A 72089-nucleotide genomic window follows, 5' to 3' on the forward strand; every position below is an offset into this window, starting at 1 on the left:
AGAAGATGAGAAAAAGTGTGTAGATAATTTTAAGAGTATTTTTAGACGAAATAGAGAATTTTAATTATCATGAGCCAGTAAAACTTATGGATATAATTTTAATTAAAGTGATGAATTTAGAACATGATATTGTAATCAGAGATAACAATGGTGATGTTCTGGCCTCAATGCCTGCTCCAAAATATTATGCTGTATCTCCTTTTATAGCATAAAGCAATGCCCTATGGAAGACAATGGATATATGCAATGAGCTGAGATTTAGAGATGTCATATCGGAAGGTGATGCAAAAGCTGTCCTTTTTTTTTTTGAAGTAAATCTGATCTCATTAATCAAATTGATAACATTTCAGAGGATACAATAGAATAAATGCACGTAGGACATTCTTCAATGTTGTATAAATCCTCTGTTAATAATATAGCATATTTTGCTAAGTTATGAGCTGCATAATTAGCTTCTCTCTGGACATGACCGGCTTTCCATTCATCCATGCTTGCCAAGACTTGCTTTGTGTCTTCAATTAACCATCCTCCCATGCTCCAATCAGTTTCTTGTCCAAGTAGTTGGTTGATTACCTGTTTCGAGTCCCCCTCCAATAAGATCTGATTGAGTACTAGTTCCTTGCAAAAGATTGCTGCCAGTAGCAGACCATGTGCTTCTGCTTCATAAGCTCTCCCGTTAAGTGGTAGCTCCAATGACATAACCTTGATGGTCTCGGACCAGGACACCCAAGCCAATTCTACCTGTGTCTACTTTTACTGCAGCATCCCAGTTAACTTTAAAGGTTCCTATAATAGGCTTGGACCATACCTTTACTCTCCTTTCTGCTCTCTGTTGAGGGATCTCCTTGGACAGGTTTGCTTCTGTGAATGCTAGGACCTCTAGTTTAGCTCCCTTAGATAGAATGGTTGGGTGTTTGAACTCTTTCCCATGTACTAGCTCATTTCTTCGAGTCCATATGCCCCTCATAGTAACTGCTGCTTCCTCAAGTTCATTTTTCTCAAGCTTTTGGGCCAGCATGACCCAGATTCTGAAGAGCTGTTCATTATGATAATTCATTTTCTGGATCTTTATGTACCCCTGGTTCCAAACATCTCTAGCAGCTGCACAACCCCATAGGACATGGTTGGTGGTCTCAGGTTCAGACTTGCATATCATGCATATATTATCTTCCACTGTTCTCCTTTTTTTAAGGTTTGCAAAGGTGGGGATGGCTTCACTACAAGCTTTCCAAATGAAATGTTTCACTGCAGGAGTCACTTTCAGCTGCCAGATTTTCTTCCACACTATTGAGTCCAGTTGCCTACTCGATTGTTCCCCTTCCACTTTTGCTTCTATTTGTCTTTGGTGATGGTATCCACTCTTGATAGTGTACAAGCCATTTGATGTAAATTGCCAAAACAATTTATCCTCCCTCCCTCGTAAGTTGATTGGGATCGAGGATATGGCTTCGATTTTTTGTTCTGAAAATATTTCCACTAAGGACTCTTTTTTCCAGCTTCTCTGTCTAGAATCAATTAGGTCACTCACTCTTTCACACTAACATAACTCTTGGAGATGTAACTGTAAAGGAAGGAAGAGAGGGAATCCATTTGTCAGACCATAAGTTGATGCTGTTGCCATTTCCCACTCTCCATCTAAGCCCAGATTTGAGGATTGATAGGCCAGCCAGTATACTTCTCCATACATAGGAAGGGCCCAACCTAATTTTGCCTTTAGTAGATCTCCTGAGGGAAAGTGTTTCTATTTAATAACACAAGAGGCAAGGGAGGTGGGGTCTTGTAACATCCTCCAACTTTGCTTTGCTAGTATTGCTAGGTTGAACATTCTGAAGTCCCTGAATCCAAGACCATCTGTGTCCTTAGCTGAGCTTAGTTGATCCCACGAGACCCAATGAATTTTTGAGGAGTCTTCATCATTGTTTTTGGTACCATACCGTACCGATCACTGGGCCGGTACAGGGAGGGTATCTGTTTCGTATCGGCTGAAATACCGACCGTACCGACCTATATTTCGGCCTGTATCGACCTACGTACTGTCCTGTACCGGCTGGTATTTCGGCCTTCATATTTTTTTTCTTTTTTTTTTTTCCATTTTTTCAAGCTATAATCTCATTTTTTGACTCTCAATTTATACCAGACTATTTATAATTTATATATACATATGTATTCATGTATAATTTATTCATATATAAACTATTATTTTGAAATATAATTTATATATATATATTTATATATCAACTATCCCGAAATGGTACACGAAACGGTACCAGTACCGAAATATTTTGTTCTAGTGCCATGATCGGTACAACATCCGGTAGGGTATTCAAAACATTGGTCTTCATTAAATCCCCACCAGAATTTCCTCATGAGTTGGTTAAGCTTTTGAGTGATGGAATGTGGCAGTAGGAACATCCCCATTGAGTAAGTAGGCATGGATTGGAGCATTGCCTTTAGCAGGATCTCTTTTCCTGCTAAAGAGAGATGGTTGGTTTTCCAGTTCACTACTCAAGACCAGGTTCTATCTATGAGTGAATGGAAGGCTGCTATTTTAGCTCTTCCTAATACTGCAGGAAGGCCTAGATATTTTTCAAAGGATCCATTGGATTTTATGCCTGCTAGCTGTGAGATCAAGTCCTGTCCCTCTTTCAGAGTGTTCTTACTGAAGAAAATTGATGATTTGTCCTTATTGAGGACCTGACCCGATGCTTGTTCATAAAGGTCCAAAATCCCAATCACTTTTGTAAGTTCTTTTGGTGAGACTTGACAAAATAACAGGCTGTCATATGCAAAGAACAGATGGCTCACTTTGATTGGGCCTATTCCTATGGGGGCACTAGTAATTTCCCCCATCTCTTCAACCTTATGCAAGAGGGTTGATAGGGCTTCTACACATAGGATAAAAATGTAAGGTGATATGGGATCTCCCTGACGAATGCCTCTTGTAGGGGTGAAATTCTGTTGAGGTTCCCCATTCACTAGAATTGAGTAGGACACTGAGTTGATACATCTCTGAACTAGATTCACCCATTTGGGGGGGGGGGGGGGGGGGGGAGGGGGAACCAATCTTTGTGATCACAGCTTCCACAAATACGCACTCCACCTTATCGTATACTTTACTTATATCCAACTTGAGGGCCATAAAACCTTTCTTTCCTTTCATTCTTGTTGTCATTGAGTGGAGAGCTTCATAAACTACTAGGTGTTATTAGAAATAAGCCTCCCTGGTACAAATGCACTCTGGTTTACTGAAATGATTTGAGGCAGAATGAGTTTCATCCTATTTACCAAGGTTTTTTAGACCACTTTGTATAGGACATTACACAAACTAATGGGTCTGAAATCTGTTACTCTCTTTGGGTTTTTAACCTTTGGAATCAGGGAAATATAAGTATCATTGACCTTTTTCAGAGAGCCTCCTTGGTTCAGAACTCCCAGAGCAAAATCACACACCTCTACCCACCAATTCCTAATGTTTTTGGTAGAACTGAGCTGGGAATCCATCAGGACCAGGGGATCCTAATGGATTCATTTGGAAATAGCCTTTTTGACTTCATCCACAGTGAAAGGTTGGACTAACCCTTCCACCATTGCTTGAGTGATTTTTGGCTTAAGGACATTGAGGCAAGTATCAATGTTAATAGGCATTGAAGAATTGAAAAGAGAAGATGAACCTGTGAAAATGTCACCTATCTCCCTTTGTTCAGAGGCAGTTCTACCATTTCCATCATCTATGGATGTGATGGCATTTGTCTTCTTTCTTTGATTTGCTTGCATATGGAAGTAGGTTGTATTTCTATCTCCATTTCTGAGCCAGTGCTGTTTTGCACACTGCCTCCACTTCATGTCAGCTTCTGCCAGGGACAGTTCAACATCCTTTTGCAATTGCTCCATTAAAGTAATATGTTCCCCATCACCTCTGTCTTGTAGTTGACTGATTTTGGCCCATATTCGAGTGGATTTTTTCTGTTCATCCTGGTTGTGACTTTTTTCCTAGTTGGTTAATCCCTTTTGACAGGATTCCAACTTCATTCTCAAGGATTTAGCTAGATCACCTCCCATTCCATTTCTTTTCCAGGCTTGTTCTAGCACAGGTACACTACCTTCTCCGAGGTCCTAGGCTGCCTCATACTTGAAAATTTTTTGTTTTCTGCTTCCCCTCCCACCATTATGAAGGATGGAGATGTTTAGGGTTGAGTGGTCTGACTTTACTATTGTCATCACATTACAGAGGGCAGATAGAAATAGTTCCAACCATTCTTTGTTAGCTATTGCTCTATCAATCATTTCCTTTGTAAATCCCTTCCCCCTTCTATTATTGGACAAAGTATACTTTTGGCCAGAGTAAGTGAGGTCTCGAATACCACATTGTTCTAAAGCTTGTCTGAATTTCTCAATCTGTTTATAGGGCCTGCCCTGACCTCCTATTTTCTCTCTCTGGTGTAGTATTTCATTAAAGTCACCTGCACACACCCAAGGTATCTTTGGTTCAGGTTTCAGCATCTGTAGTAGTTCCCAACTCCCACTCCTTTTGCCTGTTTCGGGATGCCCATAAAATCCAGTGAATTGCCAAGGCATACAGTTAGTTTTATCCATGATCATGGCACTGATGTGCCACCTAGTATAATTAATGATTCTGACTTGCCACCTCTCCTTCCATAGTATTGCTATTCCTCCACTTAGGCCCACACTTTCAACTACAAAGCACCCATCGAACTTTAGAGCTTGTGTTACTGTTTCCATTCTAGTCTTATTGGATTTAGTTTCCATAAGGAAAACTAAATTGGGGCACCTTTCCTTAGTGAGTTTCCTAAGGATTCGAATTGTTCGAGGGTTTCCAAGCCCTCGACAATTCCATGATAGGAGACTCATTTGAGGTGGCAGTGCTGGGATCCAGGCACTGCCTTGTCATTTTGGTTTTCATTTCCACGTCTAGTGGACCTTGTCTTTTTGATGGGATGAAACACCTCCTTTCCACCTGGCATGCTTCTCTTCTTTTGGCCAAAATCTAGTTGTATGTTGGTGATCTCACTCAAAGTACTATTAGTGTACCTTGTCTTTGGCCTTTCTTTTCCATCTACCACTCTTGCTCTTGTCTTGCTAGGACTGCTTGTAAGTGTAGGGGTCCTATCAATTACATTGGGCCTCTGTGACAGTGCAAGAGTTTGGTCTTCAGTATTGCTAGGATTGACTTCTGGTTGTGGACACTTCACCTTTTGATTGGTGGCTTGGGTTGTACCAAGTGACAGATCCCTAGCATTGATGGCATGGTTGTTACTTCGATCCATCTCTAGGTCAAAGTCCATCATACAACTAAATCCTATAGGTTCATGTAATGCTCTTTCCTGTTTGGGTGTGTATACTTCCTTCTTGGTCCCTTCCTTACCACCATGTATTTTTTGTTCCCTCTTTATGTTATGTTGGTCATAAGGTTGTATCATGGGTTCATGGGCATTAAAGCTTTGTCTCACAGGATCCTGTGTACTGGCCGTTAAGCTTACTACCCTTTTGAGGCCATTATGTTCCATCTCCCTCTCTTCATTCTCTACACACTCAGTGATGTTTTCCTTCTTGTGTTCCTCCTGCTGAGTAGGTTTTTCACCCCTAACATCTTTTTCCCATGTAGGTTTATGGAAGTTCTATTCCTCATTATCCCCTTTACCCCCATATTTACGTCTGTCAAATATCGAGGTATTCATTGGTTGTGCCCTGAGCCACGAGCCAAACTGCATTTGTATTTTTTCTTCACTTTGAGTTTCAAAATATGGCCTTACACAGTCTTTTCCTTTGTGAAACAGGAGCCCACAATGAAAATAAAAGTTTTGTAGACGTTCATATTTAAAAGAAATCCAAATCTTCTTATTTTCAAAACCTAACCATTTACCTCGGAGGAGAGGCTTGTGAAGGTCCACAGCCACCTTGATGCGAAGGCAACGACCCCACGCAAATCCATCAGAGTCAGCATCTACTCTTATAATGTGTCCAAGACACTCCCCAATCTTTTTCCCTATCCTCTCATTCATAGCAGCCAAGGGAACATTATAGCACTGGACCCAGAATGGTTCATAGTGGAAGTTAACAACGTTGATAGACATCGATTCATCCACCTCTTGGATGGTTAATAAGTTCCTGTCAAAGCACCAAGGCCTACCACTGAGTATCTTTTCTTTATCTTTTTTACTCTGGAATTCTATAAGGAAACATTGTTCGTTCAGATCCTTGAATCGGACCCAGCCTTCCAAACGCCATATTTGCGACATTGTGGTTCTAAACGCTTCATTGTTGACTCCTCTTTCAGATAGTACTCTGCAAATGATGCAGAGTTTTCCTCGAAGAAATGTGTCATGAAGACCCTCAGTCTTGACCTGGAGAACGGTTGTTTCTTCCGTTGATAAACGGAGTTTTTTCCATTGTTTTGTTAGGTCGTCTTCATCCATTATCACTTTTTTACTGAAATAGATGCACGTTCTCAACCAATGAGACGAAGCCGATTGTCGAAAAACAACGGCACTAACCCTACTCGCACTCGAGAGAAACAAAAGCTATTCTTGATGTGCATTAAATTTTGAAGAAGATGAGTCATGGAGAGGACAAATTATAGAAGACATAAAGAAGATCATAAGATGGAGAATAGTGGTCAATTGCTTTTGTACATAGGGAAGGAAATGTAGTGGCCATCAGTTAATTAGCAATATAGAATGAAGAAGAGATATGTTGAATTGAGGATGGTCATTCGATTATAAAAGTCAATATATAAAATAAAAAAAATAGATTTTAATGATATATTTTAAAAGATAGAATAAATAAATTATTGTAAGTGCTCTTGTAATAGGTAAAGAATGGCTAAGCAAAGTTTTAGCTTGGGTTTGACATGAAAGGTGGGTTCCTACTGATATAAAAAAATAATATTAAACTGATATAGTGTTCAATCAAAGAGCTTGTCCTATCAATCTATTTAAAAGGCTATATATCATTATTAGGTCATCTGAAATTTATCGCTCAGATGGCTGATCTCTTGACGTGCTAAATGATTTATTTTAAAAATTACAAAAAAAATAGTATTCGAATAGAAAAGATATTAAAAAAAAAATGAAGATTAATACTCTATATTCGCTCTACCCTTTTGTGTTTGTATTTTTATTTTTTTTAATAAACCATATAACATCACATGGTGGTGCAACGGAAAAAAGGATATTTAAATGGTAAATTTCAGATAATTAAATAGCATTATTATACTTTTTCCTTTATTTTATCCAATATGATTCAAATCTGTGAAACATCAAACCTTACCTTATCTTAAAACTTTCCCATTCTTGCCTTGTCTTTTAATAAAGAAAAGCAAAGAAGAATTAATGTGAAACACTTTCACATGCATCCAAAATCTTAGAATTAAGTTCGTCTTTGAATCCATCACACTTCTCCACGTACCACTTTCATACCATTATTTTAATTCTATATATAGTACTTATTATTTTCATATCATTAACTGTCGCTTCCATGTGCTTCTTAATATCCCTGTCTCTCTTTCTCTATAATGAAAAAGCAAATCTCATCTTATTATGACGTGGCACTAACTAATGCCACAAATGTAATAGATATTTTTCTTCTTTGTCAAAAGGGAAAAGTTGGTGAGTTGACCATTGACCAATTGGTGGCTACCCTTTTACAGTTTAAATCACCAATATGATTGGGAGTGTAATTTTAACTAGTAAATTAGAAAATGGGACCGGATCTGTCGGTGGAACTGATTTTTAAAATGTAAAAACTGACCGAAATCAGTCTGGTTTACCCTAATATATATTTAAATTAATTTTTAAAATATTATATATTATTTTTATATATATAGTTATAATATAAGATGATAATGTTATAATAAGAGAAATATTCTTCCAAAATTATCTCCAAGATAAAAGATGTTATTATATCCTGAAAGAGTCAAATCAAGAAGACAGAAAATGCTAGCAATAGGAGATGGGATCAGTCACCCAAGAGAAGGGGACATCAACAACAAGTTCTTTGATATTTGTCAGGGTCAATCGATTTGAGATAGAATATTCCTAATGCAGTGGAAATTGTGAGTCATCTAGTAGATTTGCCGATTGAGGGCAATGTACTTGAGAAATTGAAGTCGGGCTCGACTTCAATGCATCTTCTAACATGAAGACTGGAGAGGTGAGCTGCAAAAGTAATAGGACAGGGCTGATGCTAGAGATAGTGGTTGGCATGTAAAGAATATTGGGTTATGGAGTCTAATTGGTTTTGTAAGCAGGACAAGGTATACATAGATTGTTCGCTCGACTGTCACTCGACCCGGCACTCGAGCTTGCGGTGTGCTTGACACTTGCTTAAGTGAAAAACCCTATTTTGCCAAATTAGGATTTCTAGCGCCGTTTGCCATATATGTGATATGTTTTATATTCACAACATATCATATTAAATAAAGGAGATAAGAAATGGTTTAGAGCATATTGTGTGAGAGAAAAAGCCCTAGAGAGAGTTGGGATTTGTGTGAATGAAGAGAAGTTCTTGTAACTCACTGTGTATTATAATCTCATTGGGAATAAAATCCTCTATAGCTCTGTGGACATAAGAATATTGTCAAACCACGTTAAATATTGTGTGTCGTGTGTGTGCTTGATTCTTCTGTTTTTGCATTTATTTTAGTATCTGTCTTGTATCGTTGTGTGTGGATGAGGTGTTTTTCATGATATGAATAAACATCAATATCAATAAAAAAAGGAATGGAGGAATCTCATTTCTACACTATTATGATTTCACCCCAACTACTCTTCAAGATGACAGGAGGCCGGGAAGCAACCAAAAGTTGTGGTTGTTTGCTCACCATGCAAGCAGACCACACCATTCAATAATTAGATACAGACCCACAACGATTGTCCAAATGGGCAGGTTCCATTACTACCCAAAGTCCAAAAATGAAAGAACAAAAGGAGAGATGATAGCTATGTTGAATCAAAACACGCACTTTGCTTTTCAAAGCCTCCCAAGAGTTCCAGTACAAATGGAAAACTTGCAATGTCAAACCGTCCATGGGGAAAGAAAAGGCTATCTTTTCATATAATTGACCGTGAAATTCTTGCGCTTTTGTTCAACTACAGAAACATAGCCGAAAAAAATATATACCCTTTTCTTACTCGTACCTGGAAAAGTGAGGAAATAGATTCAAATTTAAGCTTCAAAGAAGAAAAGCTGGAAGAGAGAGAGAAGTCCCATTGACTGGTACGACTCCTGCGTCCTGCCACCGCATTCCTCTAGAGTTACGAACGAACAAAAATAAAAGATTGCTATTTATCTTTCATTTCTATAACTAGTTTTGTTGTTAGCATGTTTAATGAGTTTTTAATATAATTTAATTTGTTACAATGGATTAATTTGTTAGTGGATGTTTCCGTAAATAAGAATGCCGACAGTATAGTCGGATGACTCTCTTTCTTTCTCGCTTGTTGTTTAAACTCCTATATAATAAGAAAATCATTATTGGACTCTGCTAAATCTCAAAAGATCAGAGATACTCCGATACTTAAGTTAGTCATTTTCATATTACAAAATGACTGTTTGTAAAAATTTTAAAGCTAATAAATAGTTATCATTTGTCAACTTTGAATCTATTAAATAGTTGGAAGCAAGTGATTATTCTCGAAAAATGAAGTTCATGGCCATGGCTTTATATGGTTATGACCATGTAGTAGAACATTTTGAGCAAACTCCACTAACTATGGTTATCCCAACAAGTTTAATATGCACTTGTAAAAGGTATGTGTCTGCATTCAGGGTTTCTTTTAGGCTCCAATGCTATCAATTAGAGGACTTCGATATTGGTAGCCACCTATTCATCATTTAGCCGAATATTCATTATGAGCTTGCCATGCGTAGATCCCTAAAAGGTGGGCGTGGGGAAGTTGTAAGGCCTAGAGGGTCAATAGATCAAAATGTAGGTTATCAATTATGTAACACTACAAACATTATTTATGAGCTCTTATAAAATTATACTGTGTTCTGCTATTATTTAACTATGATAAAGTGACATTGTTCAATAAAGTAGAGTTTGAACTTATGTTTCGTGCCTTTGCTTCTAGCTAGATTCCCCAGTCCTCGACACATGTGGATGGGTGCCCCCATCAGGATGTTGAGAGACGAATTGACCCAATGAGGTTCAGATTGGGCCCAAAACCTATTTTAACTAATTTTGGCCCAAAACCAATTTTCACATCAATTTTGACTCAAAACCTATTTTAATTTTTCGCTTCAATTGAAATTAAGTGTATGTTTGGAGTTGAGGTGAAAAATATTATTTTTAACTTAAGGCTTATAATTTAGAGCTTAACGTAATAAGTTCTACTATTAAAAAATTATTTATTATATAGAATCTGTATATTTAAAGCAATTTCAAACATATTAAATTTGTTTAGAAATAAATTAAAAAATCAATTTTTGAGATAGAAATTAGATAAAAGGGCATATACTTGATAAAAATCAAATATTATAATAAAATAATAACAAAAATAGTCTAATAGATTTTTTAGTAATTATAATGAAAAAGAAAATCTCTTCAAAAATGCATAAGTAATAGGAGAAGAATGAAAAATATTGATGGGTAAAGTCTTGAGTAGATTATACGAGAATAATAAAAAATATAGATGAGCAAAGTTGTTATTGTGTTAGAATGATAAGGGCCATTTAGTAATGTACATAGCACGATAAAATATGGACTACTTTTCTGAAGTGTTTTTGATAAAAAGCACAATTTTGATACTTTTGTTGAAACGCAATTTTCTACTTTTTCTTAGTTTAGAAGTATTTTGATATAAAACTACCAAATAGACAAATTTTATCATTTAAGCACCTTAGACTGTTCTACCACACTTTTTAGACCTCCCACCACAATCCCAAATAGGTCCTAAGAGTACTGTTATTCTAAATGATAAAATTTGATTTGTAGAATTCAAAATTCAAAATTTATCTTTTAAATTAAATTATGTCATGTAAGTAATATATGATGTAGATGCTTGATAAATGAATAACTCTGAAATTAAACGCATAAAATATAAAACTAAATTTTATTTCTAAATATAAATAAACCTAATAAAGTTGCTAACTAATAATTCTAACATATTACAAGAAGTAAACTATTACACATTAATATAAAACTATTACATATTAATCTAAAAACTTTACAAATTGTCAAATAACTTAAATGAATAACAATGTTGTAACAATTGAAATACATTTAAATAAAATAAAATAAAATAAAATAAAGGTAACAACATGTAGTAAGCATTTGTTAACTCCAATTGACATCATAAAACCTGAAAAAAAAAATTGAGAATATGAATGATATGATGTCTTAAAAAGGAAAGAACATCAATTAGAAAAAATTAATAGCATTATTAACATATGTACAAACTACAAAGGATAAATTAACATAGTTAACAAATCAATAGTGGTGTATCAAATTCAAATTGAGGCCGATGTAAATTGAAATGAGTCTCTTTTCTCAAAGTTATCCCTAGAACAATTAAATTTGAAATTAAGTTTGTCAAATAAATTAAACAAAATCTATTATAAATAAAAGTAAAGTAATGAATTACAAGTGACTACTGCTTCTAGGTTATCAACATCCTCCTCCTCGTAGCTCTCTGCAAAGTCTACCACCTCTGGAACCAAAATTGGCTTCCCTTTGACCCAATTCTGAGTATAAATCAAAGCCTTCATAGTTTTATGAGACAATGAAGTCTGAAATGGACACAATATGCGCCCCCAATGCCAAATGCAGACTTTAAGACTATGGCAAAAATAAGAATGTCAAAATATTGTGGATTATCTCTCAAAGGATGGGATACTTGACATCATTTACTTTCCACTAAGCTAAAATATCAAATTCCTCCATATATATCAGTGTAATTTTGCTAATAAATATCTTTCTAAGTTCAATTGGCCATCTAAATTCTTCTCAAACTAGTGGATATTGCTAAACCTCATACCTCACTTATGCTTTTTTAGTCTATCAGCTTTAGGAGGAGGCGATGCGGTAGATAGTGAAACCTCTATTTAACCATCCTGAATAGGAGTGTAATCGGTTTGATTCGATCTGATCTTGGACATTTTTTAGAACCAAACCAGTATACACAGGATTTGAAAATTTAAGAACTGATACCAGACTGATTCACCACTGAAACTGGTTTTGTTCAGTCCAGTCCAGTTTTACGAATAAACAAAATTATACTCTAACAAAATTTTAGCAAGTGATTGACCCATATCCCTCATTTTATGTTACATTAATTTTATGTTATAAAATTAAAATTTATATGTTATATCAAATTTCAAATATTATATTAAAAATAATAAGATTAATTTATGTTATATCATAATCAAATGTTATATTAAGATTTATAAGATAATTTTATGTTATATCAAATATTAAATTAATTTTATGTTATAAGATTAATAGACATGAATAATAAGATTTTAAAATTTCATGTTATATTAATTAGCAATTCAACATATAATATATATAATATAATATAAAAAATATTTATATATAATATAAAAAATTAAAAATAATAAATATGTATCGGTTCAATCCCGTTCATCAGTTTTTTGGTTTTTTTTCATAGCCCTACCCTTGAATGCGGCAAGTTCATCATATAACTTATTGAGGGTGTCCTTAAACCCCACTACAAGTTGATCTGCCCATTCTTTCCTGCTAGTGCTTTCCAAGCCATACACAATTCCATCGTTTTGTACCAAGTGTCATGAACAATATCCATTTATAGCAAAATGTTGATCATACTCAATTCTCCTCAATATTTCTCATAGTTGAGCCTCATTCTCACTGGCATAATCCATAAAATAGGATCAACACTTCGGCATATTTCATTCAATTATTCTTTAACTTGACAGACTTGTTGACAGTGTTAGGGGGAAAAGTTTCCCCCAAAAGTTCAGCCCAACCCAGGTGGGCATGGCACTCGGCCCAAGGTCAAATCTAAGCCCATCCGGCTCCAGGCCACATAATTGCGGGTACCTTAGCCCAAAAGGATGCGGGTCAAGTCGACAGGCCAGGTGAACCATGATCTAGAGGATACTCAGCACCCCTATCGTTAAGGAAGAAGACTTATGTTTGAACTTATGTTTCGAGCCTTTGCTTCTAGCTAGATTCCCCAGGCACCGGCACATGTGGACGGGTGCCCCCATCGAGATCCTGAGAGACAGATTGGTCCATTGAGGCCCAATTGGGCCCAAAACCAATTTTCACATCAATTTTGGCCCAAAACCTATTTCAACTTTTCATTTCAATTGAATTTAAGAGTATTACTATTCTAAAGACTCTACCTTACATACTACTACATGACATAATTTGAAATTTAAACGATAAGATTTGATTTGTAGAATTCAAAATTCAAAATTTATCTTTTAAATTAAATTATGTCATATAAGCAATGTGTGATATAGAGGCTTGAGAAATGAATAACTCTGAAATTAAATGTATAAAATATAAAACTAAATTTTATCTCTAAATATGAATAAACCTAATAAAGTTGTTAACTAATAATTCTATCATATTACATGTAGTAAACTATTACACATTAATATAAAACTATTAAAAATTAATCTAAAAATATTAAAAATTGTCAAATAGCTTAAATGAATACCAATATTATAACAATTGAAATACATTTAAAAAAAATTATATTAAAGATAACAACATGTAGTAAGCATTGTTAACTCCAAGTGACATAATAAAACCTAGAAAAAAAAATGAGAATATGAATAATATGATTTCTCAAAAAGAAAAGAACAACAATTAGAAAAAATTAATAGTATTATTACCATATCTACAAACTACAAAGGATAAATTAACAAAGTTAACAAATCAATAGTAGTGCATTAAATTCAAATTGAGGTCGATGTAAATTGAGAGTCAATTTTTCCAAAATTGTCCCTAGAACAATTAAGTTTGAAATTAAGTTTATCAAATAAATTAGACACAATCTATTATAAATAAAAGCAAAGTAATGAATTACGAGTGCATGATTACCACTTCTAGGGTAACAACATCCTCCTCATCGTAGCTCTTTGTAAAGTTTACCACCTTTTGAATTAGAATTGGCTTTCATTTGATCCAATTCTATGTATAAATCAAAGTCTCCATAGTTTTAGAAGATAATAAAATCTGAAATGGACCCAATATGCACCCCTTGGTGCCAAATGCAGACTCTAAGGTTATAGTAGAAATAAGATTGGTCAAAATATTGTGGGTTATCTCTCAAAGGATGAGATACTTGACAACATTTACCTTCCACCAAGTTAAGATATCAAATTCCACCACATATGGGTGTAATTCCGTTGATAAGTGTCTTTCTAAGTTCAATTGGCGTCTAAATTCTTCCCAAACTGGTGGATATTGCTAAACCTCATACCTTATTTATACTTTTTTGGTCTATCGAATTTGGGAGGAGGCGATGCGATGGATAGTGGAAGCTCTATATTAACCATTTGAATAGGAGTGTAATCAGTCCGGTTCGGTCTGATTTTTGACTTTTTTTAGAACTAAATAGCTATACACTTGTTTTGAAAATTTAAAAACTAATACCTGACCGATACACTGCCAAAAATGGTTTTCCCAATTTCAATTCAGTTTTACGGATAAATAAAATCATACTCTAACAAAAAATTTTGTAAGTGATTGACCCATATCCCTCATTTTATATTACATTAATTTTATGTTATAAAATTAAAATTTATATGCGATACCAAAATTCAAATCTTATATTAAAAATTATAAGATTAATTTATGGTATATCATAATCAAATGTTATATTAAGATTTATAAGATTAATTTTATGTCCTATCAAATGTTATATTAATTTTAAGTTATAAGATTAATATATATGAATAATAAGATTTTAAAATTTTATGTTATATTAATTAGCAATTTAACATATAATATATTATATAATATACAAAATCATATAAAAATATTTTGTGCATAATATAAAAAATTAAAAAAAAATATATGTACCAAAACCAAATCAATTTTCAACCGGTTTTACTAAATAGAAACCGATACTAGTTTGAACTCACTGGTTCAATCTTGTTCATCAGTTTTTTGATTTTTTTCACAACCCTACCCTTGAATGCTGCAAAAATTCAAAAATCTGACTCCGATTCTGATTCTGACTTGGAGTTTTTTCATCAAAATAGTTAGAGTCAGAGTCGAAGTCGAAAGTAGTGATATACCGACTCCAACTCTGATATTGTATATATTTTATAAAAATATATGTATTTTTTATATATTAATCATATATATTATATAAATATGACTTATATAGTTAGTTAAATTCAATAATCTACTAGTATGAGCAAATTATTATATGATAATATAAGTTGACTATTAATAGTTTAGTATATGTAAACTTCATACTATTAACGTACTATTACTACTATGTAACACTAATTTATAACAACAATTAATGTATAAACACTAATATATAATAACGTAATACTAATTATATAATAACTATTGAATAATAATATTTAATAGTAATGTATTATGTATAAACACAAATATATAAATTTATAATAACATATAATACAAATGTATAATAATATTAATTTGTACAATGATTTATTTTTTAAAATTTTAGTTATGTTTTAATAAAATTGAAATTTGAAAAAATATTTTAAAAAAATTGAATCTAGAAACCCAATTCGATAAGTGAGAGCTTAAAATTGTCAAATTAAAATTTCAAACGGATTAAGAAAAAATGTCCAAATCCAAATCCGCTCCAACAAATTAGAATTGGAGCCGGATTGAAAACTATGCGAATCGAAATCGGAGTCCGAATTTGGATTTAACCTCAGACAAAGTCCTACCTTTGATATTGCATGTGCACGGCCCTAAGGAAGAGATGCCAATTATACCGTTGTGTGATGATCCCTCACATCTACAGAATTGTGAACCCCCGACACTGCCCACGTAAGTAGCCATCAAGCCTACATAAAACTTTGGAAGACGGATCTTACACGCATAATAAACATCGTTTCACCGGATATGCTAATTTGAGTGGAAAACAGAGACCTTTCTTTTTCTTAGTTGGACCCTAACCGCGGTTTTTAAGGTTCCACGCTTCACCTAAACCCACCTTTGTTGACATTTCCTTTGTTTTTTCTTACTTTCTTTCCTGCTTTCGGTTCGAAACAGGTGGTGGTCTCTGGTGAATGCTGAGGATGTTATCCACTAATTATTATTATTATTATTTTAGACTCCATTCTAAATTATTACGTTAGTTACCTTTTTGTGCTAATTTAAATTTATTAAAAGAAAAATATTTTAATAAGATAATATAAAAATAAATTTATAAATTGATGTAATTTAATATGATACGTTAAATTATAAAATCACTTTTATTATAATGTAGATCTAACGTATCATATAAAAATATGTCAATTTATGAGTTTATTTTTATAAAAAAAATTTTGTGTCCGTAGCAATTTTTTTGTTAAAATGAAAATGTATACTATCTTGTTAAAAAAATGATAGTGAGAGATATAGTACATTGACTCTTAAGTCCATCTGTAAAATAAAACAAATGCAGTGAGGAATTGACTCTTAAGTCCATCTGCAAAATTGCAAGAGTAGTACATTGACTTCAAGTCTTATTGAAATGCAATTCCAATACAAGAACTATGCAACTGAAACTCTAGAGAGCATCCTAAATTAGTTACTGATGATGGGGGTGGAACTAAGAAATTCAATTTGGGGGCCATATTATAAAATAATTTCTTTTAGAGAGTAAGATTAATTATTGTAAAAAATTTCTCTTGCACTTTTTTTTTTTTTGTGATTTTTTGAAAGCTCCCAAGCCAATTCTTAGTTCTGCTCTGCTGATCCTTATGATCTCCAATATAAGGTGTGTCTAGGGGAGGGGAGAGAAAAAAAAAAAAGGAAAAGGTTCGAGTTCATGGAGGAATTATAACGTTAACTTTGCTTTGCTTTTTTCTAGCTGGTGGGCTTGGAATCTTCATCCAGCCGTCATTTTATCAGGTTCTGCACTGTTACTTTTCCTCTGTTTGGACATTGTAATGTATGGAGTTTTCCACTTTTCCTTCACCCTTCTAATTGTTCAGAAAAATTGAACCTTTTTCAGCTGTTTTACGCACTTCCGCTTTTTTTTTTTTGGGCTCCTCAGCAGTCCACAAGAAAAGGTTGATGATACTTCTTTTTAAAGAATAAAAATAAAAAATAAAGAATTTTGAGGGTTCTTTCCTTGAATTATTAGTGGAATTATTAATCCTTTTCAGATATAAACTTTTATGATCAATATTCTTCTTCTTCTTCTTCTTTGCATTTATTATCAATATTATTATAACTTAAAAGAACATTGCGCTTTCCTTTTACGCTGTTTCTCACAAACCTTTTTGGGATGGTGTTCCTGGGGAACGGTTTAAAGAACCGCACGGCACATGCGATACATTCCAAACCAGGAAAAATTCAATGCCCAACTGGGTTTGATGAACCTTCTTTTAAATTCTTTTGGGTTATGTTAAAAACTGTATTTTTTTCTCCCACATTTGACTTCTAAGCTGGGAACAGTACTAGCATTCTTTCAGTCTTCACATATTTCTGCGGATTTCGTTCAGAGAAAATCTCGTTGACATTTTTCTTCCTGGAACATCTTTTTTGTTCTGCTAGATTCTGCTTCGGGCTGCGAGAGATAAAGGGTGTCTTTCTCCAATAGATTATGAACTAACCCGAAAAGAGAGGAATAAAGGAAGGAAAGAAGGGAAGGAGGGTGTGCAGAATCGTTTCTGTAATTGTAATATAGCTGCTTTTGAGCGAATTCGGATCTTTGCTGATCTGGGTCTCATCTGCTTCAACCATTTCTGCAGGTTTTGGGTTTTTGCAGGGTGAGTCACGCTCCCACTAATAGATTCTCTACGTCTTTTGCTTTAACCCGAGGCTGGAATTAAAAGTTATATCTGATGAATTTAATGGGCATGTTGAGCTGGAAGAATATATCTTTATCTCTTTCCCTTCTCTGCGAGTGTATGCTATATTGATTTGAGGTGACGAGAGCATTTGACGTTCTGTCAAATCCTTTTTGTTTTTTTAGTTGAAATGCCTGGTGGGTTTTATTATTTTCTTTCTATTCCCCTTTTTTTGGGTCCCGAGTTTCTTATTGAAGTGAAATCAATGATTTTGGATACGTATTGGTGGCGTTGAGGAGCGCATACAAATTTAAAACGGGCATGAATTGTCAAATGCAGTATATCGATTTGCTTGGAGACATAATCGGAGTAGAGAACATGCAATTCTAAGAATTCTATTATCCTCTGGATTGTTTCGAACCATTTGACCTTTTCCTTTGCCCATATATTGAATTGCTTGGACCATGGAAGATCTTTTTCCAATTTATATTTGCTGATCATCAAAATGGGAATCACGTGCATATCTATGCGATTTTCCTTCTCATGAATTACTGGTAATTATTCAGCGCGCATACACAAATAATTGATTATAATGTTTCCATATTTGAGAAGCATGGAATCGGAATATTTTTTTTTTTTTTTTTTTCAGTAAGGAATGTACTTTTGCATGATGTTTTCAATGAATACTTCAGATTTATATAACCACACAGACACTCGGAAATATCTTAAGCTTCTGTTGCATCTTGAATATAATTTCGCTACTTCTTCGCTTGATCAATGCTTTATGAGCAGGTAAAAATCTCATTGACCATGAACAGATAACATTATTCATTATGGGTTGGTTTAGCAAAATTTTTAAGGGTTCCGGCCATAAAGATTCAGATGGGCATTTGCATACATGCTATGATGAAGATCCAGATCAATATTCACCTGGTAGTTCAGGGGTAATTAACTCTTCCTTGACACTCTTTGTATTGCTGTCTCTGCAATCTTGTACTATTGAAATGGGCATCCAGTCATGTATGATGCGATGAATATTGCTCTTATTGTACAAAGATTGTTTTCTTGATGGTAGTGAGTAATGTTTTCTTGATGGTAGTGAGTAATTCTTTTCTTTTAATATGGTCCTCCTTTTAACATTTTTCAGTGGGGAAAATGTAGGATATATGGCCAGAGAGTGAAGATGAAGCTTTAGATCATGCCATTCAACTCTCTCTTTTGGAAGAAAGTCAAAAGGGAAAAAATGTGATTGGTAAGTGATATGCCTTTTGGATGGTTTTACAAATGCTCTTGATGCCATCTACTTTCTATGAGCTCGAAGGCATTTCATCATTCATGTATATTAGTGTTCTTATGTTCAAATTTTTCTAGACGTTTCTGTTTTTTGCTTGGTTTCATGAAAATGGTATGCGGCATATAGATACACCTCAGAATATCATTGCTCGTGGGCTTGTTTTGATGCCAATCATTTTATTCTGTCCTACACCTCACATAGCGTTATTTTTTTGGCATCCTGCATTGCTCCTTACACCAGCTTTGAACATCTTTATTCTTCCTATTAGATTGGCTCTATATATAAGATCCTGCATAAAACTTGGTCTCTGACCTCCAGTCCTTCACCTGGCATTTGTTTCTTGGGATTAGTATCAAGCATAATCATATCTATTGTATGTTTTGCAAAAAGATATATGTGACTAAATTGCTACTAGCCAAACTAATTTGTTGCTCACATTCTTGATAGATTGTGATTTTCCATTGGAGGATGAACAACTTGCCCGAGCTCTACAAGAAAGCCTACATGTGGAATCTCCTCCCCAGCATGGATATGGAAATGTATATCAACCCACCCCAATTTACTTCCCTTCAGTGTTGAGGTATATTGGTTTTGTTTCAAGTCAATGTATCATCTCAGCCTTTTGTCCTTGTCTGTTTCATCCTTTGTTGTCTCCACTTGAGTGCTTTATGCAACCATGCATGTATAGAATGTTCTTTAACAACCACGAAATGTATTTAATGGATGCAATTATTATTTCACATCTATTTTAAGGTTTTGACATTTAAAATATAGCCATCTTTATTTGGGCCTTGATTTGCACGAACCATAACCAAAGAATAGTTTTTTATTTTTATTTATTTATTTATTTTTTATTTTTAAATCTGTTGAGTTTTGATTATTTTAATTTCCCTATAGGATATGTGGTGGTTGCTACACTGAGATTGGTTATGGGCGATATCTTAATTGTCTCAATGCATTTTGGCATCCTGAATGCTTCCGGTGTCGTGCTTGCAACCTACCCATCTCTGATTATGAGGTGAAAAATTACTCAGTTAGCTGCAATAACACTTGAGTTTGTAGCTGATTCTATTCTTGGCATTGGTTGCTTTTGTACTTTTTTTTAAGTGTAGTTTGAATTTTCTTTATCTTTTCTTTCTGTTGCCTGTAGTTCTCTACTTCTGGGAGTTATCCATACCATAAATCTTGCTACAGAGAGAATTACCACCCAAAATGTGACGTTTGCAAGCTCTTTGTAAGTGTCTCTCCTCTAGCTACACATATTTCTTAATTCTAATTTTGCATAAGCTGGTTCTGCTCCACTTTTTTTGTGTGTGTGTGTGTGTTGGTTGCCCAGCAGAATACGAGGTGTGTACCACAATTGTTTGTCATCCTCTTGAAACTAAGGTTTTAAAATGTTGACAAATATGTTTTAACAGTAAATCTGCCTGAACGCAGACTTTCCGGTTCCTAGAGAAGGAGAAGAAAGGCTGCAAATGCAGATTGAAACTTATATAGATTCTCTCAGAATATGCTACATACAACTTTTGTCCTTTAAGTCATATAAAGATGAAGGACGCAATCTCAGCCCTTAAATTTATTGGAGAATATGCTATGAGCAATGCTACAAACGACACTTCTTTCCCACTCTTATCCCACTATGTACAATGTGGCACTTTTATCACCCTTAAATTATCTTTTCTTTTTTTAAAGAAGAAATTCAAAGGTTGATGGGCAATGCCACCTCATCATAGTGGGATGAAAGTGAGATGAGAGTGTGGTTTGTAGACTTTTCCTGGCCATTTTTCACCTGTTCCTAACCCCGGCCCTTCCCTGCCCCCCACCCATTCAATGAGCGGGTGGGTGGCCAGCCCACTGCCTGGGAGCTGTGGGGTGTAGGAAGATCCCTGCATGGGATGGGTCAGCAGGTGGGGGCAGTCTCCCACTGCCTACTGCTTACGGTGAGCCTAGAGAGTTATATTTCTTCTTTTCTTTTTTTACTCGTCAGAGGGTAAAATCATAATTTCCTTTTTTGATCTTAAAACTGTGCAAAAGGCTTTAAAAATTAAAAGTTCAAAAGTGAGATCTCAAATGCTCACTATTTAAAATCTAGGTCTCCAAATGCAAGGTGTTAATCAAAGGGGGTGTAGACTTATTTTCCCTGAATTTATTAATTATTTTTATGAGTATCTTAGTTGTCGAAAAAAATTCCCATCCATTAACAGGAATCTATAATAGAAAGATCACTTGACACATTTAATTTAATAAGTCTCATGACTTATTAATAGCTTATGGACTAAAATACTCCAACATAAGCTTAGACAACCAACACAGATTAGAGCATCCTCATTAGCGATAAAGGAGAATCTTGTTCATAAGTCATGTCATGTTTGAAAGATCAAAATTTAAATATTTCGAAAGAAAAATAGAAGTGCTGATCAAATGTTTTTCTTACTCAGATAGATTGCTCATTGTACGTTGTCGTTGGTTTTTCAATTATATATATATCTTTTCGACAGATTCCAACAAATCCTGCTGGTCTAATTGAATATAGGGCACATCCATTTTGGGTTCAGAAATACTGCCCTTTTCATGAACATGATGGCACTCCTCGGTGTTGCAGCTGTGAGCGAATGGAGGTCTGTGATTGAAACACTTTTATCTATCAAAAAGCCCTATAACTGAGAAAGTATTCTGGAGAAAATCTGTGGCATAATATATTTGTTCATAATATGCAGTCACGAGAGACGAGATATGCTGCCCTTAAGGATGGACGGAAGCTCTGTCTGGAGTGTCTGGAATCTGCAATTATGGATACCGTTGATTGCCAACCCCTATATATTGATATACAAAAATTTTATGAAGGTCTAAATATGAAAGTGGAGCAGCAAATTCCATTACTCTTGGTTGAGAGACAAGCACTAAATGAAGCAAGAGAAGGAGAAAAGCATGTAAGGGAAAATGCATTGAAACCATATTATATGCATGGTATTTTGCCATACTGACAATTTTCATCCCAGAGATGACACAAAAGCGTGTCACTCATGTCTGATACCTTCTTGGGCAAATGGCAAGAGTCTACCCTTGTTTCCATAAACATTTTCCAAAATTCAGTAGTAATTTTTCTAATCTTAGTAATTACCTGATCGTTGTATTTTAATTTGTCCTCTGGTTATCTACATGCATATTTAAAACCAGTCAAGTCACTGGCTATAATTATATGGACACTGTAGATTCAGTGGAACATGTCTATACCTGTCCTTACATCTAAATCTCATAATCTCACGTCTACCAACTGGTATTATCTGTCAACTGACATTTTCATCAATGTCCATTTTTTTAATATAAAATTGGCGTGTATTTCTTTTTTCTTTCTTGACCAGGGCCATTATCACATGCCTGAGACCAGAGGGCTATGCCTTTCTGAGGAGCAAACTATCAGCACTGTAAGACTATTTTAAAAAGCTTCATTGAGTTCATACACAGGGATATACAGAGCTCTATTTTGACCATTTATTTATGTTGAGCAATTTATCTTATTTTGACCCTGAAAATCACCAGATTTTAAGGCGACCAAGGAACGGTACAGGAAATCGAGCTAAGAAGATGAAAACAGAGCCGTACAAACTATCGCGTCGATGTGAGGTTACCGCAATTCTCATATTGTATGGTCTTCCAAGGTATTGAATCTTTGTATCCCTTTGCTTTTACAACTTGTTCTAGAAGGGAACTCATGCCACACTTGATAGAGTAAATGGGTATAAAAAAATGTCTATTCAAATTTCTTATGAGCACTAGGAATGTGCAAAAATAATATCAGATTAAATGGCTATTGCAAAGCTGTTGCCTAGATTGATAGGAGCTACAGAAACATTATGATTAGATGTTTTTTTTCCCTTGTAAAATAGGATGCTCCTTGGGTTATATGATAGAATGCAAATTACATTTTAACAAGTGCTACGCAATTATGAATGATGCAAATTACATTCTCGTCAAAGATACTATGGCCCTAAAACCTTCATTGAATTTCTTCTTTATTTTCAAGCTCCAAAAAAGTTCGTGAATTTGTGAAAATCTGCTTAAATTGAAAAATTGAAAATAATAACTATCTTTCTGTAATCAGAGAAAATGCCTTGACAGAAAGGACAAATTTGTCCTAAACAAGCATCATATCAGCGGGAATTACTTTCTTTCTTGGGAATATTTTAATCTAAGTACCTAACTCCAACCTATTTCACCTGAGCTGACGCACAGCAACCTCTTGGAAGTTATTTAATTTTTTTTGTTTTAATACATGCATGATCATGATTGCAACAATACTATTCTTCCTTACAACAATTCCATGAGTCATATAGAAAGTAGTTGTACTTGCATGATCTTCTGATTATATGGGGACTACAGGTATTTCTTGAGGGCTATATATGTTGTTCATACAAAAAGGATTATTAGTGGAAAAGAGAATACTTCTCTGTCTATCTTTCTTTTTGTTTCTTTCCATCCTTTTTTCCTCTTGCAGTAAAAAAAAGCTGATTCACGTGGAAGTGCATAATGGAGATTTAAACTTTATTTCTACAAGATGTTTTTAGATCTCCTTCCTTACGTTAATTAGATATAGAGAGAAAATACAGTTCAATCACTCCCAAAAACACACTCTGCAAATCGGTATAAAGTTATGAGTAGGGCTATTTGAAAGCCTAAAAGTTGAATCTTACAAATCAAATTATGCCATGTAGATGGTGTGTGGTGTAAAGACTTTCAAATATAATTATTCTTAAGTTATAGTGAAAATTAACTGAGTGAAGGTTCCTTTTTAGTGAAATGCAATGAAGTCAGAGTCTCTTCGGCCAACATATACCTCTTGTTTTTGTAAAACCTTTTGTTTTTAAAGATAAAGAAAAAATTAAACTGTCAATGGTGCTGTTTAATTGATGGTGGATGTTGGCGTTGACCAGTGTCTTAGTCTGCTAGCTTAACTCTTGGTTGAAACTTTTGATAAACGACTGGTCTTGTCCATGCATACAGGCTGCTTACCGGATCAATCCTAGCTCATGAGATGATGCACGCATGGCTGCGTCTTCAAGGTGATTCTATAATCCGGGGCACATATTGTGTTAAATGGGAATTGTGAATTATATAGAAAATAAATTCTTTGGTCAGGTTTTTAACTAAATCTCCTATTGGTTGTAGCATCTAAAATATATCGATTTCTTCTAAAATCACATCAAGGTTTAAAGGAATGGCCTCATATGTCAAATTGTGCGATCACTCTGTGTTGAGTTTGGTCAGTCAATTATTAAATTACCAAAAATGATCAATTGTTTCTTTTGTGATTGACTCTGATTCAACATATTGTGAGCTTTAAGATTTTAAAGATGCTGACATATATGCTGCACACATGAAAGGTTACCCGAATCTCAGTCAAGACGTTGAGGAAGGTATCTGTCAGGTTCTAGCTCACATGTGGTTGGAATCCAAGCTCAAGTCTGGATCAGGCAGCAATGTTGCATCAACCTCATCATCTGCTTCCACCGCACCCAAAAGCAGTATGATATCTCAGTATGAAAGAGAGCTTGGGGTTTTCTTCAAACATCAGATCAAATCAGACATTTCGCCAGTGTATGGAGACGGATTCAGAGCCGGTCAACAGGCAGTGCATCAATATGGCCTTCAGGAGACCCTTAACCAAATATGGATGACAGCGAGATTTCCTTATTGATGTCTAGCTCCCTGGATTTCTGTTCATGTGCCTCTCTTTCTTTCCACTGAGTCTGAAGGTTAGCCTTTTCATATTTTAGATCCCCAAGGCCAAATCGCGTAGAAGCAACTCTCTGTAGAATATTTCTTGAGGAAGTACTAATTTTATTCCATGGCCTGCATAAAGCCACCGATTACCTTTTCTTTTTTTTCTTTTTGGTAATAGGAATAAATTAAATAATTAATGTTTGAATATTCTCTTCCAGTACAAGTCTTCTCCCATCTCTCTGATCTGATGGTCCTATCCTATGTATGTGTCAGGTAGCCTGCCAATACCGTGTTTTTCATTCAACAGCTGAGACTTTTACTTTTAACATGGCTTCCAGACCAACTCCTATTCCTGCATTTATACTTTGGTGATCAACCGGTTATCAGAACGAAATAGTCCAAGCAAAATGCTGTTTATTCCTACAATTTTTACTCAATACGTACTGAAAATTATAAAATTTGAAATTTGAAATTTAAATTACAAAAGAAAAAGTTGATAAAATAGGTCTTTTATTCACTATATAAGTACGTTGTATATAAAATTATAGGTACATATAGCACTACTTATAATCTAGATCTTGTCATAAATGACGTGACGCTTTCTTGATCAAGTCCAATTTACTACCTGTTTTACTTAAATTTTTATAATGATAGGTTCAAATCTCATTGAAGCGCAAACAATTTCTAAGAGCCGTTTGATCGAGAGTTTCTTTTTTGAATTACCTGATGTGCACTTGCGGCAAATTCCTTATTGAGAGCTGTGCACTTTCAAGATTAGTTGAGACACGGTTCCTAAACACCTGGTGCCAATAAAAAAAATTCTATAAAAATAAAATTATTCAAGTTATTGCACGAAATTTAGGATTTTTAGTGGGAGATACAATGACACATGAAGTACATCTGTAATAATTATTATCCCATTTAATATTGTAAAGCTCACATTACATGGCATTCTCATTTCCATTTGAGACATTCAAGTTTTGGCAAGAATCTAAGGTCCTTTTTCTAATGAAATCTAACAAGATTCACCTGTATTCTTTATAATTTGATTTGAACACTTTATACGATGTGTAGAGATATAGACACCATATATAGATTACATTCGACGAGATTTCATAGATCTAGTCATTAATATTATTTATGGATAGCATTCGAAGTTGCAGGATTAAAATAAAATATAATTCTATTTGAAAATCACACGCTCCAAAGAAAAAAGAAAAAGAAAAAGAAAAGAAAGAAAGATAGAAAATGCAACCGATTAATGCCCATGAATTTAAAAAGCTGAGAAAGGAAAGACAATTATTTTTCCAAATGTTTTAAATGGAATTTTTAAAAATAAAAATAAAAATAAAAGAAGAATATATTTAATAATTTCAAAAATAATAAGTTGACAACTAATCTATAACTTTTCCACAACTATGCATTAGAATATCAATTTATATTAAAATTATTTGAATTTTTTTATAATTCCGATAAATGAATTTAAAAAAATAATAATATTTTAATAAAATAAACTTGCGAAAAAATTGTAGAATGGTTGTCTACCAATTGCTTATCTTCTACCAATCGCTTATCTTTATAAGAGGGAGATCTACATCGCACACCTTCTAAGTGTTTGCTAGCCCGTCATTTTTTTTTCCCCAAACTAAGCGCGCCCCTTGCAATGCAAAAATAAACAAAATTCCCAGCCAAACATCCAAATCTCCCCCTTCTACTCTCTTAAATCTCCCTAGTGCTCGTAGCGTGCGATGAAACTCACAATGGTGGTGGAGCTGTTATTTGCTTAGGAGACCTACCATTGTTTCTCCATAAAACCCATCCCTCCAAAAAGAAATATATACTCTATTTTGATCTGAAAAACACTTTGTTCATTTTTTTCGTTTATTGTTTGATGGATGTATAATGGCTCGTGGAAGAAAGGCAATGAGAAGGGAGGTGGAGGAAGAATGTAGTGCCGAGGGAAAAGAGAGAGTTGAAGTAGTTGAGCCTGTGGAGAAGGAGAAGAAACATGGAAGGATTAAAGAGATTAGGGAGAAGGGGGAGGAGGATGTTGGGTTTTCGGGAGAGGAGAGTGAGAAAGGTGGTGATTATGTCAATGGAGGTGGGGTTTCTATAGAAAGTAGGCAAAGAACTCGTGGGATGAGAAATGTGAGTTATGCTAAAGTTTTGAGCGGAGATTATGCCAAGGTTTTAGTTAAGAAGCGTTGGAGGGGAAGGAATTAAAGTTATCTCCTAGACGAAATTGTGGTGTTTAGAAGAATGAGAAAGTTGAGGAAAACAATAGATACCCTTGTCGTTTGAGAACTAGCCCAACAAGAAAATTGAGAAAAAGGGAGAGTCAAACAACATGGGAGAGAACTCGAGATCTCTTTTCTGTTCACATTGCATCAATTCAGAAATCAATATTAGATAGGGATGTAGCCAATCAGATGGAAAAGGAATTGAAGTTATCTGCTGGAGGTGGTGTGCATTCTTAGACCAACCTCTGAGAAGAATGCAACTTTGTTTGAAATTATTAAAACTAAACAAGCAAGATGTGAATGAAAAAGGGATCTCGAGTCCTCTCCCATGTCGTCTTACTCTCTCTCTCTCTCTCTCTCTCTCTCTCTCTCTCTCTCTCTCTCTCTCTCTCTCTCTCATTTTTCTTGTCGGGCTAAATCTCAAATGGCATGAGCATCCATTGTTGTCCTCAACTTTCTCATTCTTTTGAACACCACAATTTCCTTCAGATGATAACTTTAATTCTGTCCCCTCTGACGCTTCTTAATTAAAACCTCGGCATCATCTCTGCTCAAAACTTCGGTATAACTCACATTTCTCATCCCACGAGTTCTTTGCCCACTTTCTATAGAAACCCCACCTCCCTCCTCTCCCGAAAACCCAACATCCTCCTTCTCCTTCTCCTTAATCTCTTTAATCCTACCAAACTTCTCCTCCTCCACAGGCTCAACTGCTTCAACTCTCCATTTTCCCTCGGCACCACATTCTTCCTCCACCTCCCTTCTTGTCAGCTTTCTTCCACGTGCCATCACACACCCATCAAACAATAAATGAAGAGGCCAGCCCTTACTATTTCTAGAGAGAGAAGCTCTCACTTCTCTCTAGAAATCCAAACCTAGAAATCCAAACCGAAAACCTTCCTCAGAGGGAGGTGGGTCCCTCCTTCCTTCTTTATTTTCCTGTTGTTTTCCTATCTTGGGTTTTTACAATCTTTATTTTTTATTTTGTGTTTCCTATCAAAGCATGGAGATCTATAGATGGAGATCACTAGGTTGTTTCGATGCTTGAAAATAGGGTCTTTATTGGCTGAGTTCATGGTGGCATAAGGGCGAACAGGGGTTGTTTCTGTGGCTGTAATGACGTGGCTCAGGGTGAGGAGCTCCTCAGTTTTAGAAATAAGAAAATAGAGATGCTGCTGATCTCTCTCTTCATGGTGGTTGCATGGTTGGGTTTGCATGGAGGAGGGAGAGTCCGTCGTGCTGCTGTGAGCTTGTCATGGGTGAAGGTGGCAGTGCAGTGTTGGTTTGTTGTCAGTGGTGATTGAGCTAAAAGTGGTCTTGGTTGAGAAGATGCAACAGTTGCAAAAGATGAAAGGCAAGCCATGAGGCTAGACATGGTGGCTCCAAAACGGTGGAGTCAATGATGGCCTCTTACTGTCGATGGTACAAGTCTCAGTGATGGCTGAATGGAGAAGGAGGTTGGCATCATTTTTGTGGCTCACAAGATGCATGCTTGCTGCTTTGTTTCGGCATACTTGAAATGAAGGTTTACAAGCTGCCCATGGGTTGTGCGATACTCGGTTTTCACGTTGTAGCTACGGGTTGATTCATTGTGTTGCTTGTCCTTGTTATCCATAGCAAGAGAGCCCTCTCCTTCTTTATAGAATAGGGATTGGTTTCTCCTGCTCCTCTTTTGGAGGATGGGGGTTGGTTTCCCCTATTATTCGTGATGGATGAATATCTCTGTTTATATAGAGTAGCGTATTTTTAGACAAATCGATATGGACATTTCTGTTGTTGTAGAGTCTTGCATCTCAAAAGGTTTTTGTCATTAGAGAATTTATTGAAGTTAAGACAATGTCCATCACAAAGAAATTTGTATATAGGGAAACCTCTAATAGATGTGTAGTTTAGTTTGTAATATGAGTTTTTTTTCTGTATTTATTAATCACAGCTTTAACCTCCTTCATGAACAAAATGAAATCTATTTTTTATAAAAATAAAAAATAAATAAAAAAAGAAAATGAATTGAGTGTATTTCAAATCAAAATAGAGTATATATTTCTTTATGGAAGGGTCGGTTTTATAGGGAAATAATGGTGGCTCTTCTGAACAAATAACAGCTCTACCACCATTGCAAGTTTCATTGATTACTGTGAACATCGGGGAGATTTGGGAGAGAAGAAGGGGGGAGATTTGGACGTTTGGATGGGGATTTTGTTTGTTTCTGGGGCGTGCTTAGTTTTGGAAAGAAAAAAAAATGACACGCTAGCTCTTTTATAATCATTGATGTTAGTTTCTCAAGAGTTTTGCTACATATAACTAAAATTGTGAAATAATCTGTGTATCAATATTAATTCTTTCATATTTAAAATTTAAATTAGCACTATTTTTAATAAAATCTACTTTTTGACTAATCACATTAGATTGATGCACATATCAATGTTTGAATTCCGTTTCGGTGCAGTGTCCAGTACACTCTACCACTCCATTCCGTTTCGCTTTAAATTCCCGTCATTCTGCTTTCGTTTCAGCCATTCTGGTTAAATTCCGACCATTTTGGCCGAAATTAAGCGTTTCGATCCCCATTCCATTTCAGGCCATTTTTGTAATTTTCTTATACTTAGATGGTATTTTTGTAAATTTTAAATCTAAATCGTATTTAATTAATTCTAAAATATAAATATATTTATATAATTTTATTTTTTTATTATTTTAAATATGTCCCCTCATTCTATATATATATATATATTTTAAATATCATTATTTTTAATAATTTATCTATTGTTTTATTTTAATCATATTGTTTTCTATTTCCGACATATGTAATGGACAATATTATTAAAGTATGTATTATAATTTAATTTATACTCTCAATTTTCTTTAATATTATGCAACCTTAATATTAAACAAATATATATTATGATAAATTTTTGTAAATTAACATATAACGTTCGAACTTTACAACTATATGTTCGAACGTTGGCGCTAAAAAAATTTACGTTCGCATGTAAATATACATAACGTTCGAATGTTGAGGTGACGTGCGAACAAATTAACTAAAACGTTCGAATGTTAAAAATTTCTTTCCCAACATTTAGTGACAGTTCCCACAAACCGTCACAGAAAAGGCATTTTTGTGACAGTTTGGAGACTGTCACTATCTTCAATCCATCACTAAAAACTATATTTGTTGTAGTGTATTAAGCTAACTATACTAATACTATTATAAATTTACAAATATATGATATATTATAATTTATACCATAACTTTTATAATATGTTAATACATTAATATATATACTAGTACTATATATATTTTTTTGATCGGTTATACTAATACTATATATTATAGTTAAAAGTTATACATTAAAGGGTATAGTAATACATTGATACTAAATATATATAGTTATAGACTTATAATGATTTAGTTAATATAAATTTATGATTAGTATAACTATTTAATTGTATTAGTATTAAACTATTAGTAATTCAATTTGGTTATATTATATTAGTAATATTAGTTATGTTGAATCAGTTAGTTAGTATAACTATATTCTACATTATTAATATTAATATAAATATTAATATTAGTTATAACTATATAACCTATATTAGAATTGAGTCTTAGACTATATAATAGACTAATAATATTAGTATAACTATATAAGTATATTGTATAGCTATATATTAGTTTTAATTATAGTGATTAGTATAACTATATAATAGTAGACTATTCGTATAACTATATATTAGTATTAATTATACTGTTATGGTGATTCAGTATATTATAATTTATATATTATATTTATACTATAACTCTTATAATATATTAATATATACTAGTATTACATATTATAGTTATATATTAAAGAATATAATAATACATTTATACTAAATATATATAGTTATATTTCTAGTTATTTAATTATTAACTTATTATGATTAGTATAATTATATAAATTATATAATAGTATATTAGTATTAATAGTAGACTATTAGTATAGGTTACTATAGCTATTGTTGAAGTATTAGTTATAGTGATTTAATATAACTATATATTAGTATAACTATAGTCTATATTAGACTATTAATATTTTTTATACCATATATAATTACATAATTAATTATATACAATTATTATATAAATAATAATTCTTTTTTAATTTTTATTTGGTCCGGTCCGGGGTGAAAAACCCCTGGACCGAGACCGGACCGAAACCCTTCAGTCTCTTGAAAAATGGACCGGACCAGACCGGATTGATCCAATTTAGTTCGGTCCAATCCGGTCTAAAAATGGCCAATCTAGTTGATTTATCCAGTCCAGACAGTCCGATTCTCAGCCCTACTCAAGCGGCATACTCTTTCTCAAAAAAGAAAATGTTTCTATTGAAGCGATATTGTATGGATTCGGCAGCTACATCAACACTCTTTGCAGAGCCATTTGATCCAGATCGGTTCCAATGCTCCTCAGGTACTCCCTATCCTCCTCTCCTCTCCAGTAGGGCTGAACAAAAAGCCCGAAATTCCGACCCGACCTGAAAACCCGCTTTTACCTGACTTGAAAAATCGACCCATTTATGTTAAAATTAGAAACGGGTATTACCTGTTACCCGATTTTAACCCATTACGATTCTCAGGCTTTCAGCCCCGTGTGGTACCCTAGAGAGAGGCAATTCTTTCCTCGACGGGGTCGTTTCCTGGAGGCGAAGCCGCGGAAGAGGGCCAAGAAGATTCCTCAACGTGGTACGACATCGATTCCAGGAGGCAGAAGCAGGCCGGAGAAGATGCCGTGACGGAGGAGGAGGTGGAGGAGTTCTTCGCGATATTGAGGCGAATACACATGGGGGTTAGGTTTTATTTGTACTGAAAAGAAATTAATGTGATTTGCTACTCCGTTGCAGGGTTTGTTCCCAAGAAATTCCAACTGATGTTGTAGTTGTGGTCGGTGATGCAAATTTCTCTTTGCATAAGGTCTAAAAGCAGCCAAGTTTTGTTATGGTGTCAACTTCGAGATCACAGTCCAGAACGTGGCAGCTCTTCGTTGCGCGGCTAAGTACCTCCAAATGACTAATAAATACTCCGACGGCAGCCTCACCGGCCACACTGAAGATTTCCTCACATAGGTTGCCCTGTCCAGCCTCTCCGAGGCCATTATTGTCCTTAAATCTTGCAAGACCTTCTCCCTAATTTAATGCCAATTGATCTCGAAGGGGAGGGGCACGAGGAAGTTAATGGCGTACAAGGAGAAGAACAATGCAAGAGGAAGGAGGACGGCATCAATGGTTGAACAAAAAGCCCAAATTGGTGATTGTGATTTGGAGTCGGGTAATCGGTATGAATCTTTTTTGGTTCGGGTCGGAATCTGATATTTTTGGTTCAGGTCGGGTCAGAGTACATCCCTACTCTTCGGCTGTCTCGTATCCAACCCCAGAAACTATTCCACATCTCCCATACCCTTCACAGGAAGCTCCGGGACGAGTACAAGCTGACCCGACCCGAATTGCTAGACCGGGTCTTGCAACTCCTCGTCCTTCATCGCTTCGATGACTTTGGTGACCTGTACTTTGAGTTTTTCGAGGAACTTATGGACACCGTTCTTCGGAAACTTAGTTTGAACCCGAGCGCTTGTTTAGGATTTTTCAAGTTAGCCTCCAAGAAACGAATTGGTAGACCTAGTATTAAAGCTTATTGTAAAATTGTTCACATATTGTCGAGAGCTCGAATGTACGACGAAACAAGGTCGTATCTGAACGATTTGGTCCGTCTCTCTAAAAACAATAACTCGGCATTTTTTGTTTGGGACGAGCTCGTTAGGGTTTACAAAGAATTTACGTTTTCCCCCACTGTTTTCGATATGATCTTGAAGGTTTATGCTGAAAAGGGTCTGATCAATTAAGAATGCATTGCATGCATTTGATAATATGGGGAAGCACGGACGTATACCAAGTTTGCGGTCCTGTAAATCGTTGTTGAGTAATCTGGTTAGAAAGGGCGAAAGTTATACCTCGTTGCTAGTTTATGATCAGATGATTAGGATTGGGATTGTGCCCGATGTCTTTACGTGTACTATAATGGTCTTAGTCTGCTAGCTTAACTCTTGGTTGAAACTCTTGATAAACGACTTGTCCATGCATACAGGCTGCTTACCGGGTCAATCCTAGCTCATGAGATGATGCACGCATGGCTGCGTCTTCGAGGTGATTCTATAATCCGGGGCACATATTGTGTTAAATGGGAATTGTGAATTATATAGAAAATGAATTCTTTCGTCAGGTTTTTAACTAAATCTCCTATGGTTGTAGCATCTAAAATATATCGATTTCTTCTTCTAAAATCATATCAAGGTTTAAAGGAATGGCCTCATATGTCAAATTGTGCGATCACTCTGTGTTGAGTTTGGTCAGTCAATTATTAAATTACCAAAAATGCTCAATTGTTTCTTTTGTGATTGACTCTGATTCAACATATTGTGAGCTTTAAGATTTTAAAGATGCTGACATATATGCTGCACACATGAAAGGTTACCCGAATCTCAGTCAAGACGTCGAGGAAGGTATCTGTCAGGTTCTAGCTCACATGTGGTTGGAATCCAAGCTCAAGTCTGGATCAGGCAGCAATGTTGCATCAACCTCATCATCTGCTTCCACCGCACCCAAAAGCAGTATGATATCTCAATATGAAAGAGAGCTAGGGGATTTCTTCAAACATCAGATCAAATCAGACATTTCGCCGGTGTATGGAGGCGGATTCAGAGCCGGTCAACAGGCAGTGCATCAATATGGTCTTCAGGAGACCCTTAACCAAATATGGATGACAGGGAGATTTCCGTATTGATATCTAGCTCCCTGGATTTCTATTCATGTGCGGCGATGTGCCTCTCTTTCTTTCCACTAAGTCTGAGGGTTGGCCTTTTCATATTTTAAATCCCCTAGGCCAAATGGCGTAGAAGCAACTCTCTGTAGAATATTTCTTGAGAAAGTACTAATTTTATTCCATGGCCTGCATGATGCCACCGATTACCTTTTTTTTTTTTTAATAGTAATAAATTAAATAATTAATATTTGAATATTCTTCTCTTCCAGTACAAGTCTTCTCCCATCTCTCTGATCTGATGGTCCTATCCTATGTATGTGTCATGTAGCCTGCCAATACTGTGTTTTTCATTCAACAGCTGAGACTTCTGCTTTTAACATGGCTTCCAGACCAACTCCTATTCCTGCATTTATACTTTGGTGATCAACCGGTTATCAGAACGAAATAGTCCAAGCAAAATGCTGTTTATTCCTATAATTTTTACGAAAGAAAAAATTGATAAAATGGGTCTTTTATTCACTACATATAATGTTGTATATAAAATTATAAATATACATAGCACTACTTATAATTCAAATCTTGTCATAAATGACGTGACGCTTTCTTGATCAAGTCCAATTTAATACCTGTCTTACCTAAATTCTTAAATTTTTTTAAGGATAGGTTCAAATCCCCTTGAAGTGCAAACAATCTTTAAGAGTCATCGGATTGAGAGCCTTTTTTTTTTTTTTTTAATTACCCGATGTGTACTTACGGCAAACTCTTTATTAAAAATCTGTTCACCTCCGAGATTAGTCAGTACATTGTTCCTAGACACATGGTGCCAATAAAGAAAATTTTTATAAAGATAAAATCATCCAATTATTGCACAAAATTTAGGGTCTTTAGTGGAAGATACAATGATGCATGAAGCACATCCTGTAATAATTGATATCCCATTTAATGTTGTAAAGCTCACATTACGTGGCATTCTCATTTCCATTTGAGACATTCAAGTTTTGGCAAGAATCTAATGTCCTTCTTCTGATGAAATCTAACAAGATTTACCTGTATTCTTTATAATTTGATTTGAACACTTTATACAATGTGTAGAGATATAGACACCATATATAGATTACATTCGACGAGATTTCATAGATCTAGTCATTAATATTATTTATGGACAGCATTTGAAGTTGTAGGATTAAAATAAATTATAATTCTATTTAAAAATCACACGCTCCAAAGAAAAAAGAAAAAGAAAAAGAAAAGATAGAAAGACAGAAAATGCAACCGATTAATGCCCATGAATTTAAAAAGCTGAGAAAGGAAAGACAATTATTTTTCCAAATGTTTTAAATGGAATTTTTAAAAATAAAAATAAAAATAAAAGAAGAATATATTTAATAATTTCAAAAATAATAAGTTGACAACTAATCTATAACTTTTCCACAACTATGCATTAGAATATCAATTTATATTAAAATTATTTGAATTTTTTTATAATTCCGATAATTGAATTTAAACAAATAATAATATTTTAATAAAATAAACTTGCGAAAAAATTGTAGAATGGTTGTCTACCAATCGCTTATCTTTATAAGAGTTTCGCTCTAGGGAGATCTACATCGCACACCTTCTAAGTGTTTGCTAGCCTGTCATTTTTTTCCCCCAAACTAAGTGTGCCCCTAGCAATGCAAAAATAAACAAAATCCCCAGCCAAACATCCAAATCTCCCCCTTCTTCTCTCACAAATCTCCCCGGCACTCGTAGTGTGTGATGAAACTCACAATGGTGGTGGAGCTGTTATTTGCTCAAGAGACCCACCATTGTTTCTCCATAAAACCCATCCCTCCATAAAGAAATATATACTCTATTTTGATCCCAAAAAACACTCTGTTCATTTTCTTTATTTATTGTTTCATGGGTGTGTAATGGCTCGTGGAAGAAAGCCGACGAGAAGGGAGGTGGAGGAAGAATGTAGTGCCGAGGGAAAAGGGAGAGTTGAAGCAGTTGAGCCTGTGGAGAAGGAGAAGAAGCCTGGAAGGATTGAAGAGATTAGGGAGAAGGGGAGGAGGATGTTGGGTATTCAGGAGAGGAGACCAAGAAAGGCTGTGATTATGTCAATGGAGGTGGGGTTTCTATAGAAAGTAGGCAAAGAACTTGTGGGATGAGAAATGTGAGTTATGCTAAAGTTTTGAGCGGAAATGATGCTAAGGTTCTAGTTAAAAAGCGTCGGAGGGGAAGGAATTAAAGTTATCTCCTTGAGGAAATTGTGGTGTTCAAAAGAATGAGAAAGTTGAGGAAAACAATAGATGCCCTTGCCATTTGAGACTAGGCCAACAATAAAAATGAGAAAGAGAAGGGAGTAGACAACATGGGAGAGAACTCGAGATCCCTTTTCTGTTCACATCTTGTCGGTTAAGAAATCAATATCAGATAGGGATGCAACCAATAAGATGGAAAAGGAATTGAAGTTATCTGTTGGAGGTGGTGTGCATTCTTAGACCAACCTCTGAGAAGAATGCAACTTGGCTTTGAAATGATTGAAAATAAACAAGCAAGATGTGAACGAAAAAGGGATGTTGAGTTCTCTCCCATGTCATCTGACTCTCTCTTCTCTCTCTCTCTCTCTCTCTCTCTCTCATATTTTTCTTGTTAGGCTAGTTCTCAAACGGCATGGGCATCAATTGTTGTCCTCAACTTTCTCATTCTTCTAAACACCACAATTTCCTCCAAATGATAACTTTAATTCCTTCCCCTCTGACGCTTCTTAATTAAAACATCGGCATCATCTCTGCTCAAAATTCTGACATAACTCACATTTCTCATCCCACGAGTTCTTTGCCCACTTTTTATAGAATCCCCACCTCCATTGACAGAATCACCGCCTTTCTCAGTCTTCTCTCCTGAAATCCTAACATCCTCCTCCACCTTCTCCTTAATCTCTTCAATCCTACCACACTTCTCCTCCTCCTCCACCTCCACAGGCTTAATTGCTTCAACTCTCTCTTTGCCCTCGACACCACATTCTTCCTCCACCTCCCTTCTCGTCGGCTTTCTTCCACGTGCCATTACACACCCATCAAACAATAAATGGAGAGGCTGGCATTAACTATTTCTAGAGAGAGAAGCTCTCACTTCTCTCTAGAAATCCAAATCGAAAACCTTCCCCAGAGGGAGGTGGGAGCATCCTCCCTGCTTTTTTATTTTCCTGTCTTGGTTTTTTTCAATATTTATTTTTTATTTTGTGTTTCCTGTCAAAGCATGGAGATCCACAGATGGAGATCGCTAGGTTGTTTCAGTGCTTGAAAACAAGGTCTTTAGTGGCTAAGTTCATGGTGGCTTAAGGGTGAAGGGGGATTGTTTCTGTGGTTGTAGTGACGTGCCTCAAGGTGAGGAAAAACTCCTTTATTTCAGAAACCAGAAAATAGAGATGTTGCTGATCTCTCTCTTTATGGTGGTTGTGTGGTTGGGTTTGCATGGAGGAGGGAGAGTTTGTCGTGCTGCTGTGAGCTTGTCATGGGTGAAGGTGGCAGTGCAATGTTGGTTTGCTGTCTGTGGTGATTGAGCTAAAAGTGATCTTGGTTGAAAGGAGTTGTGGCAGTTGCAGAAGACGAAAGGTAAGCTATGAGGTTGGACGTGGTGGTTCTGAAATGGTGGAGTCAACCATGGCCTCTTACTGTTGGTGGTACAAGTCTCGGATGACACGATGGCTGGGTGATGGCTAAATGGAGGAGGTTGACATCAGTTTTGTGGCTCACAAGATGCATGCTTGCTGCTTTGTTTCGCCATACTTGAAATGAAGGTTTACAAGCTGCCCATGGGTTGGGCGATACTCGATTTTCACGTTGTAGCTACAGGTTGATTCATTGTGTTGCTTGTCCTTGCTCAGTGTATTTTTAGATTTCCAGTGTTTTAATGTTGTTTGTGGTAATTTGTGTTTATGTAAAAATAAATAGAAATAGGCTATTGGACTTGTTGTCCATAGCAAGAGAACCCTCTCCTCCTTTAGAGAATAGTGATTGGTTTCTCCCACTCCTCTTTTGGAGGATGGAGGTTGGTTTCCCCTATCCTCATTTGGAGGATGAATGATGGATATTTTTATTTATACAGAGTAGTGTTTTCTCTGACAAATCAAAATAGATATCTTTGTTGTTACAGAATCTTGCATCTCAGAAGATTTTTGTTATTAGAGAATTTATTGAAGTTAAGATAATTTCCGTCACAAAGAAATTTATATGTAGGAAAGCCTCTAATAGATGTGTAATTTAGCCTATAATTTGATTTTTTCTTTGTAATTATTAGTCACAGCTGTAACTTTTTTCATGAAAGAAATAATATCCAATTTTCATAAAAAAAAATAAACAAAGAAAATGAACTGAGTGTATTTCGAATCAAAATAGAGTATATATTTCTTTATGGAAGGGTGGGTTTTAATGTTTTATAGGAAAATAATGGTGGGTCTTCTGAACAGATAATAGCTCTACCATCATTGCAAGTTTCCTTGATTGCTATGAACGTCGGAGAGATTTGGGAGAGAAGAAGGCGGAGATTTGGACGTTTGGATGGAGATTTTGTTTGCTTTTGGGGTGGCTTAGTTTTGGAAAGGAAAAAAATGACATGTTGGCTCTTTTATAATTATTGATGTTATCTTTTATATACTATATTACTATTTTATTTATATCTTATTGAGTAAGACGTGACATATTTATTATTATTAAATAATTATTTATTATATATTTTTTTATTATTAAATGATGATAAATACTCTATATTATATATAATAAGATGCCGGTAGAAGTTTTTTTAAAATAATATACTTAATTATTATATAAGTAAAATAATTATTCACATTTTCTTAATTATTAAATAAAAAATAAAAACATTAATATACTTAAAATAATTTTTTTAATCACTAAAGAAAGTGGGAGAGGGGGGGTATGCTCCAGGCTGCACACTGGTGTTTTCTCTTTCTCAAAAAAGAAAATGTTTCTATTGAAGCGATATCGTACGGATTCGGCAGCTACATCAACACTCTTCGCAGAGCCAGTCGATCCAGATCGGTTCCAATGCTCCTCAGGTACTCCCTGTCCTCCTCTCCTCTCCGGCTATCTCGTATCCAACCCCAGAAACTATTCCACGTCTCCCCTACCCTCCACAGGAAGCTCCGGGATGAGTACAAGCTGACCCGACCCGAATTGCTAGACCGGATCTCGCAACTCCTCGTCCTTCATCGCTTCGATGACCTTGGTGACCTGTACTTCGAGTTTTCCGAGGAACTTATGGACACCGTTCTTCGGAAACTTCGTTTGAACCCGAGCGCTTGTTTAGGATTTTTCAAGTTAGCCTCCAAGAAACGAATTGGTAGACCTAGTATTAAAGCTTATTGTAAAATTGTTCACATATTGTCGAGAGCTCGAATGTACGACGAAACAAGGTCGTATCTGAACGAATTAGTCCGTCTCTCTAAAAACAATTACTCGGCGTTTTTTGTTTGGGACGAGCTCGTTAGGGTTTACAAAGAATTTACGTTTTCCCCCACTGTTTTCGATATGATCTTGAAGGTTTATGCTGAAAAGGGTCTGATAAAGAATGCATTGCATGCGTTTGATAATATGGGGAAGCACGGACGTATACCAAGTTTGCGGTCCTGTAACTCTTTGTTGAGTAATCTGGTTAGAAAGGGGGAAAGTTATACCGCGTTGCTAGTTTATGATCAGATGATTAGGATTGGGATTGTGCCGGATGTCTTTACGTGTACTATAATGGTCAATGCGTATTGTAAGGAGGGGAAAGTGGGCAGAGCCCTGGAGTTTTTGAAAGAAATGGAGAATTCTGGTTTCAAAACGAATGTTGTTACTTATAATTGCTTGATTGATGGGTATGTTAATTTGGGAGATGTGGAAGGGGCAGGAGGGGTGTTGAGGTTGATGTCTGAAAGGAGGATTTCGTGGACTGCGGTGACTTACACCTTGTTAATTAAGGGTTACTGCAAGCAAGGTAAGATGGAGGAAGCAAAGAGCATACTTCAGAGGATGAAGGAGGAGGAGTCGGTGGTTATGGATGAGCATCCTTATGGGGTGTTGTTAGATGGATACTGTCGAGTTGGAAAAATGGATGACGCTATTAGGGTTCAGAATGAGATGCTGGAGATGGGCTTCAAAATGAATATATTTACTTGTAACTCCTTGATCAATGGGTTCTGCAAGCTTGGTCAATTACGTGAAGCAGAGGGAGTTTTTATGCGTATGGTGGCATGCAACTTAAGGCCAGACTCTTATAGCTATGACACTCTCATGGGTGGATACTGTAAGCAAGGCCATGTAAGCAAGGCCTTCGAGCTCTGTGAGAAGATGCTTCAGAAAGGAGTTGAGCCAACTGTTGTGTCTTACAATACTCTTCTCAAGGGTTTATGTCAGGCAGGTGCCTTGGATGATGCTTTGCATCTCTGGCATTTGATGCTGAGTAGAGGTGTTAGTCCGGATGAGGTTGGCTATTGTACTCTGCTCGATGGACTGTTCAAGATGGGGGAATCTGACAAGGCTATTCTGCTTTGGAAAAATATTTTAGCACTAGGATTTGCTAAGAGCATAATTTCTTTCAATACAATGATAAATGGATTTTGTAAAATGGGGAAATTATGTGAAGCAGAGGAGATTCTTGACAGGATGGAGGAGCTGGGATGTTCACCAGATGGAGTAACATATAGGACCTTATGTGATGGGTACTGTAAAGTTGGAAATGTTGAAGAAGCTTTAAAAATTAAAGAGTTGGCGGAAAGAAAAGTTGATTTTATTTCCATTGAAATGTACAATTCTCTTATTTGTGGAGCTTTTAAGTCTAGGAAATTAAATAAGGTGATGGATCTTCTTGCGGAGATGCAGACTAGGGGAATATCCCCGAATGTTGTTACCTATGGCACCATAATCTCTGGTTTGTGCAATGAAGGGAAGCTGGATAGAGCTTTTATGGCATATTTTGAGATGATGGAAAAGGGGTTTTCCCCCAATATGATTATTTGCAGCAAAATTGTGAGCAGCCTATATAGGCTTGGTAGAATTGATGAAGCAAGTATGCTGTTGCAGAAGATGGTTGATTTTAGTATTGTTTCAGATGATAGCTGTTTTAATAAGTTTCTCGAGGATGACTTTACACATGCAGACATTTTTAAAATTGCTGATTCATTTGACAAACGTGTTGAAGGTTTTTCTCTACCCAACAATATTGTCTACAATATAGCTATTGTGGGACTATGCAAGTCTGGGACGATTGTTGATGCAAGAAGAGTATTATCAGCTTTGTCGCTTAAGGGCTTTAGTCCCGATAATTTTACATATTGTAGCCTAATTCATGCATGTTCTGCCGCAGGCAATATTAATGAAGCTTTTGAGTTACGGGATGAGATGCTGAAAAAGGATATTATTCCAAGCATTACTACATATAATGCTCTCATAAATGGCCTGTGTAAGTCGGGAAATATGGATCGAGCATGGAATCTTTTCCATAAACTTCACGTTAAGGGCTTAACCCCTAATGCTGTTACCTATAATATATTGATTGGTCACTACATCCGAACTGGTAATACTATTGAGGCCTGCAAATTGAAAAAGAAAATGCTTGAAGAACGGATTGCTCCATCCATTATTACCTCTTCTGCATTGATCAATGGTCTTTGCAAGCTAGGAGAAAGCAAGAATCCATGAAGCTTTTGGACCAAATGTTCAAGGCTGGCATGGCCATAGACCTGTCATGTACCCTAACTTGGTTCACACTGACCTCAGTTCTGGATACGTGGAAAGTTCTGAAGATTCTTGAGGATGCAGATGAGGTGTCCCTCTTCTGGTATATTCTCATGAATCAGTGGTTTCAGCCAAGTGCTCAGATAGTGAGGGGAATCCTGGTGAGTGTTACGCTTCTGGAGCTTTGAGTTATGTACTCAGGCAACCAAGAGTTTGTTGGGATTTCATTCTATCAGATAGATCATTTTGAGTTTGCATTGGCCTTCTGTTCTCGAATATGCATCCTCATACATTGATATTGAAACACTGGAGTTGTGACCTCTATAGTAAGGAGAGCTATGGTCTCTTGGAGGACCAGGTAATGTGCCTTGTAAACAGTCAAATATTTGCTTCTTTGTCGCAACTGTTTGTTTTTATAAGTACTTATTTGTTCAAGATTGGTCTTTTAGGTATGTTTGGGAATTCAACCATTCTCATACTACTTCACTACTATTTACAAATAGTTTACTATTATTTATTACTATTCATAAAGTATTTTACTACTATTCATAGATGATCCCAGATACTTTTAGCATCCAAACGGAGCCTAATTGTGTCGTGCACCGATAAATGTATCTTTGTGAATACTAGTGAAATAATTTGTGAATAGTAGTGAAGTAGTCTGATAACAGTTGTGTTCTCAAACATACCTTTAGTTAGTGCCATGCCAAAGCATATGACAGTGCATTTCTTGTTTCTCCATCATGAAACTACATGTTGCTTCTTAGTTCCAAAAGTCAACCAGCTAAGCCGTAATTTGACTGCTTGGATTGTTTCAGAAAGTAGCTTCCATGGGGGTGCAGTCTAAAATTTCATATATTCAGTACAAAGATGATTTTTGTTACTGCAAAAAAAAAAAAAATGCTGCTGGATATAAATCCTAACGAAATACCCAGGAGAAATTCCCATCAGCAATGCTCTGATTCTGTCTCTTGCAAAGGTACTTGCAGAGTATCCTCCTTCATGTTTAAATGGTTTGGTGAGTATTCTGCATGCCATATCTAACTCCACATAATGGTTTTCCTACAGTGAAAAGAGCAGTCGATTTGCTGAATGTCTTAAAAGCTATAAGGTGGCGACATGTGGAACCCAATGAATCTACAGACTTATATTATAAACCCAGCTCCTTATTAAAGAGTTTGTCCAATAGGAAGCTGGAAGTGCTTTTCTTTTGTTTTCTTTTTCTTCAGTTTGATACACCTGAGACAATTGAATTAACATATGGGTACTCTTTGAGAAGCCCTCACATGCATCATAATTTACTACTTATCATTCTACTTGTCAATTTTTTTTTTTTTTTTTTTTTTTTTTTTTTTTTTTTTTTTGTGTTAAAAAAATGAATCTAGTAGGTTGGGATTTGGTTCTGGCCACATACATGTTGTGGGTTCACCAGTTTACCAAGCTTTTAAAAGAAATGTTACTTAATGATGATTTTCCACCCCTAAACCACATTGACGTCCTTTTATCGAGTAGGCTGTACGATTAGGTGCAATTTTCAAAAGGATTGCGCGGCGCTTGTGCATTCCACGACTGTAAATATTAATTCTCTTTTTGAAAACCAGGTACAGTCATCTCACGTCTATAATTTGTATACCAAGTCAATGAAAAATATACTGAACTTTGTACTGAATTCAAAGGATGTTGAATTAAAACATTAAGAGAAATTATGGGATGTAGCATTAAGATGTTCTTTTTTGTTTTTCCCTATTTTTCTCTGGTAATTAGTTTAAGAGGAGAGAGGTAGGGCTCCAAATATTCAGGGGACGAGCAAGAGATCTAGGAATAGAGACTGCAGACATATTCTATATATTATTTGTGTTTCTTGCATTTGTCATGACTTTGTGTATCTCTTAAATGAGTACCATATCAAATTGTATTGTATTTATAATATCAATCTCTACTTGTTCTTCTGATTTGCTTTCTATGAAGTAGTGTTTATATGAGTCAAGAAACACCAAGAAAATTATTATCTTAGTGACAGGAATCTTCACTCTTTCCTTCTTCAAGATCAGCCTTTTGGCAAGCCAATCAGTCAAATTCGGTTTTTCCCATATACCCCAACTGTTCGGCTGGCGACTAGGACTTCGAATATCTGGCTCCGCCTGAGGAACAGAAATTGAGAGACTAGTTTTGGCCTTCCACCTAGAGGAAGAAGCCAACCTGCTGCGGCAGTGGATCTAAAAGAGGAGTTATTGACACATTTCTGGGTGGACTGAATGAAAGAAGGCATGCTGATAGAAATTCAAAGGGGGCTGCTAGTGCCACCGCTAGTAGCTCCTGCTTGGCTTAATTTTTGTTTTTTTTTTAATATTTTTCACATCATTTTATAAAAATAAAAAATTCACAATAATATTAAACAATTTTTTTAATCACTAAGAAAAAAAAAAAAAAAAAAACTGGGAGCTGTAGCTCCCAGTATTCAAATTCAAATGAAAAAAAAAAAAAACCTAATCACTCGAAAGAAATCCGAACTCGTTCTGAAAATAAATAAACGAGAATTTGAAGAAATTTAACCTAGAAGATTAATTGGAGACTGATTGACATTTGGAAAAACTCATTGGTTCGACCCATTTGCTCATAACATTCAAATTTTCCAAAAGCCTATTGTAAAAAATCTCCCCCTTTTGCCTTCGTCTTTAGTACTGCATGTCACTGACAGCTTTGTTTGTTAACCGACTGAACACAAACAAAGACCTTCCTTAAAGAGTGCAAAACCTTGTTTTTAGCAAATTGCCAAAATAACCAAGGCATTGTAATTACACACGTAGGCGGTGTTATGTGGGGATTGGCTAACCCTGTGAAAAGAAGAGCCTTTAGTGAAAATGTGGAATGATTATTAAGAAAGAACAAACAACCAGAGTATTTTAAAAAGAGAAGTGATGACAGAATTTATAAAAGTTAATTTATAAATTTACATAATTTCATGTAATATGTTAGATCTATTTTAAAATAAAAGTAATTTTATAATTTAATATATCACATCATTTATAGATTTACTTTTATTTTTGTTTATGTTTTTTTCTTTTTAATTTTAATTTATAGCTAAAGCATTTCACTTTTAAAAAACTTATCCGAATAGTAGTACAACACATCTTAGTACTGATAATTAATCTCCAATGCCGACAAAATTGTCTTCGTGACAATCTTTTTTGAACCACAAATCAAGAAATTATGGAACTATAATCGTTAGATTTCATTTCCTTATTTGTTTCTATTTTATGTGCTGTATTGTTTATTTTAAGAAAAATGTTACAAAAAAGCATTACACCACACACTTCTTCCTAACCATCTTGTCATTTTTATTATTTTATTTAAACACACATATTTAAGTATTAACACAAAATGATAAAAAAGACAAATCGCGTATTGATTACGTGGATGCATATAGTGTAAGACTTTTATATAAAATTTCTCTTATTTTAAAAGGAAAAATATAATTACAAGCACAATTGTACACTAATCTGTGCACTAATGCGATATGATTAGTCAAAAAGTAGATTTTATTGAAAATAGTATTAATTTAAATTTTAAATATGAATAAATCAGTATTGGTATACAGATTAGTGTGCGACTGTACTTATATATAACAAAATTTATTTTAAAATATTTGTTGGGATGATGTAGATGGTTGGGAGGTCATGGCCCAATCTTTTTAAAACCTTACTATGTAGTATGTACTTAATTTTTGTGAAGGTGCACCCAAAATAATCTTCTTTAGCCCCCAAGACAGCTCTTAACACATTAATCTCATTTTGAAATATTTTTGTTTGTTAACAAGTTTTTTAAATACCCTTTCTTTGCTTTTAGCATTATTTATTTTTCATATTTCTAAGGTTTCTTTTTTTTTTTCCTCAATATATAATTTGTTTATACTTGCATATATATTTTTTTGTCATTAATAAAATTTAAAATTCTCGTGATAATTTTTTTGGTCTCTTTTTACATGTTTTTTTTTTCTTTTTCTTTGGTGCCTATGCAAGTAGATATATTTTCTAGAAAAAAAAAAAATCATCCGATAAATTTACAATGTCATTTCCCCAAATTGTTTTACTATATGACTATTCACAATCTATATTATGGAGGCTTTATAACATTCATTCTCGACATTCGACACAAAAAAATAAAAAAAAAAATATATATATATATTTTTGTTCTCTATTTTTATCTAAACTTGTGCATTATGATGAATTTGTTGAACATTGTTGGGTTCTTTTATTAATTTGGTTAATTTTGATTAAATTAAGTAATGATTTTTTATTTAGGGCTTTTGAATATATCTATAGCAATAGAGAAATGATAGTTGAAGTTATAAGTGTGTAAGCATTGCTCAATTATTTTGAACAAAGTGAGTAAATATGGAACCCGCATGAAAAAAAATAATTTTTTAATAGTGAATTTCATTTTTTTTTCAAAGCGACTGCATGTAGCATTACTCGTCATAATTTCCACTAGATGGAGGCATTGTTCAAGTTCTTCGGATTAATCTTTTTAAAAAAAAAAAAAACATAAAAATAGTGATTCAATTAAGGTTGAGATATTGTTGATATTGTTTTTCCCCTTCGTACTTTTCCTTCTCCGTCAGTGAAGCAACCCAAAATCCAACGATTCAAACCCAGAAGATAGAGAGCCCTTGACATGTGTGATAACTGGGAGTACAAGTCTTTGATCTCTCAAAGAAAAAGAAAAAAAGGACTGAAAGCTCTTCCTGATCTAAAACCAGAGCTGCTTAGAATGTTGGGAACCATTACAAAGAAAGGTGAGGTTGATCTAACAGGACAACTACCCAAACATGGAGCCAACTTGATCTGAAAGAATAGAGTAAGGAGCAGCGTAGCTCTCAAATTAGCCACCATTAAAACATAAAACTCTTCATATTTTTCTTATTTATTCAAAAAGAGATAGTCGCTTAAAATGAGTCTTATAATATTTAATATTCATTTTATTCTGATTGATATATTTATATGGAATTTAACTAATGTTATAGAATTCATTCTATATATCAGTCTCTTTTTCACTTAAGGCCCTCAATTTCATACAATAACTTAAGGAGATCTTGATCTGAGAGGGTCATCACTGTCTGGAAGTTGTATATAATGATACAGAATCCACAAGCTACATGTATCTCTCTCCTCAAATTATAGAAAATCTACGAGTTAGAAAATTGTAGAGAATCCCTTCAAAATTGTAAAAAATTTAAACCGATAAATTATAAGTCAGAACTCTCTACCCGACTTAACTACCTTTAAATCAATTTCATCTCTACACTAATGTGATGCCCTCGTCACAATCTTATTTTTTGAGATTACTTACCCTCTACACAAAGCATAAAAGGAAGTCTAACAAAAACAAGGAGCTAGATTTTCTTCTCTGATTTTTCTTTCAATCTCTGTAATGGTCAAACAATACATTATAGTTTCTGATACATACAGTCTAAGACAGAAAAGTAACATAAACAAAAGAAAATCAAAATCATTCCAAATTTCGTTATTAGGGAAGGAATTAGCAGAATCAAAGCAAGTTGTTTTTTCTTTTTTCTTTTTTAAACTTTTGTAATGGTCTACCAAGAAGTTGCAGTTCCTGATAGGTACAGCCTAACACACAAAAATCTACCTAAAACCAAGAAACAATGACATTTGAAAATTTAAAAATAATAATTATATATAATTTATAATTAAGAATAATATTAAATACAATTTTAAGAAATATAAATATTGCATATACAAATCTGTTATTAATAAATGAATTTTTTTTACGTGAATTTCAAATTAATTTATTTTTTTAATAAAAAATGCACGAAACTTCCGTACCAACTTTATACTAAATGATTACCTTTAATTCAAAGTTGTTATATTGAATTATAAAATGTCATTTCAAAGGGACATTTCAACCTATGTTTGATATACATCCACGATGTATTTCAATTTTCTTAATTCCCCCCAACTAATTGCCGGCGACCAAGCTCATATATAAGGAAGTTAGTTAAATGTTAACTCAGAAAAATGGTATGAACATGACTACACACAGGATCAACAATGATTATATCAATTTAATAATTGCCACATGTAACACATTTTAAAGCAATAAATGATGCAATAATCAAATTATAAAAATAAATTAGCAATTATACATGATTTGATACGAGATGTTAAATCTATTTTTTAAGAGTTTTGTTACGTACAAACAAAGTTGTGTATTAATCTGCGTATTAATACTGATTTTTTCATATTTAAAATTTATATTAATATTGTTTACAATAAAATCTACTTTTTGACTAATCACATTAGATTGATACACATATTAGTGCACACTTATACTTGCAATTAAATTTTTTCATTTTTTAATAATTTGATGTATTAGATCAAATCATTTAATCAGTTAATTATATATTCACTTTTATAATTTTTATGTAGATCTAGCATTTTTCAAACTACAAACCTTAACAGTTGAAATTAGAATGTTCTATCCTAAACAATAAACTAAAAATTTTAAGGAGTTCATTTCCTTTTAATTTCTCAATAGAATTTTTATATTGGTAAGTATTAATTCAACAAAGAACCCTTTATTATATAATAGAGTAATGTTATAGTCGTAGAGTACGCAATTGCTTTGAAAAAAAAAAAGAGTAGAATCCAATCCATTATTAAAAAATTAATTTTTTTATGTAAATTTATATTTACTCACTTTTTTAAAGCGATTGCACGGTACTTACGTCCTCTACAATTATTAATATTATTTATCTATATAATATTAAAGTGAATTTTAGGTGAAAAGTTTGGTTGTTTTGCATATTAATAGTGAATATGAAATTTCATGAATTCGAATGGAAAGGGAACTATAAATATAGACCCCATGACCCCATAAAAGAGGTCTTTGAAATTCAAGTCGTTCACCCTAGTCATACATAGGAAAATTCAGCTGAATCTGACCGGAAACATGCCTACTAGTCGAAGAATTTCATGTAAACCCAACAAAACAAAAAAGAAGTCCACTATTTTTTTTTTATTATTATTATAAAAAGAAGCATTTAAAATAATAAAAGGACAACTGGGAATATTTTATATTTTTATTTATTTTATTTTATTTATTTAATATTATTTTTCGATTGGGGAAAATATATAATGGTCAATGTGATAAGTAGAGCGACATGTATGGAATAAAAGGTGCGCCGACCGTATGTCAGAATACCACTTGCTGATCCTGATCATATACCGTACATAACTCTGAAAATCTTAAAGCATACCACGTGTCATTCATCTAATTCAATCTTGTTCCTTGCTCCTTCTCTTCCTACCCTACCGACACTTCCCCCCACCCCTTTTTTTTTTTTTTTTTTTTAAAAGAAAAAGAAAAATCTTCGGGTAAAAGACTTGAAGAAGGGATCTTACAGGTTGGCTTTTGACCCATAAAATGTTTAATATTTGAAGGAGGCCAGTCATTATTAATGATTAGTAATTTTAAAAAAAATGATATTTATAGTTTTGGATGGATAAGTTTTAAGTATTTTATTTTTTAAAATAAAAAAATAAAAATAATATTTAAATAAAAAATTTATTTATTTTAATAATAGACTGTATTTTTATTTAAATAAAACGTGCAAAATTGTATATTCTAATATTGTATTTAGCATTATTATTTTTTTATTAAAAAGTTTAATTTGTGGGTATTGTCAAAGAAATCAGAGATGATTATTAGGTAATGGGTCACTTGGAATTAGGTTATGTGTCAATATATGGACTCAAGCTGGAAATAATTAATATTGATGAGATTGCAGGAGAATATGTAGAAATTTCTTGACCATGATCTTAATGATTATATCTAAAAAAAGGGTGTAAATTTTCCAGATGTAAAGTGCCAATTTTGATAATTCTTTCTACAAATTATAAAAAAAAAAAAAAAATTATTGACTCAATCACGCATAAAATCTACAGGGAATGAACAATATTGCAAAACTTTTCACAGCATCACTTGATTTTCCTCTTGTGTTTCAATCATTTTTGTTTTAAAAAATAGTAATTAATACAAAAGTTTAAAAATGAGTAATAGTACATACACTCATAGTTTGTGCAAAGGCCGTGCACTCTTTAAGAAAATTATGATTGTATGTAGCATTAATTGGGCACTTTATGACTGCAAATATCATTTCTCTTAAAGTATATATTTTTCAAAATAAAGGAGGAATGAATTTAGGAAAATTAATTTGTCTTAATTTACCATGAAATAAAATTTGTTCATGAATATGGTTGAAAGACTACTCATGATCTTGTAATTTAAACAAATATTTATAAAGATATTAAAACCATTTAAATATAAAATAGTTCTGATCATCACTAGCCATGAGGTATTTCCTAATTAATCTCAGGCAAACACTTTATTCGAATTCAAAAACAGCAGCTGGCTTAAGTGTCTTTCCAGCCACAATCCACCAAGAAAACATATATTCAATACTTTACCAAACAATAAAAATGGATCATAAAACTTAAAAAATTGTTATAAAAATCTATTTAAAAAAAAAAAATTATGACTTGAATATTTAGAATATGTAATATCAAGAATTTACGGTATTAATTAATAATATTGTTTTGATTGATTAGTTAGTAAAATCTACGTACGTACACAATCTTTTCAAATCTGTCATAGGTTTGGAGTCTCCTGCATTTTTTGTTCTCATAATTCCTTTGATTTTGACTATCTCTACTCATCTCCCAAATCCCAATCAATCAATGATCAGCTGCAGAAAAAAAAAAAAAAAAATTGAAGGAAATGCAAAACCTTAACTCAAAACACTGATTCCAATGAAGCAGATCGAAGATTTGCTGAGAAGGTTTCAGAAAAAGAGATGAAATTATTTACATGTTTGTTCTCTCTCTCTCTCTAGAGAACTAAACCAAGCAAAAATAGCTCTTTTGCTGTACAGATCATGGACTTTGATACAACTATCATATATCAAATAGATTAATGAATCCCATTTCTGGGAATTCGAATCTTCTCTGGCCTTATTATTGTACAAAAGTAGAACATTGAAAGTTGGAGAGAGATGTGTTTGATATTTATTTATGTTTTATTTTGTTATATGTTCTGAGCTCCCAGCTGGGTTTGAGCTTTGAATCCTGTATATGATCTACAAGAACAAAAAAACTCCTTGCAAAAAGACGTATGAACGGTTTCGATTCTCTCTTCTTCCTTTGGCCCTCCGACTAAACAGGCGCCAGAGAGAGCATACTCCATGGTTTTGATCTCAAAGAACAGTGTAATTTCTGCACTTTTTAAGAATCCAAAGAAAATGGAGTCTGCAACAGATCGTATGGCGCCCAAAGAGCGTCCAATGGGCAAGGCCGGTTCGCGTCTAGTCGAGCCCAGGGCTTTCCTTTCCCGCTCCAATGCAAGAGACTCACCGGACCAGGATGTAGATCCCGGCAAAGTCCCCGAAAGTTGTCGCCGCCGAGTCCGTGCTGGTTCCACCTGTGATTAACTGGAGCTATGTTACCTGCAAACACGAGCAGAAATGGCGGCAGAGATCCCAGTTCGTATAACCTCATCCTCTTCTGGAGCTCCATCCACTCTTCGATCCTTCTCGTGTACTCTCCACCTCTCCACCGGTCAAGATCGATCACCATCACGCCGGTATTGAAGTAACAAGCTTTACGGTTGGCGAAAGTCAGCGACAAAGATGGATTAGACCAAAGCGTCGGGGTGAAATACAACGTGAAATTGGCATTGCAGTACTCTGGAGCGGCGAGGACGGAACTTTCACCCAGTGGGGTGGCGGCGAGCTTGGCAATGTCGTCAACAAGGATCAGGTCGGAGTCGAGGTAAACCACTTTACGAACGCACAAAGGCAAGAGATTAGCCAAGTAGCTGCGAGCGTAGTTGAGAGGACAGTCCAAGGCGGAGCGGATGGAGGTGGAGATGAGGCCGGAGACATGAGAGTCATCAAAGCGGTAAACTTGAAATTTGAGGTAAGGGAAGGAGTGGGCGAGGGTGGCGCGCAGGAGGGAGGCGTTTGCAGAGGCTGAGGCGACGAAGTGGAAGAAGATGTTTTCTGGGCAGGAGGAGTGTTGGAGGACGGAGAGGATAGCAGCCATGGAGCCCCGGATGTATTGGGTGTCCAGAGTCATTGCTACATGTACAGCTCTATCAGAGCAGACATTGTTCTTGTGGTTGATGTTATGGCGGCTGCTCTCATCATCTTCTTGATCTTCTTCTGCATCATCTTCTTCGAGGTAGTTGGTTATGGAAGGGCAATCCGGGGAGTTATAGAATTCTGGGGCCTCTTTGAATTGCTGGGAGAGAGTGGTGGCGGCATTAATGGTGGCTTTGCTGGCTATGAAGGAGGAAAATAAGCAAGAAACGAACATCAGGAAGAGAAGGAAAGGTGGTTTAGGCATGGTGGAAGCGAGAGAAATCTGAGAGACAGATCAGAGTTAATGGGAGAGGGAAAAACTATAGATGAAAAGATGTGAAAAAAGCAAAGCTTTTTTTATTATTGGGGTGTGAGGTTGTAATGTTTGAAACGCGGTTTTGTTAATAAAAATGGAGGAGAAGCTGAGCAGAGCACAGCCCGAGAGTCAAGGTTCGTTTTTTCCCCATGTAATAAAGTTTGGTGAGTTTACATTGGTTGGTCGTAGATGGTTTTTGTACTTGCTTAGGGAAACAAAAAAAAGGGAAAAAAAATAAAAAAAGAAAGAAAAGGGATGGGTTTTGTACCTTTCTGTTGACGGATTCCCTCAGCTCCTACATCTCTTTCTCAAGTAGTACTTGTCATTTACATTTTACTTTATTTCAGAGGAAGAAAGAAAAAAAACATATGGGGCATGAAACTTGACACAAGCAGGAAAGGATAGGGGTTGCTTTAAGGTCCAGAAAATGTTTTAAAGAAGAGAAAAAAACAAAGAGTTTGTGGTATATATTTCTACCAACTTTTGTTCGGAGTTATTGGTTTAAGCTAGGCCTTGATCATGCCTTTCATGATGGACCATGTCAGTATCTATCATGGCCTTGGTCTAGCTTGACGTATGTCTACTTGTTTATTAGGTTTTTGAGCAATATGGATTGAGCATTTAATATTGTGTCTATTTCATTCTGTATTAGAATATCCAGTTTGATCGGTTAAACGATTGGAATGATCGTTTGCTGACGAACATTACCTTACAATGTGTGATTTTTAATTGGCAGCTTAGATGATGTGTTCAAGTGGCATGGTACTTCACTGATCATTAAGCTGGTGTATTTATTTCATGTCATGGGAGATAACCTCTGGTATGTTGAACAATCGCTCTCTGGGAAAAATTGTTTATGCAGCGACCAAGTCTTATGCATTTAGGTAAAAAAAAAAAAAAAAAAAAAAAGGTATAAACTTAAAAAAATGAGAAAAATCATGCTTTATAACCAAGCTCTCTCTCTTCAACAGGCATATGCCACCATCCACATATGTGAAAAATCTTATGTCGCATTCATTCCTTCTAGTTCTATCATTAACCCAACTGGAATTTTTATATCTATTAATTATGTTCCTTAATTCCATGCTAATTTTCTCAAACTCAAGAACTCAATTTATATATGTAGGCATTTTTTAATTGAGTAATGTTATATACAGTCTGAAAATATGTAAATTTTCATTGGAAAAAATAAGATCTATTATTAAATAGTGAAATGATATTTACAGTTATAGAGTACGCAAGTTACGCGTATTCTTTTTAAAAAAAGTGAGTAAATATAGTACCAACATGAAAAAACTAATTCTTTAATGTCTACTAATATAATTGACCAAAGCAATTATTTTATATTATAAAAAAGTGACGCAGTCAATCATATTAATGGAGTGTACAAGAAGTACGCAAAAGTGACGATATATAGAATTTTTATTCTTTAATAGAAGATTCCACTTTTTTTCAAAAAGAGTGCACAGCGCTTGTTAAACATATAACTGTATTTGACATTATTCTATTAGCAAATAGATTTTTATTTTTTATTTTTATGTGGGTCCCAAACTATTCATTTTTTCAAAATGATTAAACAGAACTTGTACATTTTAAAATTGTACAAATCATTTTTTATTTTTTTTTATTTTTAAAGAGAGATATACAAAAGATAATTAACACTTGGAGTGCCAGTAAGTTATTCTCTTGAAAAGCAAGTTATAATTGATTGCGGTATTGCATGCAAAGCACCTTAATTTGTTGGATCGTATAATATTCTTCTTCAAAGTCTTCTGAATATATATGTATACGCGCGTGTTGATGAGATCACGTACTCTATAACTCAAAAGTAAATGAGATTACATCATCAAACCAAATTGTTACATATATATATATATATATATATATATATATATTAATGAACTATCTATCATGTATTATCATAATATTCCTTTGGGAATAAACTCATTAATTCTAGGGATGATGTCAAGTACTCCATGCATGCATATCCTCTCAGCTCTATTTGTTTAAGAAACGACGATGCAACACCCTAGCTAGCTAGCTTCCTGCAAAATTATTTAGAGCTTGAATATGTAGGAGTGAGTACTACATACATACATACATACATACATACATACATATATTATATTAATGTTGCCATATCAGATAGTATAATTAATTGCAAGGAATTTAGATTTTCTAGTACTCCAACTTTAGAATTTAGAATAACATCAGAAATAGAGTACGTATATATATATATATTATGAAATAATATGACGTCGCACACATGTTAATATTACGTGATTAAAGATGATTAAATTTTAAATAAAGAATATTAATAATCAATACTGTCAAAGCTTAAGAAGGAAAAACTTGCTCAGCCCATATAACTCAGAAATTATTTGTGCTTTCATGGATCGATGGCAAACATACCGATCGATCGAGTTTAATTATGGGATAATTGGAACCTATAAAAGGTATTTTAATTAAGAAAATTCTACAAGAAAAAAAAAAAGAATATTTATGACTATTTAATTGTGAAAAAAATAGATTCATTTTGACAAAAATTAATAGCTATTTTAACATGAAATAATTAGTTACAAATAAATAATATTTTTCTTGTAGTGAAACATTAATTAGGCCTCGTTTGGATTCGAAAAGTGTCACATTTTATTATATTTTATCATTATAATTTTTTAAATTTTTACACAAAATATAATATAAAGATAATGAGAAGAGTATGTGTTTGATCTAATTAACCTAGCTAGCTCCTTGTTTAGATATATATGAAAGCTAGCTAGGCGGAAGTATTAAGAATTATAATGCAGCATATATCATAATAATATTCAATATAATCGTATTACACTTCCAAATTAAACAATCTGGCCAATGGTACCACTGCCAGCCTTAGAATTTGAATTTGTAGCTTTGCCAGTATTGCCACCGACATCTAATCCAAAATCCCAAAAACGTGTGATCATCATCATCTTCTTGAGTGTCACAAAAGTCAGCTGCTATGATCACCTGCACATGGACACCCTTTCTCCCCATACATTTTTTCGAAAAAAAAAAAAAAAAACAAATTCACTGAAATATTTTACACTTTTTCAGATAGTTAAATGATGTTTTTTTCCCCACCCATTTAAATAATTTATATATATAATATGTCAATATTTAATATAAAAGTTATGTTACATATAAATATTTTTATATATTTTTTTTATATTGTATTGATGTGATTTATTAAAATCAATTACATTAATAGAACAGATAAAAAAAATATATTAAATTAACTTTACAAAAAAATTTTATTAATTATAAATAAAATGAGTCTTATATATAATATATAATATGTCGGTGTTCAATGTATATACAAGAAGGACGTACGTACCCACCTAAAAGTGGGTCCAACGTTTATTCTACTTGGAGTGTATGACTTAAATTTTGTTTTTATTTATCTATTGTGTTTGAGAGAAGACTTTCAATGTCTCGTGCATGCAGCATGCATGTTATAATATTATACATGTTGTAAGTTTAAAAGAGTAGTCAATCATATGGATCGGAGCCGACCGACAAAGTTAACAATTTACAACGACCCTAGCGAGTCAATATATATGTACGTAGGAGACCAAGACTCCTACTCGATCGAAGTTGCCACGAAGCTTCTCTATGCGCGCATGGCGGAAACTGATCCCTTTGCTTCTTCAAAAACCGAATGCGATATTAAAATAGCAGTCTTACAACATAATCTTGCAATATAAAATGTGAAAGTCTAGCGTATTTCTTTTAAAAATTAAAGACTATAATATCAAGTTTCTGTTACAATTGTTTATATATATATATATATATATTTTTTATACCCTCTATCGATATAATTAGTCAAAACAGTTATTTTATATTTAAAAAGTGATACAACCAATCATATTAATAGAATGTATAAAAAATACGTAAAATTAACTACACATAAAATTTTTTTAATATTAAAATAGCAATACTGTATAACATAATATTTCTATAATTTAAATTTTAAAATTTATTTTTTAAATTAAATTATGACACATGGATTATTTGTGATATAAAAGCCTTTAAATTATATCCCATATATATATATATATATATATTAACAAACTATTATAAGAAAAGTATATTTTCAATCTAAAATGTAAAAGTTTCGCACATTCCTTTTAAAAAAAATTAATAAATTTGGAATTCATATGAAAAAATAATTTTTTTAATATTAGACCTAGGGGTGTAAAAAAAAAACCAATGAATCGGTAAACTGGACCGAATTAGACCAAACCGGTGGGATTGGTCCGGTCCCGAGTTTAGTTCGGTCCGGTACCTGTTTTATTTTTTTTAAAACCGGTCAAAATGGGTCCGGTTCTGATTTTTCTTTTTCTAAAACCGGATCGGACTGGTTCATATATATAATTTTTTTTTATATTTTTTCTATTGTATATAATTTTTATATATAATATATAATTATATATAAAATAATTTTATATTATATAATAAATTACTAATTAATATAATATTAAATTTTAAAATCTTATATCATTTTTGTTAGGGACGAGTCTCACTTCTAATCTTCTACTGTGCGGCCAATTTTCACTGATGAAACTTGAGGGGGCTCCTCCTGAAAATACTCCGATGCTTAAGTCAGTTCAGAATTTATTGTATTCGAGAGATCCTTAATTATTAAAGATTACCTGTATATATAGGCTCGTTTGCCGTGCATATCTCATTCAGAATTTATCAGAACGAATCACCAGTTAAAATTTTGAATAATCGTGTCACTTCCTGCTCTTTTTATCCTTCAGTTAAAGCTGGTGCTATGCATATCCCTCTTCAAAACTCTTCCTAACTATCTCTCTATGACCTCTGGGCCCATCCTCTAGGCTTCTTGGTTTTTATTATACATGGGCCTTCTTGTACTTTCCAAGGCCCTTCAGTTGGGATGGTCCCTCCAATTATCTTGCCAATTTCATTCGCCTTCTCACGGACGGAATTCACTTTTGATCAAACTTGTTAGTGCAAGAGTGCTAGGTGTGATCGCATGGGCCTGGGTGCTTTGGAAAATAAGTTGACACGGACACGGGCCCAAATCACCCATGGTTTGGTGTCTTTAGGCCCTTGGCTTTTCTTGCCACTTATACTATTTCATTTTCAAAAAGATTTTATTATTATTATTTTAAAAAATCGAGGATTCCCTATCATTTCTCGCTGTTGTGGCAGAGAAGATAGACAGCTTCCTTGCATCAGTTAGTCTTCTTCTTCAGTGCAGAGTTGCCTTAATTTTTTCTATCTATTGGGTTCGCATTTTTCTATCCTTCAAATACTTCCCTTTTTCACTTTCTTTCGTTCCTTCCCTTGTTACACTTTCTACCTTTCCATTCTCATCTTTGTTCTTCGCTTATCTTGATCTTTCTTACTACTCTCTTCCCACCGATTTTAATGGCTCTCTACAATGAAGGCGAGGTTCCTGAGGGCACGGTTTTCATTGGATACCGATGGAGCTCAGCCATCTGAGAGGTACATTTTGCTAAGAATCAGGAAGACTTTCGTATTCTTGAAACCGTTGTCTTAAGTGTTCCTGAATTCGAATGTTGTGACGACGAGGGTTTCGCCAGTAGGGTGGCTATTAATGTTTCCCTTCTGCATAATGGGTTGAGGCTCCCCTTTTGCCGCCCTCTCCGTGACATTTTGAACCTTCTCAACATGACTCCCGCTCAATTGCACCCTTTTGCACTAAGGGTGTACCTCTGCGCTTGTATTGTTTTGGAAGCTCTTGAAGACCTTTATCCCAACCTGATTGGTCGAAAATTTTTGGCATTCTATAACTTGAGGGAAGCTGCAAAGGGCAATGTTCTTAGCTTCCGTAAGAAAGGCGATGGGCAAGCATTGGCCCGGTTTGAGACTCGCCACTCCAATGCTAAGGCGTGGACTTCCAAATTCTTTTTCATCTTTGGTCAAGGCTGGGAATACCCTGGCATGGAATATTTTTCCATGACTTCCCAGTCAAATCAATCTAGCGCACTCTTCCTGATGAAAAGAAGCTGTGGCTTAGAATGGAGCCTCTGTCGCGTCGTGAATTGGCTCGAATCGAGACAGTTTGTTCTTGGACTGACCTCTTGTTGACCTCCACCCATATTGATCGGTTCTTGAAGTTCCCCAACCGGTCTTATTTTGAAGGGCGTGACTTCATGATCTCAGCCTCCATTCCTTCTCCCATGGCGAAGCCTACTGAGAAAACTTCGAGGTCTGAAACTTCTAAGAGGAAGATTCGTTTGGAAGAGGGGGAGAAGGAAGAGGCCGCCGAAAAGAGGGAAAAAAAGGAGTAAGAAAAAGAATGAGGGAGAGAGAGAAGAGGCCGCTGAAAAGAGGGAAAAGAGAATCTAGAAGAAGAATGAGGCTGGTGGTCGCCGAAAGAAAGCTCGCTCTGGAGATCCCTCTCCGCCTTCTTCTCTTCAATAGGAGAACCTGGCGTCTTCAGGGGGCGTCCAGGCCCTGGTGTTGCAGGAGGATACCCCTTCTTAGGCGTCTACGCAGTTGGCTGCCATTGAGCCTCCATCACCCCAACCGAAGGTCCTTGCCGTATCCTAAAGGGAAAGCCACAATCAGGGTTCTACCCCGCCTGATACCACTAAGCCTTCCTCGCCTTTTCCCTCTTCGTCGCCGCCACATTCTCGTAGCTTGAGGGACGTGGAGGGTTTAACCAACCTGGCCCTTTTTAATCTGGCTGCCTCTCTCCAGGTCGTGCCTAGGACACAAGAGCCTGTCACGGCTCCTGCCCCTATGTTTGACTTTCCTGTGTTGGAGAGGTGGGTGAGTTAGGTCGAGCTGAGCCCAAAAGTGGTCGCGACCCTTAACCTTGACTCCATCACCGCAGTGGGAGCTTGCTTGCCCCCTTTTTTCACCATTGCCCATGTTGAAGCGGCCACTGCTTTGCCAATAAGTGGCCACATGGAGACACAGGGCACCTCACCTTCGAATGGGGTGGAAGGTGCAAAAAGGAGTGTCCCTCCATGCCTAGCTGAAATAGGCGGCGGGGTTGGTTGACGGCAAGCTTCCCCAGAGAGCTTAGCAGATACCATCTAAGGGGGAAAAACCCCTTCACCAATTGGTAGCAAGCCTAGACTCTCTCTTCCTCCTCTCCATGCCTCATTTTTTGGCGGGGATACTGACTCCTTCCTTGAGGAGGAGTGTGTGAATTTCTTAAAGGAAGACACCCGTCTTCATGAGGTTGACCTGGCCTTCTTGACGCTTGCTCTACCCTCTGTGCGCTTGGGTGATTAGTAGGGGAGGACGATGGCTTTGTTTGTGAGGCCTAAGGGAGAACCCCTTCCAGACCCTGGCGAGATTGTGAGGGGGGATGCCAGCGGTGGTGATTCCTCAACCACTATTAATTCCCAGGTTGAGGCCACTGCTTAGATGGCTAACTGTTTGAGAAGTTGGCTCTCTGAGGTATTATGCTTTTTGTCCCCTTTTGCATATACTCCTTTCGTATCTTCGCCTCTCTTCATATTGGTTACTTGTTTTTCTTCTTGCAGGGCATCGATGATTTGGTTGCGTGGATATTTGCTGACCGTTCCCGTCTTGAGGAGGAGGTTAAAGAGCATCGCCAATTATGCTACATAGCCAAATGCACTTCCGAGAGATGGCGAGTTGACAGAGCTGAGTTGGCAGCCTTGGCTGAGGAGAGGGAGGAGTTGAAGATCCTATTAGAGCAATCTGAGGGTTATTCCTATTCTTTGCAAGGTGACCTCGAGATGTGCGAGGCTGAACTCCTGGAGCTACGTGAGGTTGCCTGCCTAGCAAATGCGGCCAAAGCTAAAGGTGACTTCGCCTTGTCCATCCTCCACTCTGAGAGGGACTTAGCCAGGCTGTAACTTTCAGAGGCTCAGGAGAAACTTAAGGTTGAGAGCTCTTGCTCAAGATTCGAGCTTGCTGCCCGTGATGAGGCACTCTTCGTGGAGACCTGGCTTGTTTTCAAGACAACTATAGGTCCTTCGAGGAGAGTCTTCGGGAGGCAAACTTAGCTCTTGGAGTCTACTAGCAGAGTCTACCTGAGAAGGTGGGGGAGCTAACTACTGCTCAGGAGGAGGTCGCACGCCTTCGTGCCCAATTGGCCCACGTCCCTGCTACAAGAGACGACGCTTTTGCTTATGGGCATGGCCGCAGCATTTTAAGGCTGAGGAACCATCTCCTGGTTGATCCTGCCACCAACCTTAGGATTCTCGACTAGGAATTGTTCTATCCTGAGGAAATTGCCCGCCGCATGGTTGACGAGTTTGGGCGGAAAGAAATTCCTGACACGTTTATAAACATGCCTCCAGCGTTCCCGCCTAATAATGCCCCTTAACCAATTTTGCCCCTTGTGTATTTGACTGTGGATAATTTTTTGGTGTTTCTATATTTTGTACATTTGTAACAATGGATTTTGATTTGCTTTGTTGAATGCTTTGGCTACTGTGTCCTTTTAATTCTTGCATTTTTCATGGCACCAAAAGCTACTAAGACTCGCCTTTGGTGTTTTAGGGTCGGCGTGGTCTCAGGACCTATGCACCATTTTTTCATGGCACCACAAGCTGCTAAAACTCACCTTTGGTGTTTAGGGTCGGTATGGTCTGAGAACCTACGCGTCCTTTTTTCATGGCACCACAAACTGCTAAGGCTTGCCTTTGGTGTTTAGGGTCAACGTGGTCTGAGGATCTAAGCGCTATTTTTTTATGGCATCACAAGCTGCTAAGGCTTGGCTTTGATGTTTAGGGTTAGCGTGGTCTGAGGACCTACGAGCCTTTTTTGGATGGCATTACAAGCTGCTAAGACTTGTCTTTGGTGTTTTAGGGTCGGCATGGTCTAAGGACCTGCATACCTTTTTTGCATGGCACTACAAGCTGCTAAGATTTGTCTTTGGTGTTTAGGGTCGACGTGATCTGAGAACTTGCGCACCCTTTTTTCATAGCACCACAAGGTGCTAAGTCTTGTCTTTGGTGTTTAGGGTTGGCATGGTTTGAGGACATATGTGCCATTTTTTCATGGCACCACAAGTTGCTAAGGCTTGTCTTTAGTACTTTAGGGTCGGCGTGGTCTGAGGACCTACGTACCGTTTTTTCATGACACCACAAGCTGCTAAGGCTTGTTTTTGGTGTTTAGGGCCAGCATGGTCTGAGGACCTACGCGCCCTTTTTTTATGGCAGTACAAGCTGCTAAGACTTGTCTTTGGTGTTTACTGGTCGGGCGGTCACTGACTTTTCTTTTTGTAGACTCCGTATTCACCCTGGGAACTCTTTGTACACATTTTCAATGAATAAAATGAAATATATTCATAAATGGTGATAATGCAAACATTGGAAAAAAGCAAAGAAAATGAATACTTAAACAAAAAATAGCACGAAAGTTAGTGATAAAATTTCTTTAAGTGCTTTGTGTTACATGGGTGCGGTAGTTCCTTGCCCTCGCTGTCTTTCAACCGGTATGATGCAGGCCTGCGGTTGGCCACTACTAAGTAAGGACCTTCCCATTGGGGTCCCATTTTCCCCTCGCCTTGGGTAGCCACCCTATTTTTCTTTAAAACCAGGTCACCCACTTTAAAGGTCCTGGGCCTTACTCTTTTATTGAAGTACTGCTTGGCTTTCTTCTTTTCTTGCAGCATTCGAGCTTTTGCCATCTCTCTTTCTTCTTCAAGTAAGTCAAGGTATTCTTCTATCTTTTTATCATTCTGGGCACCCGAGAATTGGCTCGTTCTGTAGGTTGATAACCCTACTTCCATTGGTGTAACCGCCTCGCATCTGTATGCCAGTGTGAATAGGGATTCTCCTGTCAGAGTTTTTGCTATAGTTTTGTATGCCCAGAGTAGCCTGGTAGCTCGTACGCCCAATCCCCTTTCTTCTTTGTGACCTTTTTCTTAAGGATTAAGAGTAACAATGCCTTGTTTGTTGCCTTAGCTTGACCATTTGCTTGGGGGTGACTTGGGGAGGAGTACTTCGCCTTGATCCTTAACTCGGCACACCATTCCCTATAGTGGTCTAAGTCGAACTAGCGCCCATTGTTTGTTATAATACTCTGGGGAATTCCGAACCTGCAGACGACATTCTTTCACAAGAATTTTGTCACGGCTTTGCCTGTGATTGTTGCTAACGACTTTGCTTCTGCCTACTTTGTAAAATAATCAACAGCAACTATCATAAATTTAACACCACCTGTTCCTTGCAGAAAGGGTCCCACCAAATCTACCCCCAACTGGGTGAAAGGCCATGGTGTTATTACCGATGTTAACTCCTCCAGAGGGGCATGTGGTACGGGTGAGTAAGTTTGGCATTTTGCACATCTCTTGGTGAACTCCCGTGCATCCCTTAGAGCATTAGACCAGTAATATCCTGCCTAGACCGCTTTCCTAGCCAATGTTCTTCCCCCATTGTGATTTCCACATATCCCTTCGTGTATCTCAGCTAGGACATACTATGCTTCTTGTGCGGAGATGCATCGCAGTAAAGGAACAGAGAAACCTCTTTTATAAGTTATTCCATCGATGAGTAGGAATCTTGCTGCCCTTTTCCTTATCTTTCTCGCCTCTTCTCTTACTTCTTGCAATTTTCCTTCATCCAAGTACTCTACTACCCTGTTTGCCCAATCTGGGGTGCTTGACCCTAGGACTCTTATCTCGATGCCAACAGTTGGGATCTTGACGACCCTTCTCTTGACTTGCCATGATAGGGGTACTTCCTCCCCTCCTGATGCTGCTCTTGCCAATCTGTCTGCGACCTCATTGTCCGTTCTTGGTATCTGAGTTATAGCGAAATATGAGAAGAGATCGCGTATTTCCCCAACTTGTGCCAAATATTTCTTTAACTTTCCGCCCCTTAGTAGCGTACAGGCCCAAAACCTGATTTACTACCACTTGTGAATCTGACCTGGCATCCACTTCAATTGCCCCTATTTAGGCAGCCACAGACAACCCCGCTATAAGTGCTTCATACTCAGTTTCGTTGTTCATTACTTTGAACGCCAGCTTGACATGTAATACCATTCCTGGCCGTCATGGCTCAACAAATGTATCCCCAGGCCTCCGCCTAACCAGCAAGACGATCCATCTATAAACAATATATACGGCTTCCCTGATGGTGCTACTGCCTCCTCCTGGGAAAAGTCTGAGAATTCTGCCACAAAATTCACCATTGCTTGTCCTTTAATTACTTTCCTTGGCTCATACTCTATATCGAACTCACTCAGCTTGATTGACCAACCTATCAGCCCTCCTATGCAATCCCGCTTCCTCAGAACTTTCACCAATGGAGCCTCCATCAATACCCTTATTATGTGGGCTTGAAAATAAGAATGGAGTTTCCTAGCTACCACTACCAAGGCAAATGCCAATAATTCAATTCAAGGATACCTTGCTTCTGCTCCTCTGAGTGCTCTACTCACATAATACACTGGATGTTGGATGGTTCCTTGCTCCTTTACGAGAACGGTGGATACAGCGTGCGAGGAGACTGCTAGGTATGTGTAAAGTATGTCACCCTTCTCTGGTTGCTTTAAAAGGGGCAGATTGACCAGATACTATTTTAACCTTTTGAATGCTTCGTCGCACTGCTCATTCCAAGGATCTACCTTCCGCACTACGTGGAAAAAAGGGAGGCACTTTTTTGTTGACCTGGCTATAAACCTTCCCAAGGCAGCCACTCTCCCCGCTAGTCGTTGAGTCTCGTTCAGATTTTTCGGTGGTTTCAAATTGATTATGGCCTCTATCTTATCTAGAGAAGATTCAATTCCTCTTTCAGACACGATAAAGCCCAAGAATTTTCCCGACTGTACCCTGAAAGCACACTTCGTTGGGTTCAGCCTCATTTTATAACGACGTAAGACTCCAAATGCCATTCGTAAATCCGCGAGGTGTTGGGCGGGCTCTTTACTTTTTACTAGCAGTTCATCCATGTAGACCTCCATAGATCTCCCAACCTGTTCCTTGAACATCCGATTCACCAACCTTTAGTAGGTTGCCCCTGCATTCTTCAGGCCAAAGGGCATAACCTGGTAACAATATAGCCCTCGGTTTGTTATGAACGATGTCTTTTCTTCATATGTTGCATTCATTTGTATCTAGTTGTATCCTGAATACGTGTCCATGAAGCTCAACATATAATGCCCTGCTGTAGCATCTACTATGACGTTGATGCACGGCAAAGGGAAGCTATCTTTAGGACAAGCTTTGTTTAAATCGGTGAAGTCTACGCACATTCTTCACTTCCCATTCACCTTTTTTGCCATGACAACGTTGGATAACCATTCCGGGTAGTGGGCTTCTCTGATGAAGCCAGTTGTGAGCAATTTTTCAACTTCTTCATTAATGGCGGTGTACTTCTCTGCGCTGAACGATCTCCTCTTCTGTCGCACTGCCTTGTGCATTGGGTCCACGCCTAAGCAATGCTTAATGACCTCGTTGTCTATACCGGGCATCTCTTCATGGCTCCATGCGAAGATATCCCTGTGTTCGATCAACAACTGTATTAGGGCTTTTCTATCTGTTGGAGAGACTTGTGTCCTGATGTAGGTAGTAATCCTAGGGCAGTCAGTGTATAATATCACGAGTTCCAGAGGTTCGTTGACTTCTGTATGTTGCTGAACCCGGTCATCCCTGACTTCTATATCTCTCTTGTAAGTTACCGCTATAGGTGGTGGGAGGGGCGGCAAGGCCCCATCTTGTCCTGCCACAATGCAGACTTCCTTCTTGACTTTCCTTTGTTCTTGCATGTAACATTCTTGAGTCAGGGCCTGCTTGCCTCTTGCCTCGCCTACACCGCTATCGGTTGGGAACTTCATCGTGAGAGGGTAGGTGGATGTTACTGCCCTCAAATGGTTGAGTGTTAGTCTTCCCAATATAGCATTGTAAGAGGAAGGAGCTTTTACTATTAAAAAGTTGGTCATGGTGGTTGCTGTCTGAGTCCCAGTGCCTGTCGTTACTGGAAGCGTGATTGCCCCTACAGGCTGGATAGTATCCCCTAAGAAACCCTTTAATGGCGTAGGGGAGAGCCTCAGTTTGCCAACATCAATCTCCATTTTGACATACACTTCCCAAAACAGTATATCAGTCGAGCTCCCATTGTCTAGTAGTACCCGCCTGGTTGTATAATTGGCTATTACGATGGTTATTACTAGAGCATCGTCATGCGGATACAAGACTCCTTCCCTGTCCGCCTCTTCAAAGGATATCACCATTCGCTCATTGCTAAGCTTTGGTTGTTTGTGCGCTCTATCCGCCACGAATATCTCTTCATATCTTGCTTTCGGTGCATATGCCTTTTGGTTGGATGTGGAAATACCACCCCCAGCAAAACCTCCCGCTATAGTCTTTATTTCTCATTTGGGCACCTTGTTCCGATTGCCTTTTGGGGGTGACCTCGACCTCCTATCCTGACAGTCATTAACACGGCGCTTCTTTCTAGACTGAAACTCCACCTTGATTTTTTTTTAGTCTCCTGATGCCTTCTTGGTTTTGACCGTTCTGTTACCATTGGCTCCAACTCGCCGGTTCTTGCTAACTCAGCGACTCACTTTCTCATAGTCGTGCAGTCCTCAATTCAGTGCGAGCTGGTCTGATGATACTTGCATTACTGACCGCCTATTTTGATAGGGTAGCGACTTTCGTTTTCTCTCTCTTCTTCTCATACACTTAAATTATTGTGCACTAGTCTGAGGTTGCGATTTGACTGCACTAGCTAGGCGCCAACGTCTCCTACTAGGCATGAACTGAGTTAAGAACTGCTTTGCCAGTTCCTCAAAGCTATCTATTGACTTCGGTTTGAGGGTCGTGAACCATCCCCTAGAGGTCCATTTCAGGGTTAGAGGGAAAGCCCGGGACGCAATCTCTCCTTGGAAACCGTGGAGCGTGATATGAGTTTTAAAATTTTCCAGATGATCTACCGGGTCCTTGGACCCATTGTACATATTTATTTGGAGAACTTTAAATTTCGACTGGAGTAGCACAGCCATAGTATGTGCGCTATATGGAAGATCTGTTTGGTGTAGTAGACTTTCCACCGAGGAAGAACGGCCCATTTGTTTTTCCATCTCTTCATACTTTCCCATTAGCTCCTTCAATTCGTCATGCATTCTTTCTTTCTTTGCTCGTTCAGTATGCTTTTCGATCGTGCAATGGGCCTCATCTTCTCCTTGCTCACTGTGAGCGGGCACATTGATATTATGGGAATTGGCATTTTTCTGTCTTAAGTCGTCGTTCTCCTTTTGTAAGTTTCCCATGGCTTCCAGAGCTTGTTTCAATTTTTCCTCTGCTACTACTAGTCGCCCTTCCACAGATGACGGTACGACGTCCATCGTTCGGCTCGTTACTAAGCATGTTACAATTAGCATGTGAGAACCACGCTGAATCACATAGATCCCACAGACGGCGCCAAATGTTAGAGACGTTTCTCACTTCCAATCTTCCATTATGCGGCCGATCTTCACTAATGAAACTTGAGGGGGCTCCTCCTGAAAACACCCCGATGCTTAAGTCAGTTAAGAGGTTATTGTATTCAAGAGATCCTTAATTATCAAAGATTACCTATATATATAGGCTCGTTTGCTGTACATATCTCATTTAGGATTTATCGGAATGGATCACCAGTTAGAATTTTGAATAATTGCGTCACTTCCTGCTGTTTTTATCCTTTCATTAAAGGTGTTGCCATGCATATCCCTCTTCAAAACTCTTTCTGACTATCTCTCTATTACTTCTAGCCCATCCTCTGAACTTATTGGTTTTTATTGTACCATGAGCCTTCTTGTCCTTTTTAGGGCCCTTCGGTTGGGATGGTCTCTCCAATTTTATTTATTATATTAATAGTTATACCAATATTATATAGTGCATATTGATAGTTATATTAATACTATATCATTATATATTATAATATAGTATAATATATCACTACAGTCTATCATATAATTATTATATATATTATAATATACTACAATATATTATAACTAAAGTATTATATACTATAATATACTATATTATATAATATATAATATAGTACATTAAAACTAGAAAATCGGATTGAACCGGACTGGAAATCGGAGTACCGGTTAAGGAGGGTAATCAATGCATAATTGGTTTTGAAAAATGTAAAACCAATACATATTGTTTCGGTTCTAAATTTTTTTACAAAACTTGACCGAACCGGACTAGTTACACCCATAGTTGGATCTCATTTAAAAAAAAAAAAAGTGCGTGCGAGACTTGCACGTTACTTTTGTACAAAATTAGACCAAATCGGACTGGTTACATGTTAAGACTATATTTAGTATTAATTTTTTTTAAGGAAAAAAAAAGAAGAAAATAATTATTTTTTTTTATTGATTTATACATTTATCATTCTTAATTAAAAAAATAGATTACAGTATTATTTTCCGGTGAAAATGGGAATAATAGTGTGTTAATTTTTATATTAATTAAAGAAAAGCGTAATTTATTTTTCAAATTATTATGTTAATAATTCTAAAATTAATTGTTGTTTATGTGTGCTTTATTATTTACATTATACGCATGCTAGCTTACGCAACATATTAATCTTTTTTAGCCATTGAATTCATGTGTTGTATATGTCATGGAGAAGAATTGTTCAGCCACCCCCATAATTTAAATTTGTAATGTACTTATCAAGGGGGCTTATTTCAGCATTATCACGTTAGATAAATATAAACAAAAATAATTATTTGTGGCGTTTGACATTATCAATAATGTTGTATAATTTAATTTGATATTATCCTAATCATGCAATTTAATTTTCATAATATCAAATCATAATTAACAAATCAAGAGATTTGACTTTTATAATGATCAAAATATTTACATGTTCTGTAATTTTTCTATAAATAAGAACTTACATTTTGGATTCAATTACAATTAAGAATAGTAAGATGTAACCCTCAAAGTATCTCTCCCTCATTCTCCTTCTTCTCTCTTCTCCATTTCAAATTTTATTATATTTTATAATTTTTTATTATGGTATTAGAAATCTTGGCTAATGCCAGGCTTGATTCTATACTGGAATATCTTATTGTTTTTATTCAACCATTTTGCTTGCTTTATCACTTTCATAGAATTTTCATCGACTTTTAAGCATATGTATATTTTATTTTAAATCAACGCCTTTGGAATATCTTTAATATTTGTGAGTCTTTATTTATTGGGATTGGGTATGTATTCCATTCCATGCTACTTAAACTAGGACATGTGTTTATTCTATAGATTAATATATATCCATTTATTCTATGGTAACCATAGAATAATCATATGCATGGATATCATCTTGATCGGTAGGCATATAGAGTGGATATCATCTTAGGCATAGTTCGGATAGTGAGATGGGATGTTAGCCTAGTTATTCTTTAAGATTGTTGTGCCCTAGACCCTTTTTTGGCTTTTTGTTTTTAATCCTATAGTTAACCAAGGCCATCTTTAGCTCATAGGTTCAATCTTTTGATCTATTGTTAGCCCTTTGTTGGTAATTTGATTTGTAATCAATGAATTGTCACTCTTAGCTCCAGATTTGATGTTTTAGCTACTGTTCACTTCATCACAACCATTATTTTCATCGACAATCAATCAATGAATATGAAAATTACACTCAAATCTCAAATTCTTACAACTTAAGTTTGAGCAGATGTTAAAGATAATATGAAACAAAAATTTGATTATTCTTGAATTGATATTATCCTGATCAAGGGATTTGATTTTCATACTTAACAAATCAATGGATTTGATTTTCACAATGATCATAATATCTACCTTATCTTATCCTCATATAATTATCCTATATAAATAGAGATGTACGCTTTGTATTAAATCACAATTGAAAATAGTAAAGATGTAGCTCTCAAAATCTCTCTCTCATTCTCTTTTTTCCCCTTTTTCCATCTTAATTTCTGTTATATATTATATTTTCTTTTGCATAACCACCAACAATTATGGTTAATTAGGAGCATGCAACAAACATTCCACATTCAACCTGCCTTAAAGGGATAATGCGTAGACAAAATGGTTAGGTACAAAAGTTGTATAGAAGCGAGAGCGATCGCAGATAGCTACCTATCTGTAAACACCCATCCACCTACTATATATATTTATATAAAATAAAAATTGCAGAAATTCGACACCATTTTATATCTTATCATAACACCTTCTAGATTTTTTTGATAGGTAATCAATAAATTTTATTCATAAAAGTAGGCAAAACTCAGGTACACAAGTAGTATATATGATAAGAAGTACCTAACTAGAGTTTACAACCGAAAGAAGACAGTCATGTACGTTTAACCCATTAAAAATCATAGGCCCCGCCCATGAGAACAATGATTTAAAAATGAAAACTTTCAGCTCCTCCATCATTATCTTAGGATCTTAAAAACTTCTAGCGTTTCTCTCCCTCCAGATGCACACACACACACACAAGAACCATTTTTCAGATTGCTGCTACTTGTGAGTTACCATTGAGACTTCTCCAGCTTGTTAGGAAATAAACTAGCCTTAAAGGCATAAGCCATGCTAGTCCAATTCTTGCAAAAAAACCATCCCACATGGTCCTAACCACCGCAAAGTGTAAAAGTAGATGATCTACTGATTCACCATTCTTCTTAAACATACAACACCAGTCAAGCACCATAACCCGATATTTCCTTAAATTATTTGTAGTGAGAATATTGTCCAATGATGTCGTCCATACAAAAAAAGATGCATTCGAAACAGCTTTCGTCTACCATGTATTCTTCCATGGGAACTCGGTTGTACTAGGGCTCATTAAAACTTGGTAGAGTGATCTGACTGTGAATCTACCTTTCTTGGAGGGGCTCTAATACATCTTATCTATAGTACCCTTGGTCATGTGTATCGAATACAATGTCGCATAAAACTCTGTGATAGTCTCCAACTCCCAATCTTGAGTTGTCCTATTGAAATCTACATTCCATTGAGGGGATCCACTAGAAAAGACCAAGAGGTTTGCACAAGCAATCTAAAAAATGGTAGGAAATTTGTCTTGGAGGCTTATTTCACCACGCCATTTGTCATGCCAAAATTTGATACGAGAGTCGTTGCCCACGACTATGTGTTCATGTCTTCAGAACATTACCCAATGACTCCTAATGTGTTACCACCATCCCACCCCATAATGGCTACTCACCTCGTTCAAGCACCATCCTCCTCAAGCCTCCCCATATTGTGCATCTATAATGGGCTTCCATAAGGCCCTCTTCCCCTAATCCACTCCACAATAAGTCTCGTTCTAACTTTTTAATGTGGTTGTCAACCTTAGTGGGGAGTGGGGGCAATGACAGAAAATAGGTTGGTAGGTTGGAAAGAGTACTTTCTTTTTTTTCAAAGTGAGCCTCCCACCTTTAGGTAGATAAAACCTCTTCCAAGACACCAATTTGCACTTCACCTTTTCAATCACGCCATTCCAAATCCTCTTTGATCTAAAGGAGGCACCCAGTCATAATCTAAGATACTTCAGGGGTAGAGATGATACCTTACAAACCAAGAGAGAGGCAAAATTCTCCACTTCAGGAACAGTCCCCACGAGCACAAATTTGAACTTTGAGAGATTAACTCTCAACCCCGGGGCAGCTTAAAAACAAAGGAGTAGATCCCTCAAAGATTGGATATACATAGGATTTGCTCCATGGAAGATAAGAGTATCATTAGCAAAAAGTAGATGAGAAATATCAATGAAGCCATAATCACTATTCCCTATTGAAAAACTATAGAGAAAACCACTTTCTACAAGACCTTCAGTCATCTTACTGAGGGCTTCCATGAAGAATAAAAAAAATAAAGGAGAAAACGGATCCCCCCTATCTCAAATCATTGGAGGAGTTGAAGAACCCATCGACTAACCATTCACCAAGATAGAGAAGCAAACTATAAAGATGCAAAACTCTACCCATTTTTGCCATTTCTCCCCAAAGCCACTTCTTGTAAGTAAAAAAAGTATGAATTTCCAATTTACTTGATCATAGACTTTCTCTATGTCTTGCTTGCAAACTAACCCAAGTTCTCTAGATTTAAGTCATCCATCCAAAATTTCATTTGCAATTAAGGCTGAATCATGGATTTGTCTGCCTTTGAAAAATGCATTTTGCGGCTTTGAGATTAACTTTTCCATCATCGTATTCAATCTATTCGCAACCACTTTAGAAAAAATCTTATAAACCCTGTTCACAAGGCTAATGGGGAAATATTCTCTAACTTCCATGGATCCCACCTTTCTAGGAATAAGTCCTAAGAAGGTAGCATTAAGAATTTTTTCAAATCGGGCATTAATATGTAAATCTTGAAAAACCCGCATAAGGTTTTCATTGATCAATGCCCAACAAACTTGGAAAAAGGCCATAGCGAAACCATCATGGCCTGGAGCCTTATAACTAGCCATGCCTTTGATAACTTTGTTCACTTCATCTTCTTCAAAAGGCCTCTTGAGCCTCCCTGCACACTATTGATCTAATGTTGAAAATATTAAACCATCCACTTTCTGTCACCAAGTGTGATGTTCAACTAGAAGATGCTTGTAATACTACATGATGTGTTTTGAATGGCTAGTTGATTTGAGAAAATTGCTCCACCTACCATCAACATATCAATAGTATTATTCCTCCTATGAGAATTAGCCACCATATGGAAGAAATTCATGCATTTGTCTCCCTCCTTGAGCAAGAATGCTCTTAATTTTTGTCTCTAAGAGATCTCTTCCATCAATGTTACTTTTACGAGTTTTGTGACTACTTGACTCTTGCAAGATTGCTCGGATTCAAAGAGAGTTCTTGCCTTCTCTTCGCCCTTTAAATCCTGTAACTCCTCTAAGAGAGAGCTCTTTTGTTGAATCACGTTGCCAAAAACTTGTTCATTCCATTGCTTCAGGTCATG

At 35.8% G+C, this 72089-nt stretch overlaps 3 protein-coding genes and 1 long non-coding RNA gene across 9 annotated transcripts; 2 read left to right on the top strand and 2 right to left on the bottom strand.

The window, feature by feature from the left end:
* The first annotated feature begins 16693 nt into the window (after window positions 1-16693).
* Window positions 16694-34122, top strand: LOC122297061 (protein DA1-like). 6 transcript variants are annotated; one of them, XM_043106854.1, is made up of 14 exons: window positions 16694-16928; window positions 17022-17062; window positions 17711-17925; window positions 18739-18890; window positions 19108-19198; window positions 19688-19820; window positions 20138-20258; window positions 20391-20474; window positions 21739-21858; window positions 21958-22170; window positions 22603-22665; window positions 22781-22899; window positions 24242-24300; window positions 24622-25184. In XM_043106854.1, exons 4-14 carry the CDS (start codon window positions 18780-18782, stop codon window positions 24933-24935), a joined length of 1428 nt encoding a protein of 475 aa, XP_042962788.1. In that variant the 5' UTR covers window positions 16694-16928; window positions 17022-17062; window positions 17711-17925; window positions 18739-18779; the 3' UTR covers window positions 24936-25184. The 6 variants fall into 6 exon arrangements, with proteins under 6 accessions (XP_042962788.1, XP_042962787.1, XP_042962791.1 ...); XM_043106853.1 differs by having other exon boundaries at window positions 16694-17062; XM_043106858.1 differs by lacking the exons at window positions 16694-16928; window positions 17022-17062 and adding an exon at window positions 24407-24500 and having other exon boundaries at window positions 17272-17925; window positions 24622-24765.
* LOC122297062 lies at window positions 21555-24765 on the bottom strand. Its single transcript, XR_006238603.1, has 2 exons — window positions 24627-24765; window positions 21555-22053 (listed from the first exon to the last, which is right to left on the bottom strand). It is a non-coding gene; the product is annotated as an uncharacterized LOC122297062 (long non-coding RNA).
* A 4786-nt stretch (window positions 34123-38908) lies between the features above and the next one.
* LOC122296521 (putative pentatricopeptide repeat-containing protein At1g19290) lies at window positions 38909-43033 on the top strand. The gene is given in 4 exon segments (XM_043106292.1): window positions 38909-41664; window positions 41667-42075; window positions 42536-42696; window positions 42786-43033. Coding segments are annotated over 2 exon segments (2985 nt in total). The 5' UTR covers window positions 38909-38918; the 3' UTR covers window positions 41906-42075; window positions 42536-42696; window positions 42786-43033.
* Window positions 43034-50520: 7487 nt separating this feature from the next.
* Window positions 50521-52374, bottom strand: LOC122295441 (probable galacturonosyltransferase-like 1). The gene has a single exon (XM_043104458.1). It carries the CDS (start codon window positions 52139-52141, stop codon window positions 51020-51022), a length of 1122 nt encoding a protein of 373 aa, XP_042960392.1. The 5' UTR covers window positions 52142-52374; the 3' UTR covers window positions 50521-51019.
* Window positions 52375-72089: the final 19715 nt, after the last annotated feature.

This window comes from Carya illinoinensis, chromosome 15, assembly GCF_018687715.1.
Source record: "Carya illinoinensis cultivar Pawnee chromosome 15, C.illinoinensisPawnee_v1, whole genome shotgun sequence".
Lineage (NCBI taxonomy): Eukaryota > Viridiplantae > Streptophyta > Magnoliopsida > Fagales > Juglandaceae > Carya > Carya illinoinensis.

Excerpts from the sequence above, each read along its gene's own strand:
- LOC122297061 (XM_043106853.1), top strand. The coding sequence starts at position 18,780 with ATGGGTTGGTTTAGCAAAATTTTTAAGGGTTCCGGCCATAAAGATTCA. Across the intron at positions 18,891-19,107 it reads ATTCACCTGGTAGTTCAGGG|GATATATGGCCAGAGAGTGA; the intron begins GTAATTAACTCT and ends GGGAAAATGTAG. Across the intron at positions 20,475-21,738 it reads GTGACGTTTGCAAGCTCTTT|ATTCCAACAAATCCTGCTGG; the intron begins GTAAGTGTCTCT and ends TCTTTTCGACAG.
- LOC122295441 (XM_043104458.1), bottom strand. The coding sequence starts at position 52,141 with ATGCCTAAACCACCTTTCCTTCTCTTCCTGATGTTCGTTTCTTGCTTA.